Source organism: Hippoglossus stenolepis, chromosome 8, assembly GCF_022539355.2.
Source record: "Hippoglossus stenolepis isolate QCI-W04-F060 chromosome 8, HSTE1.2, whole genome shotgun sequence".
Lineage (NCBI taxonomy): Eukaryota > Metazoa > Chordata > Actinopteri > Pleuronectiformes > Pleuronectidae > Hippoglossus > Hippoglossus stenolepis.
In genome coordinates this window covers 13,625,311-13,697,399 of record NC_061490.1, presented here as the reverse complement: position 1 = coordinate 13,697,399, position 72,089 = coordinate 13,625,311, and the positions used below count along the sequence as shown (strand labels likewise).

Below are 72,089 nucleotides of genomic sequence, written 5' to 3'. Positions count from 1 at the left end.
GTCCCTGAAGAGCATAGAGATTGAGTGGTAGGATCATAAAAATACATTCAAAGACACAGAGGAGGCCACAGTTTGTGGAGCGCCAGGGTATTTTAGGAATTTGCATGCATGCTTTCATGCATTTGTGCATCCGCCTTGATCCAACCCAACACAATTTGGATCCTCAAAACAGCTGGAAAGAAAGTATGGGTCATGTTTGTTCAAGAGGAGAAAATGTCTTAAGATGTCCTCAGCTTTTTTTTTGTTGTCTGTAAGCTATGCTCTGCCCTGGTGAATCAGTTTAACTCGTCCCGCTCGAGCCAGAGGCTGCGGCTCACATTATAACCAGCGTGGCACGCACACGCAGAGATTGAGAGAAGCCGAGGAGGATGTTGAGAGGTGGGCAGATTTTAAACGTGGCACAGAAGAAGATTGATCAGTGGCACAGAGCATGAATAACTCCATGAATATGAGGGAGCCCTGTTGAATGGGGAGCGATAGAGAGAATGACATCCGGGAGGGGTGGACGGATCGTGTGGCCTTGCATCGTGATGGACAGGGAATTAAATTTTGATCTCTCGCTGAGTGATCGTTTGGTCGGGCCTTGTGACTAATCATAGATTTATGACTTCAACAGGAGAGCTCTGCGATCAGTCCATGCCACGGGTGCCCTGTAGCCACGGAAAAAGCAGTACAGTTGTTCCGAGGCTTTTGAACACCCTCATTATTTTTCTTTTATATTTAGATGTGATATGTCACACATTATATATGGTGTCAGGATGCTACCCTGCAGCTCTCCCTTTTGTTATAGACAAGTTCAGCTCTTAAAAATCTATCAGCGGCATAGATGCGTGTACAGATACATTCAGAGCAGATTTATTTTCCACAGTAAAACTCAAACACAGTAAATCTACTGTAAACAGAGCATGAAAGCGGCACTCATTGTGTAGCCGCTACGTATTTAGAGCACTGACATGTTTTTGGATGTTCGGCTGGCGTATTAGATTTGGAATAAAACAATGACTGCAAGGTTAAAGTGCTTCCTCTCAGCTTCAAATAGACGGATTATTTGAGGTGGGGTTTTATGAGGTAATTATCCAGAGTTAATTTATTATATGCAGTATTTGGGTCAGCGTGTTCCCGGTTTGGAGACGCAAACTAAAAAAAATCTATAGCAGTTATGTGCACATTATAATTATCTTGCCATCAAACAGTCCCCTGTTTAGTACCACATTATTCTCAATCCTTGAACTTCCACATATATGGTGTTATATTAGGGTCTGCTGAGGTCCACATGATGTAAATTTGTACTGTACTCGAGGCTCTATGCAGATGTATAACTGATGACACATGACTCATGCTGTTCTGGTCCTCCTGACTCTCCGAACTGGGAGCGTGGAAGTGGTGGAGGAAGTCCTCAAAGTTTTTACTGAAGTACAAATAAAGAGACAAAAAAGTACTCAAGTTAAAGTAAAATACCACATTAGCTTTTCTACTTTCAGTCAAAGTAATGCTTTTCAATAATTTGCTGTCATTGTAAGAGGCGGGGTCTAATACTACCTGCTCTGATTTGGTCAGTGGACCAATTCGTCCCATGTTATTGATTACTTGAAAAAAACTATGTAAAAATGTTGTGTAGTAGATTGTGTAATGAAAAAATAAATTTAACTTATACATCTACTTAAGCTAAGTGCATATACATGAAACTAGTACATATACTTTGTTTCATCCCACCACTGGTACGCAGACCCATTGAGAGTGAGCAGTGCAGAAAAGCAGAATACCATTAGGGGTAAATAGTCCATTTGTAAGGACGGTACAGCAGGTCAGAAATCCTCAGCATATGGGCAACCAAGATGTTTTCAGTCTAATGTTCTTGACTGCTCGAGTTAGCCATCTGGCCTCAGTCCAACTGAACATCTGCTTCATTAGTGAAGATGAGACTGAAAGTAAACAGTCCCTCAGATGGCTGCAGTCGAGGCCTCACAGAAGATTTCCAGAGGAGCTACCAAGTGTCTGCTAATGTCTGTAGATCACAGACTTCAGTGAGTTGCTGCCAGCAGAGGACGAGATGTTAAATTGATTGCCCTTAGTGACATGTGTGTTGATCTGTACAGTTACCATCGTGGGGGAGAGTCTGAAAGGCTTGCATTGTAAAATTCGAACGTTTTATTAACCATTTAGAATTGAAAAAGGTATGGCCATTTATCCAGTCTAACAGAAGATGTTTTGTTATATTGGAATAAAATGAAGATCATCATCACTGTTTTCCATTGTCTTTCACTCCTGCGATAATTAAAATCCTATAAAGTCCAATAAGAAATCAGTGTAATAATAGTAATAATTTAAATCCAGTATCTAACGCAAACAAACCATCTGCAACAAAGGTCGCACACCCCCGGTTTAAGGATCAAATCCTGGGAGAAGCTCTCCTCATCAGCAAGGCAACAAAGGGCACACGGCAAATTAGCAAATATAATCTCTTCATCATTTATTTATTCAGTTTGTTTCTTGCATGCTGCTCAACATGCAAAGGTCAGGAGGAGACACAACATTTGGTTATATTTTGAGTGGGAGAGAAAGAAAAAGGCAGAGTTAAACAAACACCGGTGATTCACGGTGAACAAAGCCCACTGAGTCATGACACACCTGACACAGAGTCACTGGAATGCGCTGCTGTAATCTTATACTATATTATCCAGTTTAGTGTCTCTTAACAGATAACTCACAGTTTGTGAGATAATGTAGCTCACTGGTACTAACACATCTGTGCTTTTGGCTGTAAAACCATATCCATGCTCAGCATCTGCGCTCTTGGCCGTGGTTGCTCTATGTTCTTGTTTTGAGCATAATTCTAATGGCTGTACTGATCCGGAGCAAACGAACACACACAAACTCTATGAGACAGTTGCACCTATAAACAAGGGCTGGTACACACACACACACACATCAGATGATTTAATGGGTGGGCACTGGCCATGGAGGCACGTTAAGGGGAGTCAAGGGAGATGGGTTAGGTCTGCAAATATCAGCTCATTAACACACAGATATCCTGTTTGGCAGACCGTCTATGTGCCGTAGACTGCGTATAAAGATGGACGACATGATGGCTCCACAAAAGTGAAGCAAAAAGCGTCCCAATTGCCCCCTGGTGGCTGACTCCAATATAGGTTATAAACCCTGCCCCTGTACATATCAACAATTTTTTTTTCAAAGATGGTTTCTGTCATTTTAGTTTAGTTGTTTTTACACGGGTGATTGTTCAAGTGTTCATGTTTCCGCAAAAACTACTGAACTGGTTTTCACGAACCTTGGTGGAAGGTTGCAGTATCTGACAGGGAAGAACCCGTATCATGTTAGTGGGGATTTGGATCAGGAGGCGGATCCAGGAGCATTTTTTCACTTTCTTTAACATTGTGACGTTGCCGTTTTTTCAACATTTTCTTTGATTTCTGAGAATAATTCAGGCATGTTAATAACAGGCATGTTTAGGGGACTGATATTTAATTAGTGAGCAATTTGATGCGGATCCAATTAATAATACGGATTTGGTCAATTTAAATGTGGTTTCATAAAGGGACCGAGTCTGTGGTATGTGCGCATGTGCACAACTGGGTTTAAAGCCAAGATCAGGTCATTACAGCAACAAGCGACTTAGCCCTCAGGTGAGCTGTCATTAGCTACGGCAGAATGGTCAGGTATCTTACTACACAGCCGCGCTTGCTCCACTCGTGCGTGTGTCAACGCACGTGTGTCTGATACGAAGGAGAGGATCACAGGGGCACGTTGGACACAGGCAGAGGAGAAATAGTGGATGGTGAATGGTAAATAAATATATAGAGTGAAAGAGAAGGACAAATCAGGAGGTACATTTTTTGCCACAAATTAAATTGTTTCTAGTCATTTCAGTGACCAAGTTAGGGTGATAATTATAGCTGGAGATAATTAAAGGCTTAATTGGGCTTGATAAACAGTTATGAATTGTTTATTGAATTGTTCTCACAAGGCAAAGTAGCAATTAGACGTTCTCTGAATTCACACGTCTCTTATCCACATGTGTCCCTGTCTCTTCTCTTCTCTTCTTTTCTGGCAAAGCAGAATTAATACTTCATTCATTAGATACCATAGTAATTATCCAAAACAATTACTGTAATATTTATATACAAATAGGGCCTTGATATTAATGTTGCTTTATGGAAGGCAGCTAAGAAACACCTTGAGATCCATTCAAAAATGTAACATATCCTTCTACATTTCTCCATTAATTATATAACATAAAAAGGGAATGCAAATGCAAGATATGCATAATGTGAATTATAAATAGATCCCTCACTCACCAGTTTTTGTCAATAATCAGGTTTCATACCAATATGAGTCAAATAAAAGACCTGGAAATAAAAAGTATTGAATATGATAGTAATTCTCCACAATGTGCAGATGAAAGGAGGAACTTACAGACAGCGATATAACAGATATATACTGTAGATACAGCTCTATAATGTATGGGGCTCCCAAAGATACCCATTGCTAATTGGCATGTAACCTGGTATGGCCCGTGTTTGTATCAGCTCTGCAATTGTAACAATATTTCTCTCACAGCCAGACATATTCATTAAGTTATTACTTATATATTCATTTTTTTGCCACCCCCTGAAAGAGGAGTTCACTTCAATTGAGTGTATTTGAACAGAGAGAATCTCTTACCACTAGTAGTGTTGCTGCCGGGCTCAGTCTCTCACTCGTCATGGATTTATTAACCCACGCTGAGTGTTTCTTTTGCTAGCCTGGATATGTTTTAGAATTTCCACACTGAATGAGATTGCAGTTATAACGCTGTTAACAATTATCACATCTGATCAAGTCGCAATCTCAGTATGTCTAACGCTCCCCTTCAAATGCTTCTCATACACTCACCACTTGCTTATGCAAAGCCAGTCACATTTATACGCTCATATTGATACAAGCAAACAGAAAGACACGGGGGAGGAAGAAAAGGAAACATACTTAAGTGCAAAAGCTAATTTATCTCTTTCTCTACACCTACTTAATAAATAAAAAGTCATGAACAGCATTTTTATACCAGAATCAGTTCACAGAGGGGTTATCTTATCCTGTAGTAGGCATAAATAAGCTTTTTTTTCTCTCTGCCTCTCCGTTCCCTCCGACAGATACTACCTTTCTCTTCCACCCTGACATCCCATTTGTTGCAGCATACAGTTTTAATGATCTCTCCCCACATTGGGTCCCATCCAGACGATCAAATTTACCAGGAAATATATCAAAATGAAGAGGCAAAAAAAAACAACTCTCAAAATGAGGGGGTTTTTTTGCGACTTCACACGCGCGCTCTCAGTGCAGCCATCCATGAAAATGCTGTTCAATATTTAATTACAAGCGACGGGAAAGTGACCAGTGAGACAAGTGAAACATTTTAGCTCATACAAGTGCAATAAGTGGTTGAACACAATTTTAATTCTTTATTTAATGTAATTGAATACATCTAAACAAACGATACACAAATATACTAAACATATATTAAACATGTACAAGTCACTTGTAGATTGCAAATTACAACAAGACGTCTCACTCTGTTTTTCACTCTGTTTTTCACTCTGTTTTTCACTTTGTTTTTCACTCTAGGCATTGAAGGCCTTCATTCACATTATTTTCTCTGATATTTGCTTTTGTATTTTATATTTCATAACCACTTCAATTTGATAATAGACCTTGAACGGCACTGGGGTTTCTATCCTTTTTTAGGAAAGTGCAAATTATTCTGTTGATTGCGTGATATTGCTTTCTTTTGTCAGGGCTGCACCTGCATTTCAACTCACTGTCAAGTGAGTAATACGAGTTTTTATAGCAGAGAAGCATATTATGTAAGAGTCACCTGATTTCTTCTTCAGATCAGCAGTTTCAAAAACTTCTACATTAGTCTGTCCTTACAACTAAAGAGTTTGCTGTAAATTCATTCGAACAAGCACATGTTTTATTGGGCAATGACAGTGCGATTGCATCAGAAAGGTGCTGCCACAGTTTCAATCTGCTCAACTCCCAGAGGTTCCTCAAGGGATCTTTTCTTTCTGAAGAGGTTTTTCATGAATATATTAAATATATCAGTATTTCGCAGTACACACATTCCCGAGCACTGATTGACCGCGTGTGTAAAACATTTTTAGTGTGACCTGTTCATTTCCGCAGTAGCTCAACACATAAAATGACATGAATTTGTGTCTGAAACTCCAGTTATGGTCCATAATGACTCTTACTTGTGGCATAATTTCAGCTATGAAGAGAGATAACGTCGCACTTCTCCCACAAAATGAGGATAAGTGAAAAGGGGGAGCATAGGAACATATTCACAGCCGTCCACAAACACACACACGCATTATAATGCAAACAATCAGTGTCCATTCGGGTCTGCGCATTTCAGTTGTGCTTATTTCCTGCAAACAGATTTATGCTCCCGAGGTAAATTGAGGTCTAGATTAATTTAGCCCTGGTATATCAGGTTGACAGGACGTGATTGTGCATGCATAAATGTGTGTGTTTGTGTGGGTGTGCTGAATGTGAAGATGCATGTCTGTGCTTATTGGTTAGTAGGAATCATTTGAGGTGTTTTCATTTAAAGCATATATGGGTATCATAGGGTTTTTTTGTATTCTGCAAGAAAAGGGGGAAAGGATGCATCTGACATTTAAAAAAAAGCCTGACACACACACACACACACACAGATTTGAGCAGCTATTCTTATTAGGACTTTGGGCATCCATTAAAAGTCGATAGCCTCACCAAAGCATTATCCCTAACCTTCACCATGGCCAATTCATGCATAGACCTCACCATGACCTAAGCACAAGTCACATCTTACCACAAACGTTAACCAGGCCCTGAAAAATTAAGTTTTAGTAGTTTTGAGGTCTACTGGTCCTGACAATGCCAGTGTGTGCTGGAAAGCAAACCTGAACAGATACACACACACACACACACACACACACACACACACACACACACACACACACACACACACACACACACACACAGCCGTCCCTCCCTGCCTTCTGAAGACATTGCATTTCAAGTTGCCTGAGACTTACTCTAACCTTAACCAGAACTACTACTTACCGAACCCAGATGCTTAACCTAACCTCAAACTAAACCTATGTTTTTACCCTAAAAAGATTGATGAAGTACATTGGGGAGACTTGCTTCCAACAAGATGTCCAAGGCCCCCTAATGTGACCATGGGTCCCCACAACATGAGTAATACCCCCGTCACACACACATACACAAACAAATGCTTGTAAGCACTCACTTCTGCTTTGAAGCATGCATGCCTGTTCTTTCCTGTACATTCCTCTTTCTATATATTTATACTCTCTCTCTATACATATATATTCCTATTTCATATATATATATTTCACTGTTCAAAATAATTACCCTGACAGAAAGCGGGGAGGTGAGAAGAAAGGGTTAGGGAGTACAAAGGCGAGTGCACACAAAAATATACACAAGCTCACATGTACACACATATTAATGAGTATATGAACACATGCACAGCTCCTTTGTAACCGTGCATGAGCGCAAAGGTTGACAAATACACAGCATTCATTATTTCAATCTCCTCAACCAAGCAGCACTCAAAGGAAGGCCGCTCTGGGTGATTGGATAATTTCCTGGTCGTGACTTAAGCCTGCGAGGCAGATCGATCAACACACATACACACACACAAATACGATCAATGTATGTTAGTTACCTTTCTGTTGATTTAAGTATGGGAGATTTCTATTGTTCCTTCACCTTCCCTTACTCTTGACCCAGTGTGTGTGTGTGAACTTGTACAGCTTACTTTGTGAGGACCAGTTTGAGCCTACAACCTATGGATTGAGGACATTTTGGCCGGTCCTCACTTTCTGACCCATCTTACATGGACTGTTTGGGGGTTAAGACTTGGTTTCAGGGTTGGGTTTAGAAATAGTTTTAGGGCAGGTTAAGGGTTAGAGTTAGGGTTAGGATTTAGTTGTAGGGTTAAGGGTTAAGGTTAGGGTAAGGGGCTAGGGAATTATGCCAATGAGTGTCCTCAGTAAGATAGAAGTACAAACATTTGTGTGTGTGTGTGTGTGTGTGTGTGTGTGTGTGTGTGTGTGTGTGTGTGTGTGTGTGTGTGCAGTTTAAAGCATCATTGGTATAGTATGTGTGAACTGATGGCATGTACAGGGATTGTTTGGTAATAGCTGTGCTAAGGTGTTTGAGGGTGTGTGTGTGGTTGGATGGTGGGTGGTTGGTGTATGTGAGTATGTCTGTGAGGGCAGACAGGGGTCATTCCTCCTTTTCCCTGCATTGCTATCCTCCCTCTCTTTTTTCCCGCTCACCTCTGTTCCTGTGTGCAGGCATATTACTGAAGCAAATTGGGGCCAATAGACTCTGTCACTGCATGACCCAGGGCTCACCAAACAGAAAACGAACAAGCCAGAAAGAGAGGAAAAGGCAAATAGAGGGGGGGTACAAGGGAAAATAAAGGAAAGGAGAAAAAGAGTGAGTTAGAGGAGAGAAAACGGAAGGGGACAAAAAAAAAGAGCGGGTAAGGAGAGGGCGAAAGAAAAGTGGATGGACGGACGGAAAGAAAGAAGCAGAGAAGGAGAGAAAGAAGTGACAACCTCAAATTAAATTCCCATCATGTCAGTGTAGAACAGAATTCAATAGTGTTTATTGGCAGCCCCTAGCCTGAGGGAAATTACATTCTGAAGCAGAGCATGGCATGAAGGCACACACACACACACACACACACACACACACACACACACACACACACACACACACACACACACACACACACCCTTGAACACACACACACACACACGTATGTACACGCGCACAAAGCTATTGTACACAACACTGTACTTGTCCTCAGAACAGAAAAGGCCCTCTGGCTGATGTGAGCATGCAGACAAGGGACTTATCCACTGAGGTCCATGTGCCATTTGTGCAGTGTATGTGCATGTGTGTCTGTATGAGGGGCCTTCGGGGACATAATTCAGAATTAACCCTAACCCTAACCCTATACACATATGAAATCTATCTCATTCACATACTATATTGAAAACATCCCACATGACTAAAACACTGTCACACACACGTTCTACTGAAAAAGCTTTCACTCTAATAATAAAATGTGCTCATGTACACAGCTGAAATGCTACTTTATGGGCAAGAGGATTTCAGTTGAAACCACTTGGTTGGTTTGGTTTTCCAAACAGCCCTTTGAGACGATATATATATTTATATATATATATGCGATATATTTGCAGCAGGATTATTTCCTCAGGACACACACAGCAACTTCAGCTAACATCATAAGGTTACTCCTCAATTTGACAAATGTGCAAATGTATGCAATTTACAACTAAGACTACTCAAGCTGTAAAGTTTACCCAAATTATGGAAGCCATATTTGTTCGCAAGACGTTTTCAGTTGTGTTTGTAAAAGCGTTTCACTTATATGCGTAGGAGTTTTTTTTTGTGTACTATGTGAACTATTTTGGTTTCACATATATGTTGTGTGCATCATTCTAAAGTCCCTGATGGCCCCTCATATATCTGTCCATATGCTATTTATGCTGATTTATATGTGTCATTTACAGCTGCTTTCAAATGTGAAAACTAAATGGCTTTATTAAAATGTCATCGCACCAACAAAGCAATAATAATAATGGCAACAATAAACCATTTTAAGCAATAAGCAGCCCTCACGTGCAGGAAAACAGTGCAATGAAATAGCCTATCTAGAAAAAAAGGTTTTCAACGTTATTTGTTACGGACAATAATCTGTTTTGTGCATTTGAGATGTTTTTCTGTCTGTCAGCCACAACTGCCTCTTCCTCTGTAGTCAGACTCGGACTATTTGCCACCATAGTACAAGCACAGGTTTCTATTATGGTGGTTGTGTTAAATGTGTCCCCAGGCTCAAATTGCTATGAGCACAGGTCGTCAGTGCTTTTGTCCAACCGGCAGCAGCCGCCGCCGCAGCAGCACAGGCAGTGTATTTTAATGGGAAGACGTTTTATGTTTTATGCAGAGCACATGTAGAGGCTAGTACTGCTGATGTCTCTTGGATGCAGATTTGCTCTAAATGGCTAACAATCTGCCATTCTTTTGACAACCCTTCCCCCCCGCAAGTCTTCCTGCATGGTCTCTATCTCTGCCCCTCTCCCCCTTTATGTCTCTGTCTGTTTATGCATCAATCTCGACTCTCTCTCTCGTTTTTCTTCCCTGATCCCTCCAACACTCTCACCGGTCTCTTTCTCTCTCTCCTCAGGAGCGTGCAGAGGGGGCTTTGGGCTGCTCATTGGAGGATTTGAAGTCTCTTTTCTATTGTGAGCTGTGTGACAAGCAGTACCTCAGACACCAGGAGTTTGACAACCACATCAACTCCTACGACCATGCACACAAACAGGTACGCGTGCTTTGTAACGCACACGAACAGACACACAAGCAGTCTTTTTTTTTTTTTTATGATCTCTTGCCTCTGAATTTGGATGTGTTAACGTTAAGTGTGTTGATGGAAATCTACATTACATTTCCATGTCAATCCACCCACTGGGTACAGTTTCCCGGCAGGTAAGAGAAGGAGTGTGACAACTGCATCATCTTGTACAAGCACACACACACACACAGAGGTGAAAAACTTCAAGCAGTAACACACACACAAAAGAATTATACTTTTTATATTTTCATTTAAACAAATTAGAAAAGATGCAGTACAAAATCAAGCATGAAATTAGAGGAACTACATATAGACATACTGTAGTAAATATTGAACTTTTTGTTTCATCGTCATGGGGCCATTGGGGTCCCACAGCCCCCACTGCTGGATGTGTAAAAATAGTAATCAGTGCAAAACATCCCTTAAGAGCCATACTAATTTACTGAGAAACATATACAACACACTAATGCCTCTAATGTGATGTCAGGCACTGTTTTCTCTTTCTCGAGGTATCTGATGTCAGATGGAAGTGATGATGATGATGCTTCTATTGGTGATGAGAGTCTGTTGTGACAGTAGCACAAACAGAGATGATTGTAGTGTATGACTTCTCAGAATGGTAAAATCCTCAGGACATACACAGTCTGTAGAGCGCCACCAGAGGCAGATTTGTTTTACCCGCTGTGACTTTGACCTCTCCGATCACTTTGCAGCTCAATTGCTTGAAGTTGTAAGTTGTCAGGAACATCAGCTGGTTCCACATCGAACGGCTTGGCAAATATATTCAGCTCATTTAGTTTACTCATCACGTTCCTGAAACCTCTTGCCAAATGCAGGAATGGGTTTCGCAAACTCACCAGCATATTCAAATGTCCTGTAGCGAAATGCAATGTAGAGAAGAGCTCAGTGTTTGCAAAGAATGCAATTGCAGAGAGTTTTAGTTCGTCGGGTTCTAGCAGCACCAAAGCAGGAACAAGACAATTCTCTTTCTGAAAGGGCAACACTTCTGAATAACACCGTCTCTGCCAGAATGCAGTCTTGTGAAAGCTTAGGGCCCTGAAACTCAGCTGAAGGGCATTAACTTTATCCAAGTGAAACTCATCCACTTCCGCTGCATGTTTCCACCTGTAATGACACTGGAGATTGGCCTTTTTCACTTTTACACTGGCTTGTCTTTTACTTCAACAAAAAGAGCAGCACATAAAGAGTAATCAAAACAACCAGAATGAATCAAAAGAAATCAAATTATAATGCAAACAGTATTTAAGTATCACATAATCTTCCAAATTAATTTATATATACAGTATATATATAATTCTTATTCTTCTTTTTCATTACTAAGAGCAGTTGATTTGTATGTATCTGGTACATGACTATATTAAAAGGAAATTCAAATTATTCTTTATTTGTTCTTCCTAAAAATAAATATTCTGTACCAAATAAAACATGGAGCTATTAGTCATAGCTCAAGTATGATTCTGTTCTTCTGGTTTGGACAGGATGAGGCCAATGGACCATTAGGAAAAGGCCCGGGAGCAGGTTTTCCCCTGTGTCTCACATCCATTTTCATACACAACCTCCACTCTGGACTAACAAGCTGAAGGTTCTGCTGATAGCACATTCTCCTACAGCTATCTGTTGGCATGCCAAGACATACACTCGCGTACAAAACCATACAGACGTACACTTTACCCATGTGCACACTCAGTCCTCAAATGCAGGCAATCTCTCAACCAAGCCAAGCCGCTTCCCACTTCTGAACGCCCACACTGTGCAACATGAAATAAACATTAAGTAAGACTGTTCCTCCTCTGTCATTGTTCTTTGAAAATGAATTGAAGCAACTGCGGGCCAATGTTAATGCTTTGTTTTAGCCAGCGGCGGGCACATGAAACGAGCTGCATGAGGCACTGAGCTGACAGTAGCCACTGGCACAGTAGACACACACACACGCACACACACTCACACACACACACACACAGGCACGCATGCACACACTGCCTACCAAGCAGACAACAGATGAAATTCTAGCTGAAGACAGCTTCCCTGCAGGAGTATTGGCTTTGGGGAACGGAAGCTGAATGCGTTTGCTCTGTCTCCTTTCCTCGTCATCGATTCGGGGATAAACATGTCTGAATAAAGGCTTTATCAGCATTTACAGCTGATTACAGAAATTGCTCATTACAAGAGAATCACACTCCCTTTTAAATAAAAGAGCAATCAACTCTGTGTCATTCATAGCTGCCTCAGCCTGAGCGCTCCTTAACACATCTAAAGGAATATTGATCGCGGCTTTGACAGACGGATTGAGCTTCACAGCACACAGCGAGACTGGCATGTTGGAGAGAAGGAGTAATATCGCTTCCCGCTGTTGGGGACATGACATCATCTTTGAAGACAAAAGCATCCGCTTTAAAGTGTGCAACTGAAATATCTCTGCCCTGTGTGCTCACTGAAAAACGGTTCTGTGTGCTATAGTTTTGTTTGGCTCTAAATATAGCCACAGGTTTGCCTGCAGTGGGACCTGTTTTTAAGAGAGAACAATAACCCGGCAGAGTGCAAATGCAAGAGGAAGGAGACGTATTCATCTTCATAAATTCCAACTATTATACACTGCTCTTGCTCTCAGTCATTGCCATGGACAGCTACATTAGTACGACTCTGATCTTTTCTTCCTCCACCCCTTTCCTGGCTCTGGCCGCAGCAGTTTATTATGTATGCCTCTCTGCTTGAACATGATTAATATTTCCCATCGAATGAGTTTGGCATCAAAGCCTCTCCAAGCTCCTCACCGCGCCCGAACAAATACACCCCGATTTCCCTACATGATCACACACATCTACAATGCAAAAGCTCTACACTTTAAGACGTGTACGTTTAAGGGATACAAACCCACAAGTGCTGCTCCATTGGCACATATTTAATGCTGTCTCCAGTGAGCTGACAGTGGGATGTTAAGCATCGAGTGATCATGTAAAAAGACACCCGCTTGTGTAAGACTCAGCTGAGATTAACCTGACGACTGTCAGCCCCTGCATAAGATCTGGGTGTGAATGAGAGTGAGCGTATAAATAAATCTGATGTCTGAGGGGCTAATCTGATGTGTGCATATGTGAGTGTGATACTGTATGGGTGGATAATAGCGTAACATAATCTAAAAGTGAGAGAGGTGTAATCCTGTTGCAACTTATACTACAGGATAAGTTCTCAAATATATAAAATAAACAACATTTCCTGAATTCATAAGCCATGGGTGGATTGCACACGGAGGTAGCTCAAATATACTGTGAAGCGAGAAGAGAATAAGACAGAAGATAGGTGGGATGGTGGTGCACAATACTGCCGCTAACTCCTGAGTCCTTCCTTAGCTTTCAGACTCATGCAGACACACAGACAAATAGCAACGCACCAACACACATACACACACACACACACACACACACACACACACACACACACACACACACACACACACACACACACAGGCAGAAAAACAAAGAAACCAGAGAGAGAGGCATGAATCATTTGTTCCTGAGACCGCATACCATAAAACATGGTCAAATAAATGTGTCAGATAGACACCAAACAGAGCTAATTGTTACTTTTTCTACACTTAAATGCAAGTGAAGACCTACCAATGTGCTGGAAGAAATCACTCACTGCACAAAGTTCTTCTTGCATTTGTACATACACACACACACACACACACACACACACACACACACACACACACACACACACACACACACACACACACACACACACACACACACACACACACACACACACAAACACACAATAGTCCAGCATTTCTCCAGCTGAAATCTGTAGCCTTTGTACGATTTTGCCAGCGATCAGCGGCCGTGCCTTGTGTTCGGTGATGTGTCCTTTCAGCATCAGCAAACCAAAGCCTTTGCTACTCTCCAGCTAAAAGGCAGATATCATTGGATCAGAGACTCTCTGGAGCTGTGATGATGGATTAAGGGTTAAGCATTTGAGAAATGTATGTGGCGCGCCACTGGAAGAAGGCCATGCAATTAGAAAAATGTCAGTCCAACAGCCTCGAAAAGAGCATCATCATCATTAAATCAATCATACGACTCGGGTTGTATTTGCTCTCAAGCTGTGTGTTGGAGGAAAAATGCTTTCTCCTAGACTGAATGGACTTAATTGGACATGAGCGTTGGAGGAGAACATCTGCAAACGCTGCTGATTGATGTATCTGGTTTGAAAGACAGCTGCCTGCAGAGATGCTTCCTAAAACTAATCTCTCTCCTCTGCCCTTTGCCCCACTCTCACATCGCCCGTCTTCCTCTATATACCCCCTGCATTCCACATACCCTTTCTGTCCCTCCCTCTATGCCCCCTTAATTTTCATTTCCTGCAGAGGCTGAAGGACCTCAAGCATCGGGAGTTTGCTCGCAACGTGGCCTCGAAATCATGGAAGGACCAGCGCAAACAGGAGAAGGCTCTCAGACGCCTGCACCAACTTGCACAGCTGCAACAGGAAACTCAGCGGTGAGTGGGAGGAGTGTGTATTTGTGTCTCTGTGTGTGTGTGTGTGTGTGTGTGTGTGTGTGTGTGTGTGGGTGTGTGTGTGTGTGTGTGTGTGTGTGTGTGTGTGTGTGTGTGTAATGAGACCAAGGGCAGGAGTCCAGAGGGGTTACAGTATGTCACATCCAGTCAACATTTCTTAGATTTGATGGATGCAGCCACAGAAGTGAAAGCACTCACTTGGCCTAGATCGGCCACAGGTGAAGTAAATATAACAAGACACGTTCTTGCTGACACCCTGCAGAGTAGAGGATGTGTAAGAGCGGTATGGAGGTTAAGAGAAAAAATGAATAGAAGAAAGAAGAAGTAAATAAAGTGAATTAAACAAGTTCGGAGATGAAACCGACCTAAAGCAGTCATTATCAACCTGAATGCTCCCATTACCTGCTCAATTTATTCCCCTGACTCTTTAACAGATGGATGACAGGATGACATGTAAATTATTAATTTGAATGAGAGCTTAGATAACAAGCCTTTGGTCTTGAAGACTTTGGTAAGAATAACCAAGCTCTTGTTTCTTTACGTTAGAAAACCATAATGCAAAGATGACTAACAATTAAAACAAAGCCCCTGTCCAACTTTTGCGTCACTTTTTATGGGAATAATTGTCTGTCAGAAATCATGTATATCAGAGTAATCTAAAGACAATACCCTATTTTTTTTTCATGGTTAATGATAAGCACTGTTGCCTCACTGCGAGAATGTTCTGGTTTTGAAATAGTCCACATTAGGTTAATATGTGACTCAAAGTTGGCCCTGGGTGTGAATGGGAGCATGAATATGTCCTTGTCTCTATGTCAGCCCTGTGTTAGGCTAGTGACTTGTCCATGATTTACCTGGAATAACCTTGAGTGTCCCCAACTCCCCCAACTCCCCTCCTACATCCCCTAACCACGGTGATAAGGGGAATAAATGAATAATTACAGAATATTCCTCAACTTAATGACTCAGAAATAGATCTGTGTGATTAGCCTTTATCGCCAACAGAAATCTGTGACTGTATAGGACTTTTGAAGGATAACAAATCCCCTGGAACAGATGGTTTATCTTCTAAGTTCTATAACTCGTTTTCTCAGCACTTGGCACCTTGTTTTAATGATGAGTTTAATGAGAGTATATTAGCCAATGCCTTACCTTTGAGTGTGACTCAAGGCTTCACAAAGAACTGGCACCCAATTTGCCTATTAAATACCGACCATAAACTCTTTCGGCCCTTATCCTTGCTAAATTAGGATTCATCAACCTGATTTTAAATTTGAAGTGCAACGTGGCATTCGGCAAGGAAAGACCTTGTCTTTTTTAACCTCTCACCCACTGGCAAGTGTGCATTGTTGCTCCTGTAACCACGCCCAAGAGTGATGTCACAAGGTCTTGGAGCATACCTGTGCACCACTGCAATTAAACCATTAGAGGTCAGCAAAAACTAGATTTTAAGGGGTTTTAAATTTCCCGTTAATCAAACAGAACCAAGACAAAGTGAAGTGAACTGTAATTAAACTATAGTATATTTGTCTTGTCGCCTGTTGCAGAGTCCCGGGGAGGACTTACGGGCTGAGAAGTACAGTCAGGGCTGTGTGCCAGTCGCAAGATAGAGACGTGGACCAAAGACACCACAGCCCTGACCACAAACCTCAACCTTTCAACCACACCCAGAGACCCCGTCCTGCGCAATCCAGGACAGCTCGTCTCCAGGGAGAAGATCCATGCCGATCTCTGTGCCAAATACCGTTGGCTACTGCTCCAGCAGAGTCCCCACTAATCGCACATCCGGAATCCAACATAGACCCTCATGCAGTGAACCCGCCGCCCTGCCCAGGCTTGTATCCACAGCTGCCTCTCCCTGGGCGGGAGAGAGTGGGAGGCAGACTTGGGGTGTCCTTCTGCTTCTCACGCAGGGGACCCAGGCTGGAGCCTTCTGCGTCCGTCTTCTCGGACCTCGAGGAGGAGGAGCGAGAGAAGAGGGAGCAGATGAAAGAAAGGATAAAGGGAATAATGGAAGATATGGACAGGGAGATTGGCGCAGCAGAGGAGAGGAAGCACAGTAAGTCTGGCTCTAGCAGTGTTAGGCCAAGCGATATGGGGCTAATCCCTGGGGAGACTGTGGGAGAAGAGGAAGAGACAGAAAATACAGGCTTTGTGAAAGAACACTCTCCTGTTTCCACGGAATCACCTGATAACCAGAGCCACAATTCATTATCGTCACCATCAGAGACCCAGGTGACCACATGGGGCGGGGAGCTAGCAGGGTCACACATGGACACCGAGAACACAGACAGCGAGACAGAGCGAAAGCCAGGAACAGAGACGGGGAGGGAGGAGAGTCAGCACGTGTGTGTGCTGGGGAGAGATGGCTCCACTCCTCTAAGATGGCCTGTCACTTTACTGAAGTTCACCAAGTCCCAACCACACATTTCCTACAGCTGCAACCCACTCTGCCTGAGCCCCCCACGACCAGAGCCACTCACAGACGATCTGCAGGAGTCACAACAGAATCGGTTGTGTGCTCTCTCAGATGAATCAAACCCCCGTGTGTCAGTTATTCTCACATCAGACGCTCACTCCTGTTTACAAAGACAGACAAGACGTGAGTTGAGAGCAGCGGGACAGAAAATAGCTGAGGAGAATTTCAAGACGGAGCAACATATCGCTGCGGAGACGAAAGCACACCTGTTCCTAAGAAAACACCTTTCATCATCCGAAACAGGACGAGGAAGGGAAAGCTGCAGTCTAAGTATGGATACCTGTGAGAGGGCAGCCTCCCATCCATTTGACCCTGCCCATAGTGACAGCTCAGACACAAACTCCCAGAATCCTCCGGGAAGCAGATTAGGGGGTGCGAGAGGGATCGGGGAGAGAACCATCACAGCCCTGAGCTGTAAATTAGAGTCTGTCACCCAGTCTGGCACACAGGGGATATGCATTAGCCCATCCAGGTGTGAGTGTGGGAGTGAGGCAACGTGCGAGTGTGCCAGCGCTGCGCAGCCGTTCGTGGGTGTCTCAGAAGTGTCACGCAAAAAGAGGAAAGCTAGCACAAAGAAATACAAGCTGGGAAAGAGGAAGAGGAGTGAAAAGGAAAAAGCTTCAAACAAGCGCCAATCACCGAGGTGCAAAGTGAGGAGTGTTGTCTCTACGGTCTCCACCGTCAGAGACAGGAGGGGAAAAGCTGGAGGGAGCTGGGGGAAGAAGAGGAGGCAAAGGGAGAGCGTGGAGACGAGGGTGAGGAGAGCAGGGAGCAGCTGTCTGCTGGGGAGATGTGAGGCTGAGCCAGTGTCTGTCTCTGTCAGGAAGAGGAGGCCTCACAGGAGCCACAGCATCGACTCCCAGCACTGCAGTACCTACTCCCATCTCAGCAGACACTCAGCAGACAGAGACACCGAGGGGGAGGGAAAGCGAGACGGAGTTGCTGTGACTTTTCCGTGGCGCTCTCACGTCTCCTTACACTCTTTCTCACCAGGATGTAACTCAAAGCTGTTTTGGGAAAGGGGTCACCATAGCAACCCCAGGAGTTTCATTGACTGCTGTTACCCTGACAACAGCTGTGGTAGCAGCCCGGCGAGAAAGAGAGAACCCCCCCACAAGGACAGGAAATTCATTCATGGCATGAGGAAGAGTTCGAGGCATCGTGAGGTCTGGGAGGAGAGGGGCCGGAACGTGGGAGGGTATTCAGGCTGCAGAGACAGAGGCCCGATGTCAGATACTGGGCAGTGGGAGTGGATGAGAGGAAACTGTCCTGGAGGTAGTGAGGAGGGAAGGTCAAGGACCGGGTTGAGATCAAGAAACAGGGCAGTAGAGAGGGATCAGGTGGTGAGGTTTAGCCCCAGTCCCAGCAGCTGGGCCAGGAGAAGCAGACATCTTAGCACCGAAGATGTAGATTGGGACAGATGCAGTGTGGACAGATGGACGTGGGGCAGCAGTGACAGCTGGGAAGACAGGGGGGCACACACATCCACATCCGGCTCCAGGGCGGCGGCAGACAGCAGAGACGGCCTGGGCTGCGTGTGGAGATGTACAGGCACCAGAAACTCAAGCTCCAGACACTTCTCCAGCCCTGAGTGGTGGACAAGCAGGCAGACGTACAGCCCCCAGAGTGTGATCAACACGCGGGCCAGCAGATGTTACAGCCCACGCTCCTGCAGCCCCTGCAGCAGCACCAGCATGTCTGAGCTGAGCTGGGAGTGGAGCAGGAGCAGCACCTGCTCAGGAAACACAGCGGACGGGCTGACAGTGAACTCCAGCAGGACGTCTTCAGGAGCTGCAGGAAACTCATCCGAAGCCCCTCAGGAGGCAAAGAAGCAGAGGAGCTCCACGTCCACTTCATTTGGCCTTACCTCCACGTCCCTCCCCCATTCCTCCCCCCTCAAATCCTCTCTTATTCCCACAGTTTCAGGCCTTAACGTGCACCTTTGTGAAACAATTGCTTCACAGCTAGAAGAGCCCAATTCACAGTCTGACCTTAGACCCTCAGCCCCTGTCACCACCAGCAGCTCAGGCACAACTCTTCCAGGACCATCCCCCAGTAAGTCTCTGCCACAGAAACAAACCAGGACGCTGCTTCTCCCTCTTATCGGTAAGCTACCTGCGATCCAGAGAAGGGCCAGGAGGAAAAAGTGGCTGCTGGAGAAGAGTCAGGACAAGGAGGGAGAGGAGGAGGAGGAAGCAAAGCGAATTGGAGCGGGTCCCGGAGCTGTCGTCGTCAGGCAGAATCATCCTGTTGACGTGGCTGAGTCAAACCCCAGCAGCACGCCAAATCTCTGTCCATCACAGATTAGGACCGATGACAAACAGACAGGTGGAGAGACAGCACAGCCAATCAGCTTTACCGCTGAGGAGATGGACAAATATCGCCTCCTGCAAGAGCAGGCGAGAGAGCACATGCAGAAAGTCCTGGAACGGACGCAGGAGAGTGCGGATACACACACGGAGACAAACTACACACACAGTGCACAGGCAGACGACCGTTTGACGTCAGAGGAACAATACACACTGGTACCCTTGCACAACCCCCCACAGCCTCAGGCCCAGTCGATTCACACGGACACGATGCAAACGCAAGCACAACACGGCCTCCAGATCAGCCTCCTGCTCCCACACGTGACCCCACAGGAGAACTTCACTCGGGCCATGGCTCTCAGACTCCCCAGCCTCCCCCCTCTCCCAGCATCACCCCCTCACCAGCCTCCATCACATCATTTTACAGCACGCAGCCCTATCCTTGCCCCCCTCCTCCTCCTCCTCGCCTGCCTCATCCCCTTCTCCTGCCATGCACCCTCACCCGCTTCCGCCGATTCACCACTCCCTCCCCCATCAGCTTCACCTCTCCCCTTCTCCATCTCCTCCCTGTTTCCCTCCATCCTCCTGTCCCATCACCCCATCCCTCTCCTCCCTCAGTCGGCCGCCTTCCACGCGACCCCGCTCTCTCAGCTCTCCCCAGTAGCTCTGCAGCCCTTGAACCCGCAGCCTTTCATGGACAGAGTGTGGCCGGTGAGGTTTCAACAGAAGGCGTTATGATTTTTCAGAGAGTGGCTGCCATGTTTATTTCTCCTCCTCGGCAACACAGACTTGGCGAGAGAAAGAGAGAGAGAGAGAGAGAGAAGGACATTTAAGTTCGGACAAAAGCCAGCTTTTTGAAACCGGGATATGTCAGTGCTTGTATCAACTCCAGCTCTTACTCACATATACGCTAAAATATTGACGGTTTTCAAATGAAAATGTGTTTCTCCATTTAGCCTCTGCTGTGTTGTAGCAGCCAGCGAGAATACAGACTTTGATCCCTTTGCTTTTTTCAAACATTTCTCATTCAGGCCCAGAATAAAGGGAAAGGTGCACCTGCTATTCTAAGACAAGCCGGGCTCGTGTCATCCTCTCTCTTTCCTTCTGAACCTCAGACGGACCAGCTGCCTTTTGAAGTATCACTCAGGCAGGGAAAGTGTGGGGGCAAGAGAAAGTGGTTATACTCTCAACCTTATCTCCATTTCATACAGGTTATCTGAGTTTGAGTGTGACTTTCAACCAACATAAACAACATTCCAGCGAGCGAGGGGGGCACAGTACAGTCGTTTTAACCTTGGTGTATATTGTATTTGTGTGTTAGATAGAGGTAATAACGGATTGAAACACACACACACACACACACACACACGCACCATTAAGAACAGCTCATTTCCATATCTCACACATGTAAAGACCTGTTTCGTCTCTATAGTGTAAATATTCTGACAGTGAGTAATGACCTTAGATTCACAGGAAACAATAATATAAAGGGTGAATTTAACCTCTAGCGGTAGTTCAATGGTTATTACACACTCTGTGGCGTCAGTGATACAAACACTTCAGCAACTTGTCATATTCATGCGTGACATGTGTCTGTTTTCACGCAGCATTTAATGAATCAGTTGTTGAGACAGTGTTGAATGGAACTGGTCTGTTGCATTAAACCTTGGTTGAAAACAAATGGGCTTTAAGGCGTTTCTGTTATTCTGTGTGATTTGTGGCGATTGTGCAACATGTTGCAACAAAATCCGCATGAAGAATTAATACTCTGCGGTTTACCACTGCTCAAAGCAGAGGCACAGAATTCCCTGGAGTCCTTTATAAGATCGTAGAGCGGTGGATCCAAGCCTTTCGCTCCTATGATCCCCAGATATGACGCAATGTCCATGTGTGACCCTTCGTCAAAAGATGCACGTCTATGAATTTAGAGCATTGCCGCCGCAGAGGGATCGGGCTGTTTGATTGGAAGATTTAGAAGCCAAAGGAGGTGTGGTTCACAATAAAAAAAAGCAATGAACAGAAAATAATAATAATTGTAATTTTGTGTAATTAAAATTTGTTTGTCCTACAGTGGTAATCATTTTTGCGTCTCCTGATCCCCAGGTTGAAAACCACTATCCTAGTGGGTTTGAAGAAGAAAACGTTTGTTGAGATTTGATATGTTTATCTACCAAACAATATATTTAATAACAATGTGTGCAAAGTAATCTTAAAATGTTATTAAACATGTCTAAAGTACAGAAGAATCATTAGTTGGATTTACATTCTGCCCTTTAAAAAGTACCACATTTTGTTTGAACAATTATGCTGCAAGTGTTTTATCCAATAAAGCAAAAATATCCTTGACCACATTTCATTATAATGTCCACTTTGAACTTGGTTCACTGTTTCTGGAGATGCCCAAAGCAACAAATCAATAGAATATCCTCTCAGTTTGAAGCTCATGTTGTGCTCGGGACAAACAAACACCATTTGCATTGTTACTGATACAAGTTTCTTTCTTGCACTTCTTGTCATGGGTTATGGTGGCTGGTAACTGCTGTCATGCACCCATGCGTGGTGATTGGTGAAAAGCGTGGATGAAGCCCGCTTGCCAAACAGTTGATGACTGCAGCGGCCGGCGCTCTGGGAGCAGGGCGCAGAAGAGAGGCTCAGCATTGCGACATCCAGATGGTCTATGGACTAGGACTACCCAGAGTGCTTTGAGAGATGGGATTGATTCGCCCTCTGCGATATCAGCCAACACACTCAGGGTGTGTGCCGGGAGATGACATAAAAAGTAGACACAAAAAACCACACACAAAAACGTGCACTCCCAGTCCTGAGGTGTTGGCTAGAAATGTAAGTCAACTCCTGCTGAAATTCAGTAATTAGAGCACAATTCTTCTTTCTCCTCCTCGTGACCCCTGCGCGTGTGTGAGTGTGTATGTTTGCGTGCATGTGTGTGTGTGCGTGCATGTGTGTGTGTTTGTGTATGAATGTGTGAGTTTATGAGATACACAGACAGAGAATCCCTATCTGTCTCCACAGGACAGGAGATCAAACAGACTGCGTGAAATATAGAGCAGCAATAATTAGCAGCTGTTACAGCATCAAACCTTTCTGTCGCTACCTCTCGCTCTTGCTCTCTCTCCAACTCAAACACACACACGTGTGTGCACACACACACACGCGCGTGCGAAATCCTTTCTTCTCTCTAGTTCATGTGCATTAATATCACTCACCTATCTAAAAGGGAAGATGAAAACATTACACATACAAAAAGCTTAAAAGTAACAGAATGTGACCAACAATGCAAAAACGTTATTTAAAAAAATGTGTTCATCAATACGGACACCAATTTATGATACAGAAAAAGGTTGTCTCTCACACCCACACAGACACACAAACTGTTACACACAGCGTTCATGTGGAAATTAGTAAACACAATATCACAACCTTTTGTCAGTGACTGATTAAATCATTACCTAAGACCCGAGATTCGCCCCCCGGTGTGTTCACGTGTTGCTGGTGTGTGCGTGCGTGCGTGCCTGCCTGTGTGCCTGTGTGTGTGTGTGTATTTGTGTGCGCACGCGGGAGTGTGAGTTTGATTTATGATGGAGAAGAAGTGGTTTCCTCAGTCAATCGCTCCTGTGAATTAATGAGGTATAAGAACTAAAGCTGGCACTCAGTCACACACGCAAACAGTCACGGGGAGCTCGCTGCTGGGGCTGGATCACTTCTATTGGCACCGCATGTGATTGTGAGATTGTGGGTATCGTTTGCATTGATCAGAACAAAGACCCTCATGGTGACTGACGGGATCCATTGACCTAAACTGTAATGCTGTGCAAATGAGACACGTCACATCTCTTGCTCTTTCCCTTCTGTTTTATGTGGCGTTGCCTCCCACCCCTGTCTCTTTGATTCAACCAGGTCAGTGTGGCTGCGTTCAGCTCCCCCAGCTGTTCTCTGACTGAACAGGAAACCATCACACTTTGTTCCCTGCCCCCCCTCATTCAGTGCATGCATGTTTGAATGCTGTTTGTACTATAAGGTGCAGACCCTTTCAACATAATGTGCTCTGCAGTATTATTATTTTTACACAAAGAAACCCCATCCTATACCTTTTCTCTGGCGGTCACATTCATTAAAAGTTTTCTGTAGTGGTGTAACATACAGTACCAGGCTGTTTCAATCCAATTTACATATTTCTCCTGAATTTCCACAGCTCACAGAAAAGGATGGTCTACTATTCTAACTATTCTACAGAGACACTAAATGAGATTCAAAAGTTAGGCGTGAAAATAAAGTTGAAAAGAGTGCTCGCGATCAGAACGTATTAAATACTGAGTAGACGTTTCCGTCAGTTGAAAAGTCAGGTGTCCGGTAAGTCACAACATTAAATCATACTGTATTCCACAATTTGGTGGATTTAAGGATGATGCATTACTTTGTTAACTTTTGAACCAGCATCAAGGAGCAGTTCAAAGAGTAATCTGTCACCACTGATGCGTCAGGAGACACCGCTGTCGCTGCCGGTGTGATATATGGAAAGCTAAGTAGCTCCAGGCTGTTTAGAGCTTTTACATCAAAAAGATATATCACTGTTTATAATTCAGAAACAGAAGAGGCACTTCTATCTAATGCAAAAACTGCCTATTTTTTACTTTTTGTTTCATTCTATTCGCTGGCTTTATGCATGGTGCTTTTGTTGAGGAAACCTGTTTGTGTAGGACGTGTATAAAAATGATTTCAAAATAAAAGTGTAGAATTAAATTCTACGATGGATTTAAAGAGGTTGTGGGCTCGGTCATACTCTTAAACTTGGCACCGTCGCCCAAGGACATGACACTGCCAGCACATTACTGACACTCATTTGCACACACGTGCACACACACAAACACTCACACTCACACACACAGGTGTAATAGGGTATAATTTAGGGGGCTGTAATAGTGAGATGTGATGCTCGGCTGTACGACAGCATGGCTAATTCCCCGGTTACGTTATCTCTGAGGGACAGATGTTCCCACCAAAGATTACTATGCACGCACACACAAAACAAAAGCAGCACACACACACACACACACACAAACACACACAAACTGCATGTGTGCAGAGACGCATGAGCACATTCGAGTCTCAGACAATAGCGACATTGAGATAGTCTAAAATAGCCTTATTGACCAAAAACAACAGATCAATGATGAGGGCTTTTCTGAGGGTCGTTTAAAAGATGTAATGAGCTTCTGCAGAACACATTAATGAGGAAAAACAGCAGCTCTCATGCAGAATGTTCCTCAGCAAATATTTCATTTAAAACAATCAAATCTGACACATGATGGATGCTGACCTGCCATATTGATTGATGACTTTCCAATAGGACCACTCTAAGACAGACCACATCACCTTTTAATGATCATATTAAGGCCCGCAAAGCTGAGAGCGTTAACCCTTCGTGCCAATCCATCTGCCGCAGAGCCATTCCCAGGTCAGCCACACTGCATCCATTACTGCAGCAGATCCATCCCAAGCAGGAAACGGTTTCACAGGATAAAGGTCACTTCAATCATGGCTTGTCACTGCGATGGTCAAGAAAAACTGTGGGTAAGATAACCATCGCTCCCATTATGTGATTAATTGACTGCACAGCGTAAGGAATGTGACACATAAGCCACATGCTTCAAGTCAGAGGAGCCGATTTTGTCCTTGTTCGTATTTGTCCTGCTTTTCCGAAATTTTCTGTCACCTTCCAGCGTCCTCGCTTAGCATCACATACCCATCAAACCTCTCCTCTATCCGCACTCAAAAACACCCCATCAGTCGCTTTGAGTGGTTGAAAGAATTCCGCCCACACCTTGAAGCAAATTTAAGTGGACTTCAAGAGGACCAGCATAATTTCGAGAGGAACAATTTACTCAACAAAAAAACAAAAAACATGTGAATGTGTGTGTAACGAGAGGAACTGCCTCTCAAACTCCTTCCCTGATCTCCCTCCCTCTGTTTCCGTTTAACTGGTTTCAGCTTTAAATCTCCAGATTCTGATAATTTCCCCCTTAATCCCTTCAGAGGAGCATCGCGCTTAACTCTCTAATTAAGTCAATGAGACACACATACACCAACACAGGATAAACAAGCACACACACACACACACACAGCTTGTAGCATTCATTTATCTGATGCACGGACAATTGATGGTTTCTGTGTTAATCTGTGTGTGTGTGTGTTTGTGTGTGACTATGTTTCAATGATTAAGTCCCAATCAGGATGTTGTTATGACAACACGTGCATTTTTTAAGCTGTTAATCCAGGATTATTCTCCCCTTTGCTCATCTCATTACCGTTGATTATTAAAAAAACACATACTGACACACTGGCACACACACACACACGCACACACATACTAATTATGGGTAATGTTTCCCTGGAGACTGAACACATGCTGCTAGGGTCTCCGAAGATAGCTTGACACACAGGTAAAAGAAGACAAGTCTGCTTAATAGATGAATGCGCTTCAGGCATTAACTGTTCATACATTGTGATGTGTTTTTTTGTGAATGTTCATTTGAAAGATTAAACCTTCAAACTAAAAGGACAAACCTGGTAGATCAGTGGCACGGCAATATATTCATACATATGATTTTGGCCTCTCGGAGTAATTTTTGCCTTTCACAGAGCGGTTTTCGGGAACCGAGCGGGAAAGAATGTGAGCAAACAGCGAGTGTCCTTTCCCTGTGATTGAATGTGTGTCCTTGTGAAGAAACTGCACTCCCCTCTCTCAGCAAGTGAAAATATTCCTGCGGTGCTGCGGCTGATGTACAGGTGAGAGAGTGGCCAAGGATTTTGCGATCACCCGAGGCTTCGCGTCCACTATGGCCCCCGCTCACACTGGGTCAGCTCAGAATAACCAGAGAGGGCTGACCGCTGATGCTCGCTCACCCCTGGAGTCATTAATCACACTGCACTGCAGATGAGCCACATGGACACAAGCTGGAACGCACACACACACACACACACATAAATGTAGAAAACACGTGCACACACCAGAGACCATTTTAATTATAAAGCCAAACGTTAGATGACAGCATTGCTCCAGGTAGCCAGTCCCCAAGGCCTGTACTCCTGGTGCATTATCATACACTAAACATCGCTGACATGAATATTTCTGAGCAAAGCCCAGTTTCACAAATAGGAACACATCATATCACATTAAACTATGATAAAGGACAGACAGACACACATACACACACACACACACACACACACACACACACACACACACACACACACACACACACACACACACACACACACACACACACACACACACACACACACACACACACACACACACAGCATCATGTCCGCAAATTTTCTCCTCAGCTATATTTTATGCTCCCTGGGCATAAATGCACAATTGGATCATGGTATCTGGACCCATGTATTCGCGAACAGGCCTATCACCATGCAGCCAGGTCACTATCAGGAGCAGCATCTCAGATAAAGTTCCCATTTACCTGTTGTGAAATTCTCCAGAGAGGCTGCACCACCGTGAATATCTGTGGTGTACTGCGTTTGTGCTGCGTCTGCAGCGGATGTGTGTTACAGCTGAAGGCATCTGGGGAGAAAATGCCTCACAACTCGCAGCTGGGTCACTATCAGGGGCAGGATCTCAGATAACGTTCCTGTTTAACTTTGATGAGATTCCACAGAGAGGCTGCACGACACTGGATGTCCGTGGTGTGTTGCGTTAGTCCCAGTTTTTGCAATGGCCTGTATGTGTGAGATTTGGGGATAAAAGGGGCTGTAATGTGGAAAGAAGTATCCAATACTCGCAAAAGTTTTCAGTCGGACATCTCTGGGCTGAAACTGTACATTTTTGTGCGGTCTTATATGTAGATTCATTTTCCTGATTACAAAAATATGTAGATATGTTATTATCTTTGTCCTCAGTGTGCAGCGGTTTGTGTATCTGTCTTCCACTCAGATGTACGAACTCTGCCTCTTCACTAAAGTGTAACAAATATGAAAGGAAGGGAAAAGCATCGGCCCATTATTCCGCCAATGCATTAAACCACATAACCCTGTCGGAGAATTTTAAAAAGCTGCGATGTGAAAACTAAATTTAAAAAAAAGAAAAAAAGCTCAGTTGCCAAATGTTTCTCCTTTTTCAAACACTTTGAACAGCGGAGAGAAAAAACCTCTGCTGCAGAAGTTGATGTCAAATTCTCTCTATTGTGTCGGGTCTTGCTGAATCCAATGAGTTCACAAAAGGGGAGAGAAAAAAACAAAAATCCAAAGCAGGAGAATAAACTGAAAGGCATCAAATTTCAAGCACTCCACATAAAGTTGAAGTAGAAAGGCTTTTACACATAAAGCATTAACTGTTTGTTGGTAGACAACAGTGCTTACAACCCAATGAGAAATCTCACTTTGCTGCAGCCTGAGAGGGAAACACTGCTGCTGCTGAAATGAGGAAGAGCTCGAGTAATTAATGTGCTGCCTTGTGCTTTTTTTTGTCCGTATATGTGTGTTTTGTACCTTTGCTTATAGAAACCATGCGTGGGTGTGTATGAAAGTAAAAGCGTTTAAAATTGTTTTGCTCTTGCCGCTGGTGAGACGTAAAGCTCAAAAACTAATTTCTTTTATCAACATGATTCTGTCAACGTGATTAAGGGAAGCATTACTCAGGCGGGCACTTACTTCACCAAAAACATTAAAACAACTGACCTCAAAGAGATTGAGTACACTGAAGCTTTTAATATCACTCGGTTTATTTTGTGCATCTCATTTCATCATCAGATTTCATCACTGATAAATGGGTGACAAAGGATAACCGGTAAAAAGGCACTTTAGGGAACACAGGGTAACACTGAAACTAGAAGGATGATGGTGAGAAGTGAATTCAAAGGGTACAAACAACAGGGGTGTGGTCAGTGTTCCATTGCTGCATCTGCGTTGTCCCCCTCTTCATCACTACAGGGTTCATAGTCTTCATCAAGCGCTGGGTCTTCCTCCTCTCCCTCAATCTCTCCTCCCAGCTCGCCGAGCAGCTTCTCCACATGCTCCAAAATCGGCTGGTCATCACATCGCAGCTTACTGTACAGCTGCGAGAGAGGGAAATCAAAATAAAAAAAGTATTCTAGTGAGCAATCGGTAGAAAGTGGGCTCAGCAGCAGAAATGTTGAGAGAGTAAAGTGGATAAATACAAGAAATTAGATAACGTGAGGGAAAGACTCTTAAGAGAAGCTCTTCTGTTGCATCACTACAGCATCAATAAGCGGGAGGATGGAGTTGAGGGAAGTGAGCAGAGGTTTTAAGTCTCTAAGTGCTGGTTAGGCCGCCTGAAATATCCAACAGCAGCTGCTTTCTGTCAGCGAGGCACTCATGGCGTGCAAAACGCTGGTAAACAGTTTTTGTCTTTCATTTGGCAAATCAGCACATTTGAAACACCATTCATGTGCATAGGAGACAAAAGAAAAGGCCATTTGTCGTCCTCGTGCTGTTGCAACATGCAATGCGGACACACGCTGAGTGTATCTTGGAGCACATATGGATATGTGCACATGTTTGTTATCTCAGTGAAAAAGGCGTGAAAATGCGAGATAAAAACATCCCGTCCTCAAAGAAGCCAGCAGACTTATCTCAGTAAAATACTCCGCTTGTGTATAATTACTGAACTCAAAGTGGAGCTGGTGATAAAACTACTGGTGCTAGCATTAAGGACAGCGAGCACAACGTGTTCTGTGTGCGCATATACTGAGTGGAACTGATATGGCGATTTAGATTTTTTGCTTTTATTTCTAGAAGCCAAACTAGACAGAAAAAAGAGGGCAAGTGGGGAATGGTTTATATGATCTAGGAAAAATATTCTGTTTAGTCGACCAAAATGTGGTTAAAAACACACACGCACTCACACAAACACACGTTTACTTGAGCTTAGGGACAATAAGAAGCAGAGTGCCATCATCATTCTTACTAAAAGTGTAACGAGGCCAGGAGAGTGAGGAAGAGTGTGTGTGACTGCTTTGCCCCGGGACCAGTCTCTAAGCAACAGCAGGTCCTGACAGGAGACACGTAGTCCCATGGGAACTCATTTGGAGTGTAAGAGTGTGTGTGTGTGTGTGTGTGTACGTGTGTGTATATGTTTTAAGTGGTTGCAGTCTCGGCAGGTTGGAGCTCTAGGGAGCTGGAGCGCGACCCATGTCCAGGGACAGGGCCTGATACTGGAGAGAGCTGACCCTCTCAGCCTCCTCAGAGCACCACACACACACACAGAAAAAACACACGCAGATTATTAATGCTGCCAGTGTCACTCTGAAATGCCTGGAGATGTTTATCCAGGACAAACACTCAGAATACAAGCTGCAATAACAATATGCCCGACTCAATACCCAGAATAATTGCGCATTAAAGCGTTGGGTACGAGGTGTCTTTTTATAAATAGAAATGATGTAGGTGAACGTGTGAAAACACTGAACGTCTACTATACAGAACGCTAATTGGAAACTGTGTGAATACAGTAGGTGGTGATATTTACTACAAATCAATACTATAGCGTTTCCGCTCGATAGGACGTGATTATTCACGGCTATGCTTTTAGCTAACTAAACAAACAGGAGCTATTCTTTACACATTCCGTGTCGAGCGCTGCTGACATCAGCACCGCCGTCGCATAAGACACAAGCATTTCTCATTTACAACAGCCAATGTTTTCTCTTCTCACTTTCACGGCCCAGAGAGCTGCCGAGACAGGGAGGGAGAGCGCGTGCTGTGAGAGTGTGCGAGTGTGTAATCGTATAACTTTTTCATGGTCCACTTTGCTCTACTTTCAAGGCCTGAGTCACGGCCCAAAGCACACTTGACCATCGCCATAAGAACTCACTCACACTCACACACAAACACACACACACAGGGGTGCATGGACACGTCTGTTCTCATTGTCCACTCACTATTTATTTTCAGCAATTTATTCCAGCCTTAACATTTATTGACAGGACTGACATGGAATATGGTGCAGACATTCATATTCCCCTGAGGTGAAATACTACTGACTTTGATTGCACAAAAGTCAAACTCATTTTGGTGGAAGAGTAAAAGTCGGGAGGGTTTGACATCTTGACAAATCTTGGATGATTTGGCATGAAATTGGGTGCAAACATTTAAAGTCCCCAGAGGATACATTCCATTGATTTGGGTGACTCTCTAATGCCACCATCAGGTCAAACTTTTCACTTATTCAGTGATATATCTCAATGTCTACAGGTTGTACAGGCAGTACAGTTTTCTGGTGAAGTTTCCTCTCACAGAATCACAACATCAAAATGTAACGTTGTCCAATAATTTAAATAAAACCTGCAAACTAATGGCATTCCTAATGGCCTCAGATGAGCTTTATATTAATCAGAAACTTTTAGGATGCTCACAGAACAAACCAAAATGGCCCACATGGTAAACTTTATAAACTTTCTCATCTTAAATTTATACCATTTCTCATGGTGGACAAGCTGTCACTGCAAGTGAGCCACAGTTGGTCTAATGGATGTATCTCTCTGTTTGCTCAGCATATCATTGAATTCAATGTCTTTGCTGAACTAATTCCTAAAAAAGGAAACATCTTGCAGTTCTTGTGAGAAGTCCAGGTTTCCAGACCTGTAAGCTGTTTTCGTACTGCGGAAAATGTCCGAAAAACATGCATCCTTTCATTTATGAAGACCTCAGCATTAGATTGTCTGGTTTATACACATCACAGCAACATTTCCAGGACATTCAGGTGAGGAGTGACAGCTGGGTAGAGCAGGAGGCAGGACATGAAGTACAAATACTTCTGCGGAAACCACAGTGTTTACAGCTCATCCTGGTATATTTGTATAATTCAGGTTGTGTGTCTGTGGCGTGTTTGAAATGTCATCAACACCAACAAGTGAGTGGAGTTTAGTGGACGTCTGAGAGCGGCTCAAATGCCATGATGTGGCGTGTATTAACATGGCAGATGAGGAAATGTGTGCAGAAAAGAGTTGGCAGGTTTGACTTCAATATTACAACACAAATGTCTCCAATTCGAGGTAAACGTATTGAGCAGGTCAATGTAATTTAATACATAAGAGAATTATGTTCCCTTCACGTGGACAATGCAGAGTAGAGAAAGAACATCTGGCTCTGAATGAGGTCTAACTCTGACGTGCTGCAGCCTGCCATGGGCTTCTAGTTTGGTTTAAAGGAGAAATGACAGCAAGAAAAGTATACATTTACTACAATACCAAAAATAAGTGCTGACCTTTGAAAGGTGTTTTTTTTCCCTCACATATGTACTTTAATTCTCTGGATGCATTTATGACTTAGCTCAGTATAGATTATCTGTGTCTTCTTTCCAGTATGGAATGGGCAAAGGTGTAATAATAAGCACTCATGTAGACTTCATCGAGAAATTTTTTCTCTCTCTTGTTAGAAACCTTTATATATAATTCACATAGCAGAAGAAAAAGAGGCTGATTATGTGGTGAGAGACTAATCATTCCATCATTGTTCACCTTCTGTTCGACATCTACGCTCAACTTCCCATTTCTTTTTACCTCTTCTTTCATTCCCTGTCCCGATGCTTTCATTCCCCCTGCTTGTCTCCTGACCGTTCTCCCCTCATGCACTCTCTCGCTCGCACACTCTCCCCAAATGACCTGCCTGTCAAGGAGATGGACACTTCCTCATACTTTCACAAGTTATACTCGCACTCTCACACCCATCTATTATGGCAGAATAAATCTTCCCTTCTTCTCATCTCTCAACTTCTCTCTTGTTTTCTGAAACCTGCTCTTTCCATCCCTTTTTTGGGACCAAACAGAATTACATAGTTTTGATTAGTAAGTGGGACTGAACCTGTTCGACTGGCCAATCAGTTTGATATTCTCTTATCCGACCAAATTGTCATTGGTCGGACAACCGCCGCTGTTGTTTTAATAAGGACAATGGCGCTTTAATCAAAAGTGGATTAATCTATTGTTTTCGGCAACAGGAGGGAGAGACATCCTGTGAAAACTAATGGAGGTTCACAGATCAACAACCAACAGTGTTATGACTCACTGTGTTTATTGCTTAAGGCTTAGAGTGTGAAAATATCAGAGCTGGCAAATATCTTTTCTTGAATTGAACCCGTTTAATGTGCTGCAAATACTAGCTTTTTAAATCCATTACAATTAATTCAAGCTCAAGGTTGGTCGATATGCTGTCATCTGTCATAGGTCGGACAATCACAGTGTTCATTTCACAAGGAGAAACTCCTTGGAGGTTTGATCCATTGTTTTTGGCTGCAGGAGGGAGATACATCCTGTGAAAACTAATGTAGGTTCACAGCTCAACAACCAACAAGACAAATCATCTAAAGACGATAAAGTGACTAGTCAGTGTGACGATTATCCATCAACTTTGTGTTTAACGCTTGAGGCTTCAAGTGTGAAAATATCACAACTGGAGTACTTAAATTTTTCCTCAACTAATTAAGTTAAAATGGTTTAATATGCTGAAAAAAAACCCCAAGCTTTTTAAGTTCATTTATAATAATAATAAAGCGAACAGGTAGAGGACACTATGCAACTGCGGCCATTATTCCTCCCTGCGATCAAACGATTGGTTACAATTTCAACAAGGATTTTACTTTGGGTGACTACAGCCCTATCAGTGAGAACAATGATTATATGACTTATTTCATGTGTGTCATACAAACACACTTCTTCACTGGTAACGTGTGATATTGGCTGACTTAAGACCTTCTTGAGGGTGAACACTGCATGTCGCTCGAAGTCAAAGGCTCACATACATGCACATAACTTACCACCTCAGTCCTCCAGGCACATCCTCGGGAAGGGGACGGCATTAAAATTACATGACGAGCACACCTCAGACCGGTCCAACCCACAATCTGTGCTCATGAGATACCTTCAGCCACATCAAATAGTAAAGCTTTTGACCTCCATTTGTCCTGGCTCCCTCTGGGCACACTCACACTTGCAGGCTCATGCACGTATATACCATTGTCCTCTGTGCATACACTGCAGATCCTTCCTCAATCGCACCCTATCTGGCAGAGTCTCAAATTCCATTTCACGTCCGGTTTACTATTGATTTTACCCTTGCTGCTATTCACCAGCTACACCCCTGCACCCCACCCCACCACACCACACCACACACACATCAAATCTGTTCCCTTCTGTGCCTCCTCTCTTTTCTCCCCACTCCTGCTCACCCGCCTCTCCTACACTTCTTTCTTGTCCTCTCGACTCATCCATTCTTGCCATCATTCTTTTCAGTGCATCTCAGCTGGATACATCTTGTGTGTGTGTGTGTGTGTGTATGTATGCCTGCACATGTACTGATCAGAGAAGTGCTGAATAATTGGGACATTTCTTAATATTAATAATTAGATATGCAAGTTGGCACACAACCAATATTAAATATGTGCATCCACACACACGCATAAACTTAGCAAAGTCATAAAGTATGCAGAGAAGTGGACTAGTGCCAAAACAAGCCGTTGGGCTTTGAGGCCTCATTTCCATGTTGGAGCCCATTTTAACTAGCAGACTGACTCGTCATTAATAATTAACAGTCATAGTGACGCTCAGAAACAAAGCTCTGATATAAACATGGGAGAATGTCTTCTACAAAGTGCACAGATGCACAGACATATGAGCAAAAAGAGCCAGAAAAAATAAGTGCACCTCAAGAGGGGTTCTTTTTTTCCTTCCACTCCCCCTCACCTTTTCAAGGACTCTGTGCATTTACCTTTCACATTATTCTTTGCTTCACTCACCATACAAAGAAACTCTGCTTACTCTGTTTACTTTTCACGCTCTGACAACTCACCCAATTCTCTTACCAGTCCCTCGCAATGCAAAAGTGGCTAAGTACTTAATTTTCACCATTTGTCAATTCCATTTCTCACCCTTTCTGTATTAACTCTCACCACAGAGCTGGCAGCTCAAATATATGCATACACTGTGCTCTTATTTCCATCCCCAGGGTTTCCATTCTCCCTTTCTGCAGCTCAAAGCCCACCTCGCTGTTGTCTCTGCTGCGGACATCCTCAGTGGATGCTGGTTAGACATGCCTGTCACTACGCTGCTGGGCAGAGAGACAGACATCAATATATTGCCACTCTGCTGCCCCTACTCATCTGTGGAGGAACACGACGTGGCAGGGGGGAGGCGGAGGCAGGGTTGGGAGTCGGGTGAGGAGGGGTGGGGGGGAGGAGAGGGTGGGGCCTGCCATCCTTCAGTCTGTGCTGTCTGATTTACAAGCCTATTGGATTTTAGACTAACATGAATCACTGCTCCATAGAAGCATTACTCCCTGACAGCATGACAGAATGAATGAGACACATCAGCCCCTCTGTGTGTGTGTGTGTGTGTGTGTGTGTGTGTGTGTGTGTGTGTGTGTGTGTGTGTGTGTGTGTGTGTGTGTGAGACAGAAGGGAATATTTAAACCTCTTTGAGACCACACAAAAAGAGATTTCTGTAGCATCAATAAAGCTTAGTAAGGATCCTCTCATGTACACAGTACTACTTAAACTCCTTCTCTGGTCTTATCTACATGACTGGATGTAATAAAATGTACCCAGTAGCCATGCACAGTGCACAGCTTTAAAAGTACTCTTTTGAAAGTAAAAGTTCTGCATAATAACTTTTACTATTACATATTAACATATTATTGGGAAAATGTAGCTATGTAACAAAAATTGAAGTATTTGATGCTGAGAGATGAGTGTTGACATTTTGTAACATTAGATAATTACCTGTGCGTTCATATTTAAGCAGCATCCTTATGTTGAGGTGGAGCTAGTTTTGGAGTATCTTATAACTAATGACTATTATCACCAAGGAGGTTATGTTTTTGTTTTGATTGGTTGGTTTCTTTGTATTTAGGTAGGATTACACAAAAAAGTACTAAACGGATTTAGAAAAAATTTTGGGGCAGACGCAGGTTTATATATATATTTTTGAACTTTGTTTGAGTTTTTACCTTCTTTGCGTTGGTCAGGTACGATCTGGCAGCCTCCTTCAGCGCCGTCCGCTCCTCCGTCTCCTCCTCCGTCACTTCCCTTCCCTCTCTTTCTTGCTGCTCCTTTGATTTTTCCAGCTGGAGGTAACACACCCAGCCGGAGAGATACCACACCTGGGAGGACCAGAGAAAGAGAGATGGGTGGGTGGGGGCAGGAGGCGTGATGAGACAGAGAAAGTGTTCTTTGTTGCAGTAAGTGAACACTGACAAGAGAATAGATCTGTAACCCGCACAGAGCATGTCTGCATGAAATCCCACTTCCTCCTCTGACAAACAGGTTTCACACATAGGACATGGAATCTCTCACACACACACACACACACACACACACACATTTGCACATGCTGCATGATAATAAAAACACAATGTGCCCTTACTGCAGCTTCACAGTGAATTCAAATCTGTGACTTGACTATCACAACATCTGTAACTACAATATTGTTTTTATCTCTCTGTGGCAAAAAAGATAACATTAACATTACTCTACTGAAATATAAACAAAAACATAATATAAGAAAATGAAAAATAAATTTCCTCAGGCAAATATCCTCCAAATCATATTTCAGACTGAAAAGCTGTGTTGTGGATATTGGCTTGCTATTAAATTACAGGAGTAAAGTTTTTAGAGTTTCTTCATCTTACTGTTAATTCCTATTTTCTACACGTGACTTTGAACAAATTAATCTTAAACGCCCACCGACTCGGAACCAGTTCTCTCGAAAAACTGCATTTTATTTCCTAGTGCCATATCTTGCAAAACAAAATTTTTAATTACAAACAGTAATTTAAAACTAATTGTTGGTTAAAAGTGTATTAACAGGTAGTCAAAGCGACTAATGTTTAATGACATTTGACATGTCCATCACACTTTGACAAAATCAAAGAACACTGGACAAAATAAATAGAAAACACTTGTTGTGGCTTAACTTTACATTGTAGTTATGTGGTTTACTCAGGTTTCCTTTTTATGAATATCACCTTTTTTCAGCTACAGTTTCCCTTTAATGAGGAAAAACATCTGCACACTCAGACCTGTGCAATATTCATTTACTGAGTCAAGCTTCTGATGAAGGATTTTCTTCGGGCATGACGTGGGTTCAAAAAATGTGTCACAGAGCTTAGCGCAATGTGTTGGCATATATTTGGTAATGATTTAGGTCCTTCTGTTGCAAACAAACAACCACAGATATGTGAGCGTCACTTAATTCATGAGAGCACCATAAAGAGTAAGGTGTTAAGGGCCTGTTCACTTGACATCTATGCTCGAAAACATGAAAACACAATTTTGAAGTAATCCTGTTGCTCCACAGAGTTCAAACTGCGGGGGAGGTATAATCTTTTTAACTGGAAGTTTATATGTTAAAACACAATCAACTTTTTCCTCTTTCTTTTCCATTATCACATAATTTCCCTTCAACATAATCACATCCACTGTGCAATGCGTGCTTTTCCACCTCTTTACACAATCACAGTCAACTCCCAATGAACTTGGAGGTGTGTGCGTGCCTCTCATCTGAGGCCAGAGTTCAGCCTCCCACTGTTCTTCAAGCACCCAGATACAAATATTCGCTTTATTCATTATTCATTGAGGGCAGAGGCAGAAGGGACCCGCACCTTTGCCAAATCAACCATTTAGCTAACAAACACATCAAGGCATGCCCCGCTGAATTCAGATTTGCTGCTCCGCATGCTGAGTGGGAGGCTACCCCCTGCAGCCACACTTATCAGAGCCAGCACTGGAGGAATGTAGAAATGTTTCACAACCCCCATATGACATTTTTTTATCACCAAAATATTTTCTGTGAATGCAGGACCTGGGGGACTATTCATATGTGTATTCCAAAGAGAAAGAATCGAATTTAGGTCGATTAAATTCCAAATTTGAACTTCCTCACAAGGGAGAGCCGCTGTGTATCTTCCAAAACAGCGAGAACAGGGCTGGAAAAATTCTTTACAGATGGTCCACTGTGGAATATTTGTGTATGTGGTAAAGATGGTTTATGTATCTGCACTGAAAATTAAAACATGAGAAAGTTTGCTAATTAAGAACTTCAGAGGATCCACTCTACCCGACCACAACCCCAGACAGGCGAACACATAATAAAATGAATGCTGCGTCTGTCAATCAAAACGCTACAACTGTAGTCATTTCAAAGCGGAGGCACATCTTAGTTCCCATATGGTGCCGCTGAAGGAAGAACAAAAGCATCATGAAGCAATGGAATAACTTTGAAACAAGATTTGCAAGGAACCTGCTATGTTGTTAGTGCAGACTTACACAAGCAAGGCTCCAATTTTGTGATATGCAAGAGTAAGAAGACGGAGGCGAGAGCTAACAACTTATCTTCTGCATTTAGGAGAGAAAATGAAAGAGAGAGAGAGAGAGAGAGGAAGAGGGGAGGAGAGATGAAGAGAGACTAGTTGAATGTGTCTGTCATACGTGTCTGACATCACAAATGTGACTCTACCTCCAAAACTGTGATGGGATCTGACAAATCACTTTCTGACCATTAGAAGCGGTGAGTGTATGCACATGTGATTGGCTCTGGGCCCGCTCAAATCGAGTGTCACAGCTGTGCGTCTCTGGAGCGAGTTTAAAAGTTCAGCCCCCCGATGACTGCTCTCAATCTGTCAGCTGGGGGGGGTGGTGTGTATATGTGTGTGTGTGTGTGTGTGTGCCGGAGCCAAGGGGGAGTGAGGGAGAGAGACACCACCGTTTTCTTTTATCTGACACTCAGTGGCACACCTTCACTTCTTCTGTTACTGACAGGGAGGATTTGGAGGCACACTGACAGCACATAGCTCAGACTAAAGCACAGAAAATACTGCCATTTACGCCACTGTCTAATAAGCATTTAAGTTCTCAGTCGTACTCTGTGTGTGAGCACACAAGCACTGCAAGAGTGTGAGTGTGTAGATACTTCTTTTTACACACACACACACACACACGATCACTGGCTCAGCAGAAGCAACTATGTGCACAAGCTGAAACTGTCTCTTTCCCATTGGGATGATGTCCTTTTCGGATCCAGCAGAGGCTCCTGCATCATCATAATAATAACAATAATAAGAATAAGAATAATAAGAATAAGACTGGCTGCAAAGAGACACATAAAAAGAGATAACGTAATCTTGTGCAATGACGACTATCACACATCCCCGGAGGGGTTAATGAAACCGGACGGACCAGCCTGAAAATCAAATGCAATTGAAGGAAGGAATCTGCCTTTAGTTCGATTTTTTCGACATCTGCTAATCCGATCGACCTCAAACTCGCCGAGCGTATTGGTGAGGAAGAGCGTATCACTGCTATTCCGCAGAATAGCAGTGTCAACTGCGAAGTTTTTTGGATGAGCACTTGTCTAAAGCTGTGTCTCTAATCTTATTGGTTATTAAGAATATTAATTAATATATTACTACACAATATGATGTAATTTCATTCTTGATGACATCATGATAAATTCATTATCCTGCCATATACTTACCTACATACTGAGGCCTTAGTATTCCTTAATACTTTCATCCACCTTCCATATGATTATTATTCTATTATTATTATAAAATATTTTTCAATCTACATAAGCTTTAGGTTGTGTCTATTGTCCTATGATACAGAGATACCCCAGAAAAAGCATGTTGTATATATACAAATATATGTATTTATTAAGCTTTGTACTCACAAATCAAGTCTTGACTTTATGATAATTTGAATTTATGCTATACTGTGTTGCACATTGGACATTTAATTGATTTCATTGTGTTACATTGTATTTAAGTGATTTGAGAGCTTGGATCTGAGGCTGCAGTATAAAAGCCTATGCGTTTATACATGGAGGTTTTCTTCTACACGCCTCCGGGGGGGGGTCCATACGTCCGTAAATGTGGGATGTTTCTGTAATGGATAATTTATGTTTGTTTGGATGATGCCCTCAAGAAAGCTGCGAGCTGGATTAGTGCAGGTTAAACAATTAGCCTGAACCATCAGACACATTTTAAACAGGCAATGCACTGGTAAGACTATATTGCCTTTTTTCAGTTGTTTTTCATTCATTAACGACTGAAATTGTTTCATGTTTATCGATTTCTTCTCGAAAAGAAAAGGGTATTTTGTTTTCTCTTGCCTTCACCATACAGTTAAGGAACTGATAAAGATGCAGTTGCACTTCACTTCACAGGAGCTGTTTTTTAAAAAGATGATTGAAGAAATATGCAGATTAAATAATTCTGTAAAATGATATGTTGTGTTGTTCATTTATCCACACAGGATTTAGCTGTTGCTATAGAAGCCGCCACACATGTGAGAAGTTCCGACTCTTAATCCCGCCTACAAGGCTGCGGCTGGTGGTTTGTTTCTGTAACCAGATGTCAATGAGTAGGACAACAGACAAATTGGAATTGCTGAACAAATTGAAGATGCGGGGGATTCAGAGGTCTGGAACCAGGCTAGAGACGGGCTGCTGGAAATACAAAACCCCATTGTAAAATACTAAAAATCTTGCATCTCTGCCATATTTTCATTTTGCACCGGATAAACTTTCCTGCATTTTGCACAGAAAAATAGGAAAACCAAGTTGACCACCATTTTTAACTGGACAAAAACAGCAGGGACACCATTTCATTGCTTACCTGGACGACCTCATCGTCCTCCTCCAGAAGACCCTCCAACACGTCTACGGCCATCTAATGCAGAGAAAGAGGGGAGTGGGATGGATTTTAGAAATAAAGAGAAAAAGGGAAAAAAATAGGGGAAAAGGTTATTATTATCGTTTAGTTTATAACATTCATCAGTGCAGACATATAGTGCCCTGTCTGTCTGTGGGCTGTGGCTGTGGCAGAGAAGAGACAAACACAACAGGACAAACACGTGGGTGTTGTGCATCTCCCAGGCACCTCGATCAATCACAGTGATCAGAAGGTCTGATAAGTGTCCATGAGGCGAGTGCCGTGGACACAACATTGTCGATATCAACAAGACAACAGACATGGCCACCGATAGACACACTCACCAGTGCTTATCGCACAGTCAATAGTCACTTTGGCTGCTAGGTTCAATGGCCCTTTTAATCCATTTACCGACATTAATATATCAATATACTCTTAGTACCCACAACGCGCCAAAAGGTGCATGATAAATCTAAAGATCAGCTTTGAGCCACCATTTCTATTCCCCCGCCTCAAACGTTTTCCTCAGATTTCCTCTCCATAGTGTCCTGGAGAGAGAGTTGGCGGTCTCAAAGGAGTTTAATGTTCGGTGACCTTTGCTATAGTGCGTCACAGTCTGGGTCAGTTTCTGTGGGAAGTTTCTATTACAGAAAACAGACCCTGATTAAAGTAGGCTGTGTGTTTGTTTTGCTCTGCCTCCCCCCCTTGCGGATTCTGTGGTTGTGCCGTGTGTGCGCGTGTGTGTATGTGTGTATATGAGGCCCCAGGTGATGATATATTGATTTTTGTCAACTTCAGGTAGGAGGCGACTGTTAGCCAATCACCCGTGGTGAAGGGCAAGAATAAAAGACATGCACACGCCTGCGCATGCACGCACGCACTCACTCACTACCACAGTTTCACACTGTAACAAAGCTACACACAACAGTGAGCACAACAAGCAGTACTTGTTTCTTGTTAAGGCGGTCTTATTAGCTGGAGAGCTTCCGAGTTTTTCCCCTCCCGCTCTTTGGAGTTCTCCTTTCATTAAGCCTGTGTGGTTCCGGTGGCGATAAAGAGGTGTTGTCTGGGAAGACTGAGGGAGAGCCAGGTTAATTGAGAGGATGCCGCTAAGGGTGTGCAAATGTGAGTGTCAGGAAGTCGGGTGATTGATTGCTAGACCAATTATAAGCTGAAAAACCCATTGTCCTTCATTAATTAATGACTGATTAAAAAATACACAAACAAAAACACCTAATCCCAGCTGATGATGAATGGATTCATGCCCAGCGTTTGAATTATCTGCTTCACTTTCAGTGCATCACAGCAACGTGACACACACACACACACACACACACACACACACACACACACACACACACACACACACACACACACACACACACACACACACACACACACACACACACACACACACACACACACACACAGTAATTCAAGCCAAACTCTAGATTTAATAGATATGAGTAAAGATCAGTCTGGGTGTTAAACAACTGATAGAGAGACGGCGGTTTTGGAGCAACAAAAGTGCAACGAGAGATATCTGGGAGACAGGATAAGTGAGCGATGATAACCATTATATCTTCTCCAACTGCACTCCTTACAGCACACTGGTCAACCCAGGGGCGGGTGATTAAAGATTCAGAGATTCTTAAGCCGCTTCACGCTCTAAACAACAACAAGATTAATATTCTTGTGAAGATAAGGGGAAGAGAGGGGGTAACTACGAAGAAAAAATTGGACGGGTTCAAAAAAGCATCTTAATAAACAATGCAAAACTAGTCCATGAACAGCAATAATGCACTGCAAGGACACACACGCCAAAGACTCCACGTACATGTTGTCCTCTTTATTTCAGACCTGTTAAAGAAAAAAAAAGCAGGACTCTGGGGAGAAAGTCATTTATAATGGCCACTGTGTATGTGTGTGTGCAGTTTGTGTGTGTGTTTGTGTGTAATCTTCAGGCAATTTTGTTTAACAGAATCATTTTACCGGAGCACACAGCAGAGACAGGAGAAAGACAAATCACTTTACAAGTGAGGGCAAGCCGTATCTCCCACACACACACACACACACACACACACACACACACACACACACACACACACACACACACACACACACACACACACACACACACACACACACACACACACACACAGGTAAATAAATCCTAGGGATGTCAGTGGTAACTGTATGTCCAAGCAGAATTAGAAAGTACAAGCTGTGTTCCATTGTGAGCTAATTTTAAAGAACTGTAATTTAAAATGGTAAAGCATGAAAGAAAACGAGTGACAACGGTACAGAAAGAAACTCCCCATCAGTCACTGTGATAAGTACAACAAACAGACACCTTAATGGTTGTCAGGGGAGTCTGTGTGTTGGTCTGTCTGCTGTATGGCAAGTCAATTAGTGGCAGTGATGATGATGGTAATATATAAGTGTGTGTGTGTGTGTGTGTGTGTGTGTGTGTGTGTGTGTGTGTGTGTGTGTGTGTGTGTGTGTGTGTGTGTGTGTGTGTGTGTGTGTGTGTGTGTGTGTGTGTGTGTCTCCAACAGTAAGAGGACTGATCTCTGCCGGCTGAGTTGTTACTATAAAGCAGAGACCATAAATTAACAAGTAAAGCAACACAGCATGAAGTCAGATTCACTACAGTCATAACTTCAAACTGCTTCTTTTAAAAGACCAACCCAAACATATTCATTTTAAATTGGTATAAAACATAAAAGCAACAGACTCTCTCATGTTTAGAGATAGAACCAGTGGATATTCAGCATTTTGATTTGCAAACAAACTAAAAAAAAAAGAAAAAAAAAAAGAAATTTAAGCTGGAGCCTAAATTTTCAATTAACATCGGTGGATATACTGCCGTCAAAGATTTTTGCCTCCTATAGGTATCTGCATCGACCGTCAAAAATCCATAACAGTCGTTCTCTGATTTAAACTGCAGTCAATCCGTGGTCAACCATTACCCAGTCAATAATAATAGCCGCTTTAAATCTACAGAAGTGGCCTCAGAAACACTTTAAAAACTGACACATACACAGGTGTTCCACGGCTGATTTCAACCTCTCATGTGCTCCGACTCAATTTACAGAAATCATGGACAGATTTGGCATGTTCAAGTGTTTTTCCACAAAAAAAAAAAAAAATACACAAGAGGGGGGAAAATAAGCAATTTCCTCTTCTTCTAAATCAAGTGGCACAGATCCACATCTTAATGAAAGAGACGACTGGAGAAACGAGCAGCAGCCGCGTAACTGATGTTTTCATGAATTCATTAACCCACGGTCTACTTACAAAGACCATGGGACAATTGCATCATGTAACTCTTACCATCAGTTGATGTGATGGTTTCAATGAGCTTGACCTTCTGCTGTAAGTAACTCAAGTACCAAATGATTCCCACTTCATCAGGAAATATTATTTCCTCGTTAAGCTTTTCTTGTGCTCTCTTGTGTGCGCTGTAAAATGAACCAGAAATCTCTCTTTTAAAAAGCTTTTCTCCTTGCACTTATTTTGGAGCTTAGATAGATTTCCTGCACTCCAGCTTCAGCTCTTCTCCTCACGTTGTTTCAGTGCATGTGTAAAACGTCTGTTCTTGGATTATTTTTCTGCTCTTCGATTTTTTGTCTGCCTGTCAAAAATCCCCAACTAATAGAATGTCAGGTATCAGAAAAATATAATTCTATTAAGATGTATACATGTCTACTTAATGCAACTGAGGCCAGAATACTCCTCATTCCTAAATTTGATTATTGCTTATTCCTAGTATGACATTATTTGGGTTATGGCGATTAGAAAATTGCTGTTTACATGGCAGTGCCTTGTTCAGATTATTTTCCCAAATCAGGTTAATATAGGAAAATTGCTGTCCAAACATAGTCACAGTTAGGTTTTTCCCATAACTATCAAGATAATATGATACATCCTGATTCTGTTGCCATGGCAATCGTGGTTCAACAATTTATTTTGGAATTTCCTGATTTACTTCTATTCAAACTCAACCCACATAATGGATGACTGTAAAGAGCCGAACTGCATTCATCCGACAAATAATTTAATCTACAACCGATAGAGAGACGTGAAGAGCTTTTGGCGAAGAACGTCATTGATGTGCTGCTATTCCTACGATTCTAAAGTGAACTAACTAGAAATATGCGTTTTAAATATATTTAATCAAACTCCTTTTGAAGCCATGGCTAAGTTTGAAAGACCAAAGACAAGCTTCAACAGGGGGAAAATATACAGACAAGTTTTCGTATTCTGACACACAGCTATGAGGGTAGCCATCAAACCAATAACTCAACAGACTGGAAGTACACAACTTTACACGGGGTTGTGAATAGATTTATAGTCCACAGGGAAAGATAGTGAGCACAAAAGTGAGTGTGTGTATGTGCGACAAAGGAGCAGAGGGAAGGAAATGAGAAGAGAGGATGTTCCTATCAAATTCTGCAAAGTCCCAGTTTGGGAGAAGGAGGCGGATTTGAAAATATCTCGCTTCTTCTCTGCTTCCCCCCCTTTAACTCGATTTCCATCACAAACTTTCGAATAGCTGATGGCTGAGAGCAAATATGACCAAAATTGTGCCATGATGTTTACACGCAGGTGTGTGTGCACAGCAAAATATTCATGTTCTGAAGTGCTCGGAAAACGGATGCGGTTTGTGTTTCGGGCTTGATGACACCGACGGGATGATGAAGACAAACGACATGTCAGAAACCGTGGACCGAAACGTTGTCATTTTACTGATACACCTGACAGCCCATCTCTCCCATACACACACAAACATATAACTGCAACTCTGGCAGGCGCGTGCGCGTGTGTGCGCGCGTGTGCGTGCGTGTGTGCGCGCGTGTGTGTGTGTGTGTTTGTGTGTGTGTGAGCAAGCACAGAAAATGGCTTAAAGTGTTAACGTTAATGACTATTAGAGTTTATTTTAAGCACTGAACTGAAGCTACTGAGCCACTTAAACCAAATTCATTAATACTGGAACTGATGAGTGATTTACTAGACAAGGGCACTGACAGACATGGCAGCAATTCATCAGAATAATAAAGATTCCTATTTTTTCCCCCTATTTATTCTCCCCATCTCTCCTCCCCCGCTTGCCCCCTCACCCCTGCCCCTCTCAGTAAATACCACTCTTCAATTATTGACACTGGACTCTGGAGGGGATAAACACCAGACAAGGCCTTCCCACCTTTGGTACTATTCACTAGAAAAGGAAAGTGCACAAACAGGCAAACGCACACACATGCACACACGTCAAGCTGCGTTCCTGCTGTTATACATACACAGACCGACAAAGGCAGAAATGTGCGAGAGCGCTTTTGGAGAACATTTTTTACCTCGTATTCCTCAGACTCGATGAGCAGTTTGGCCGTGGTGATGCGAGACTCGTACGGAGGGATTTCACTCTGGGATAATAAAAAAAATTTGAACAGTGTACAGTTAAATAAAATGAAGTGTCCCAGTGGTACAGAAAGTAATATACAGACAAGTAGACACATCACAGTCTAATATAAAAACACAAATATAAAAATACACAAGCAATAAATAGAATAAAAAATAAGGTATTAAAAGTGATTATTATATGTATTCAGTTCCTCATAGTAACAATGCACGTCATCATATTGCACAGATTTTTTGTCTGTTCATTAAGACCTGATTTTGCTGTATAAAATGTAGCTGATAATCACAGAGGAGTCAACCTGCTCTAATAAATAAACAGCCTAACCGCGATTTTTATCTTATCATCTTGCACCACTCTCATAAATTTTGCAGAGGCCTCGATTGTAAACTCTGCTAACATTTATTTGGAGTAGTTCACTTCCCATCACAACTTTGACATTACAGCCATTTCTCTCTCTTTGTTGAATTCCCTTTAGTCGTTTGCTTACTTTATCCTTGAGACCTTTTCTCTTGTGTTGCTTTGTGCTTTCATATCGGCTTTCTCTTCACACACCTTCACAAAACAGGCACGCGCGCACACACACAAAGCCACACAGATTCATGAAGCGTTTGTTCCGTCTTTTATTTTGTTATTATCCCTCATTCTATTATCTCTCACTTCTCATCTCTACTGGTGTCCTTATATTTGTGCTCAGTGGAAAGCACAGTGTGACAATCCTGTTAGTTGAAAGTGCTTTATAAATAAACCTGGGATCTTATGAGGCCTGGTTGCTGTCAGAAACAAAAAAAAATACTAAGCACAGCGCCAACTCACCTGCATGCGCTCGTCTGTGCTGGAGGAAGCTGCACTCTGTTTCTGGGCAGGAAGCCACAATCCGACGCTCTTCAACAGGTATTCTCTGCCTTCCTGCGGAATTCAATTTACAGGCATGTATGTCAACATGTTCAAACTACTGTCACAAATACACAAAACAAACAGGCAAACACAATTCGGACTTTCACCGCTACAGACTGACTCTTAAATGCTCTATATATGTCAATGACCTCGGGATTAATTTAATATAAATTTAGTTCTTTTTATTCTTAATTATTTACCTCACTATTTCTAGAGGGGCTCTGGCTGTTGGATGTGGGATGCTGGGATTTGTGAATTTGGAGTCAGCCTGACCCCTGCAGTTTCCAGCGAGTATTACAGCTAGTATTCCCAATACACTTCAGTTCTACAGTATCTGAAAGGTTTTGTTAATGTAAGAGCATCACGGGCAATTTTCAGGCCAATGTCCAAGTTTTGAGATATCCACTGCTGACACAATGCCGACACAAAGACTGAGACAGAGACGATTTGCTTTTCCCACAAACAATGCACTGGTTACTTTGGATAATATGCAGAGATAACCGTTTTCACTATATTTTGACCCCCTGTATGGAACTGTTCCAAGAAAGCTCAGGAAAAGGTTATTGTGTATTTAAATAGTGATGTCTACCCTGCAGCTATTGCATACGTTTTCTACAGAATACGAGAACTGTGAGACAGAAGGAAATTGTCTGTTTTACACATCTCAAAGACACATTGGGGACCTGAAAAGTTCAAGAGTAAACACAGAGCAAGTTCTTTCTGAGAGAAAATGGTACATATTTTTCAGCAGAAAGGTTTCTCTCAGAGATGTTCTGCCTTGAATGAATCTGTATTAATAACAGCTGGAAAAGTACAACAAATGAGTACAATCAGATTTTTATTTTTTAACGAGAAAATATTACAAAAGAGATTCTGCTAACTTCAATGTCAGATGCTGCATACTGTGCAATTTTCTATATTTAGTTGAGGATGCTGCTTCCTCATCTCTTTTTATTCATCAGATGACTATATGACCTCAGTGATCTGCCCAGTAATTAACATTTCTATTGGCGTGACCTGTCTGTGTACGTGCATGTTAATGCAAGTGTCCATCTGCTGATTAATGGCATACAATTCAATTTGCTCAGAATAATTAACTCAGCAGATTCCTGCTTTAATATGGTGATAACTCATTCTGAGCATTAGTGTGTGTGTGTGTGTGTGTGTGTGTGTGTGTGTGTGTGTACTGACCTGGTTTTTCTCTGTACTGAACAGGTAACTGGCCATGAGCTGTAGAGCCTCAGGGTTGTCTTGGTGATACTGTAATGCTTTCTCGACAAACTCTCTGCACTTGTCTGCAGCTCCCTCTTCCATGCTACATGCACACACACACACACACACGCATATTACAAAGCAGCAACAATGAAAGGGGTTAATTGTGTCAAGAGGGTAACTCTGTTTGCAGCCGTACCAGAGGTCTGTGAGGTAAATCTCAGCGATGGAGCAGTAGGCTGCGCTAACATCTTTCGCTGTTGGGAGCTCGGAGTCCTCATCTGCTTCCCGAGAAGTAGCTCCGGCCTGAGCCTGCTGAAAGAGCAGAGGGAATATGGTTTGAAACTGTTCAAAATGTTCCTTCAAGCCTGATCAATGGAAAGATATTGAACATTCACATTATTTTATCCCAAATAAAGGGTTAGGGTTAGGGTGTACGCTGACTTAAGAAAAAGACTGTAAATAATTATAAAAGCTAAAAATTGTCTTTCTTCTAAACATTTTTGCGAAATTAATGAAGAGGCTACCATGTCAACGATTCGCATTCCATTTCTCATCAATACTGTGATGACAGTTAATATGGATACCAGTGAAATTCATATTATTATGTAAGTTAAACAATGGAATGTAGTGAAGGAATGAAAGCATATTGTATGTAATGATTAAGAGAACATTTTATAAGAACACCCCTATATTGTGCCACTATCCCAACATATCATAATATTTTCTCCTTTACCTTACAATTTACATTATTCCTGCAATATGCTTTTTCTCTTTTTTGAGTATTATAACATGGCACATTATTATGTCCACTGTATGCTACAATGTTGTGGATACTTACTTGAATCATAATTGAGAAAAAGGTTGTGCTATTGGACAAGAAAAAACTTGAAGTAGCCAAAATGATCCAGTCCAGTGCTTTAAATTATCTAGAAAAGCTTGTTATTACAGCTTTTGTTACATATTTTACTGTTCATAATTTTTGGGTTGACTTCAAACTACCAAGATGTGTTTTTAATAACTCATAGTCCTAATAAGGCCCAGAGGAAGTTTATGGATACATGATTCAAGACAGATGGATACATATTCATTAATTGTCCAACAGCACCCTCTTGTGAAGGTAGATAATAATACAATAGCATCTGTAAACTTTATGTAAACCATAAAGGCTGTGTGTGTGTGTGTGTGTGTGTGTGTGTGTGTGTGTGTGTGTGTGTGTGTGTGTGTGTGTGTGTGTGTGTGTGTGTGTGTACTCACTGTTGTCTCTGCTTGTTTGTCCAATGCAGACAGTAGGACCTGTATTCCTTTGGTGTAGAAGTCCACAGCCTCCTGACCTGTGTGGATCTGTCCCAGGTACATGTACTTACTGTGGCCTTCATCGGGGCTCAGCTCCACTGCACGCAGGAAAGCTTAAAGCCTCAGTCAAGGAAGTGACAACAACCATCGCCGCATTAAAGCAGTAAAGATACATCCCAGCGGTGAACTGACTGAATCAGGGACATGCACAAAACAAGACAGGAAATACGATTTCAAGGATATTCCCTTAGCTTTAAGTGTGTCTCCTAGTTCAGAGCAGATGTGTCCCAGCATATCTAGAGCTTGGAGGTTGGTGGCCTCCACATCCAGGGCTCGTTGACAGAAGAGACCAGCCATCTCGAAGTCCAAGCTGTCCATGCATTCCTCTGTCTGTGAAGCACATCATCACATGAGATATAAGGAACATGAAAGCATGTTAAAGACATCGGCAGATCTGAGTCGTGTCTGTTTCAGGTGATGCTGTTACCTTCTCCAGTAGCTGCTGCACAGGGTACTTCTCAGCTGTCTTCTTCTTGGCTTTTTCGTGCATTCTTACTTTCATCCGCTCCTGAGGCGTCAATCCCACAATTCCTGCATCTGTTGTGATGAGAGAAGTGAGAGGGTGACGTTATGTTTTTGTTTTCCCGAGGCCAATCACAGCAAAACAAGCTAATATGGACAACCTGTGGTTTCTGAGATTGACGTTACGTATACTGTAAATACCAGAGCCACTCACCCCTGTTGGGACGGTTCTCGTTCCTCTTCGGTTTGTTTTTCTTCTTCCCTTTAGCCTGTCCTCCCATGTTGGTCGACAACGCGTCTTATATTCCTACAACTTCTGCCTGAAAACAGACTTAACAACAGTGTAAATTTGAGACACGCGTGGAGAGCAGCAGCTGATGGTATGGAGGCAGACAGAGCGCATGCGCAGAGCGGTCACTGCGTGGATGCTCCGGAAGCCGAAAGCGGACATAATTACTGCGGGTCGAAAAAGTCACACAGTCATTTTTAATTTGAAGCTGTCCGTCATATTGAACACTTCGCGCCTCTCTTGACGCTGAGAGTCCACCATGACAACTTTGTGTTTCCGGGTAAGTGATTTAAAAGGCACGTTTTAAACGGATCAAACGCTTGTGCTTGTGGGCGGGCGCTCAATGTGACTGACAAGCCTGTGGACCAATGAGATGACGCGATGAGGCTGTACCCCCTGACGCACCAGGAACCGTCTGGATTTCAACCAATGGGCAGACACGTCAAATGGACGCATGGTTTTTTTTTCCTACAATCCTGTTGTAAATAAACGAATGACAGAGACGCTGGCGATAGTTTAATTGCGACCAAAATACCGAATCGATACGGAAACCACTTACTCGACTGCTTATCAAGGTAACTGTATTTCAATCTGTTCTAACCGCTATCAAGCACAATGAGTTCATTCAACCTCTGTCGGTCCCGCTGTGTTGCGAGAAGTCGCTGAATGACAAAGCAGTGAAAGATTAGCTGCTAGTAGCACAGCTAATGCTAACTGCTGACATTACAAAGCCAATACACTTCTTGAAAATATCACCCAACACAAAAACGGTGTAAGGAGGTCACGACGCTGCCTCGTAACTATCTGAGCGATATCCTGCTGTCGTTTTATACAACTACATAACATTAACCGAACTGTTAGCTTTCTAGCTTGTTGGGTAACCGAGCGAATATGTAACATTCCATTGATTAACAAAGTGTGTACAAACGCTACTGTCGCCTGTAGAAGTGAAGTTTAGCTACATGTGCTAAAAAATATGTGTGCTATTAGCATTAGCCAATAATCTTAACATGTGTTGCTGTTGCATTATCTTGCAGGCTGCTGTGGCTAGGTTGATGTCATTCCTACCAGCCAGGTATCTGCCAGCCACTGGAGACAGACCGTGTGTAGCTACACAGGTCGCTTGTGGCCAATGCCACCGGCTCGACCTGCCCCAGAGAGAAGTGGACTGTCAACCTCGAGAAGAGCTAGAGAGTTGGCTTCAGCAGATCCCTGTTGTCCCCGCCTGGCTGTCGGACTGAAGAGGGAGAGCCTGTGGATCCACCTGCAGTGAATAGTTGTCATGTCGGAGTTAAATAAAGAGGTGGTGGATCTGGTTTGGGGGAGACCCTCCAGTGGAGCAGTGTCCGCTTCTATCTTCCGCAGATGGTCCCAAGGTACGACACCCAGTCGGATTGTATAAACGAAAGTGCTTTTGCATTGCACGAAACACCATTTCATTCAGAAACAGGGATTCCACATGTATCCAGGTTTTTTTTCAAACACAAAACCACAGGAATTTCGATCGCCGGAATCCTCCTTTCTAATTGAAGTTCAGGCATGCAGTAAAATACAGAGCTGGTATGAATACTGTACGTAGTCATTACAGCTCCTGCACATGGTTAGTTGGCCCTTCTGCAGAGTTTAGCGTGGATTCACTCCATGGCCTTCAGCAGGACTTCGGTTGCAACTAACGTTTATTGTTATTATTCATTAAGCGATCAGTTATTTTCTTGATTAATCGTAAGTCCTTTGGTCTGTAAAATGTCAGAAAACAGTAGAAAATGTCCAAAGCCCATCTTCCCATATAGTCCAATGTGATGTCTTTAAATACCTTGTTTTGTTATGTGGGTTTTCAAAACACAACGAAATTCACTTTACTATCGTAGGAAACACACAATTTTGAGAGACCGAACCCAGTGTTTTCTTAATCGTGACTTTTAAACTATTAATTGATTATCAAAATAGATGTTGATGCCTTTCTTTCTCAGTCAGTTATCAAACATCTCATGTGATTTCACTGTGAAAAATGTCACTGTTTATACATGAGATGTTTTTGTCTTCATCACAGGATTTGTTTTCAGTGAGAATGAGCACACAGCTCTGGAGCAGTTTGAAGGAGGCCCATGTGCTGTCATTGCACCTGTCCAGGTATGGTCAAGTTCAGTTTTGTATTTGGTATTAACAGGGCCCAGTGTCATAAAAACTGAGCCCTCAACAGAAGTTTTGTGACTATATTTTTCACGGTAGTAAGGCTTTCATGGTGACAAAATCTGTCCACAGACATAAACACCAATGTGTCCATGACAGGAGGAGGACCTCAATTTGTGAACTTTATGGGAGTTATAGCCCATTCAGCACCCAAAGCTTGGGGGTTCAGAAGTAATTGGATAGATACACAAGAAGTTTTTAGTCAATGAGTCCTTGAAGACTTTGACCCAGAGACATCAGTAGGCACTTTGTATCTTCCCCACTGAATCTCTTTTTCGTTTGAAGATCATTTAAGACATGATTGTGATGAATCTATTTCCGATCAATGTTTGCTTTTTGAGCTTCAATATGATATTCTCCACCTGCATGGTAACCTCTTCATTTTTGCAAGGAATAGACCCAGTCTGTGTTGTTTTTCTTTTAATTATTGGCAGACGAGGCAAGGGAAGTGTATCGCTGCCTCCCACTGGTGAAAAACTATAACGCATTTAGTCTATGTAAGTGACTGATGGACAGATTTATTTGCAAATAGTGTTGAGAAGTGCAATCTAATCACAAGTGGTCACTCTGAACACATGTAGTGGCAAGTTCTAATGCCAGATGTGAACTGATGTACTCAGAGATGTCCACTTGTGATCAGTTAAATACCAGATATGAACAGAGTCTCAGTCAACTTGGAGCCATGTAGGAGCTTTTTCTTATGCTTGAACTAATATTCAATCGACTCACAGCTGGCCAAGAAACCTTAAGTAGCCAGTGTCCACTTGCTCTTACACCCTTTGGATTTGAAAACTATTCATAAAAATGGCTATATCTCTCCCACAAATCCATAGTTTTATTTCAAATTGTATGTGCCACAGCAAGAATAAGAAAACGTGTATCTGTCCAAATACATATGGTGTAGACTCTCTGTGCCGGTCAATAATGTTAATTGACTGAAAATGGTTTGTGTTTAAAATAAAATATATTCAAAATCTGTGTGCAGTACTTAGAAAGTTTATCAGGTTGTATTTTCTTGCACATTTGGAGACTGACTGTGTTTCTTCACAGGCTTTCCTTCTCAAGAACATTATCTTTAACAGAGAATGTTCCAACTGGAGACAGATGTCAGGTAAATTGTCCACAGAAACCTCCAGACCATTGCTTTTACTATTGTGTTATACTGTGTAACTGAAGAGCTCATTAAATCATGCATTTTTTTCTTTGTGTGTCTGCTAGAGGGGGAGCAGAAAACAGCCCTGTGTTCCACACTGAGTGAAATCTTGGAGTCGGCCTGTTCCAGCCCCTCCACAGGGTTCTGCCTGGTGACCTGGGCAAAGGGACAGAGCCCACACACTAGCACACATACTAAGACACAGTCCCAGTCACAAACGCAGGACGTGCCAGAGAGCAGCCAGCCGCCACAGGAGCAGCCTCCCAGTGAGTCCGACGTCTGTCATATTCACACGCGAGATGCATATTTAAAAATAACGGTGCACAAACAAAATATGGATGCTCACTTCACATAGGTCCATCTTCACAAAAATAGTAAATTTCAATGACTAACTGTTTGGCAGTGTGGGGTTTTACTGTGTTAAACTCTGACCCTACAGTGTATGTGTGTTTTCTTTTTCCTAGCTGCTTTGGCTGCTGAGGATCTTGGCTTTGAGCGATTTCACAGTGTTCTTCAGTAAGTGACACTAAATATTCTCACCACTGCTAACCCCTTGCATCTTTATGCTCATTACTGTTTCCTCCTCAACTCAGATAATCTCAAATAATACTGCAGGTTTCCGGAGGGATCAAAACCTCATAAATCCTGGATTTACAATTGCCAATATACAAGAATGGAATATAGAAGTACACATTTCTCAGAGGATAGTATCAGGAGAGCTGAGGGGACTGTATGTGATCAATCTCATCTGTTAGAGTTGGCCTCCACAATGAATTAGCTATTTCCCTCTGTTGCCGAATCAGCGTTTTCACTGATTGCCTCATATAAAAAAAACTCTGACTACCTCTCTTACACACAAACTGTCTGTCACACACACAAACTAAATTAATGCAAGGCTGCATTTGCCAGAGGAATATTGAAATTTCATCACGTTGCACACTGGCAGCTGAGACCACAGTCAGCAAAAAGCAATGATGACTCACAGTGAAGAAGTGCATACTAACTAAGACAGGCAATCAAAAGAGGAGGGGGCTCCCAACAGACAAGGACAGATTTTTCTTTGTCCTCTGGTGCGTTTAGTAGATTTGTGCCCCATTGATAAAGTTATCTTTACCACCCTGGCATGAGAGATACACTCAATACATCAGTCTCATTGACTGTAGCTTCCTAAGATCCAATATTTCCTTTTTCTTATGAATGGTTCATAAGGCATCTTGATGTTTGTTCCTCTCGCGCAGCAAGCGGACTGTCCTGTCAGTGTCTGAGCTGAGAGATGAGGTGCTGTCCCTCCACCACACCTGGGGGGGGTGCTGTGGAGTCTTGCTTTTCCTCTACTCAGTCATCCTAACCAAGGTAACACAATAAAAACGGCTGCATGGAGAGAGGGATGGATAAATTACATATGGAATGGAAACAATAAGATTGTTTTTGTTGTTTTTTACATATTTATCAAGTAATTTGCATGAAGTAATAAATATAGCCTTTTTTTTTTCTTTTTTTTTTAAAGCTTCAAACACAAAACACCTTTTTCTTTTGACGAAGGAGCTTTTAATCATTGTATTTTAGCATTTAATTAATTTCTCCTGTTTGTCACATCAATGCTCAAATATACAGACTTGTCTCTTCTGGTCTTCTCTCTGCAGGGCATAGAGAATATACGAAATGAGATCCAGGACACATTGGAGCCTCTTATAGACCCTGTGCATGGTCATGGCAGGTATAAGAACACCTCTCTTCACCTACTGTCCACATCAGTTAGACTGTTACAGCAAGTTAAATGCGATTCCGGGTCTTTTTTGTGTGGTAAAGGTGTCTTTTGTATACTCTAGAATTCCTCATATACTTTACTGATGTTTTTTTCTCATCTGTATTGCAGTCAGAGCCTGGTTAACCTCCTTGTAACTGGCCACGCAGTCTCTAATGTCTGGGATGGAGACAGGGAGTGTTCTGGCATGAGTAAGACTTCCATAAAGTTCCTGCATATTCGCACAAACATGCCATATTCACACGCATCAGCCAAAGCTCAGTTTTGTGGCCCCGAATTTAAACTACACCCATCAGTCGGCAATAATTCTTACATTCCACAGCCTTGCACAAAAGGCACAAATTAATGCCAGTTTGATGTAATTTAACAAAATTGTATTGCTCTTTTTTCCCCCCTCCCTGTCTTGTAGAGCTACATGGTATTCATAAACAGGCTTCAGTTGGCTTCCTCACGCTTATGGAATCTCTTCGCTACTGCAAGGTACAGACATTTAAAGACTCTGAGAACATCGTGCAAAGAAACAATAAATGATTCAATGTTTGTTTATGATAAATCTGCAGAGGATTTGGGGATTTTTATTTTTTAATGAAGATTCACTAGGAGCTGAGATGGACTACCATTGTATATACTGAGAGTGCCAAGTAAACAAATTAACACAAAAATGCCCACTGTTACTTTTGACTCTGAGATGTGGGTCATTAACAATATGTGAAGCACAAACCACAGTGAGAGCTCTCATGTGAAAATATGTGTTTGTAAGGAATGGTCTGAACATACTCCCACTCTCCTTACGCTTTTATTTTTTGTCACACATGCAACACCCCAAAGTAGATGACAAAAGCAATTTAACAAAACACGTGATGTGACACAATGTAATCAGCTTGAAAAACAGGAATCTTGCCTGTTTATTTATTATTGCTAACATAAGCAAGCCCAAAAGAGCTGGAGTTCTCCAAGGACAAATAATATGTTAATAGCAATTGGATAGTTGCCAAAGTAAATGGAGATGTTCGGAGTGATTTAAAAGGCCACCTCATATCCAATGCTGAGAGGCCTGCTCACTGTGCACTGTTCATGTAATGTTGCACCATTCGGTTTATTGTTCTTGCATGAAAAGGAAGTTCAAGCTGAATATGATGCCACTATTCAGAAGAGCAAGTGACTTATAAGAGATGATCCTTTTGAAAAAAACAGTTCAATATTATAATTGTTAATATACATTTCACTACATACCGCTGTTTGTTGAGGGTCCGGACAAGTAACATGATGTTCTTGCACTCTGACATGTTTAAATGTGAATGTGCTTTGTAATCACATGTTGTGTGTCGAACAGTCTGAGTCATGATGAAAACTACTCAGAACAGACTCATTTGTTGTGCATTCTTTTTCTCTGTCTGTGTGTGTTTTAGGTCGGGGCATTCCTCAAGTCTCCAAAGTTCCCTATTTGGATCCTTGGCAGCGAGACTCACCTCTCTGTGTTTTTCACCAAGGCAAGTTGAATACAGCCATCAATAGGCAAGCAAACACATAATTAACACACACAGAGATACACAGTGCATAATAGAAGCCAGTCTCCTCAGAAGGTTAGAAAAAAACAAATATGGAACGTGCTTAACAGATTTAATATAGTCCAAGTCAGATATCAATGTGAGAGAAAAAAGAGGCCGAAAGGGAGGGGAGGTAAAATGAGCGCAGGAGATAGTCATATATGGCCAGTACTGTTTCTTGGCATTTTACCTATCCAGCATTAAGAGGGAAAAAAGCTGTTTCCTCACACACATACATACACACACACACACAGTTATCATCATGCACTTTTCCTCACACGCACGGGAGCACACAGTTTTAGTTTCTCAACCATCTGTGATCTACCAAACAATGTGTTGTACAGAACGTATGGCCTTCATGTGTAAACTGCTGAATTAGGACTTCAATGAGAGCCTCCTTTTAGAGTATACATCTGTCTGCCTTCACTGGCAGGTTTGTTCTAACAAAGAGGGATCACACATTTTTCTGTTCTGGCATTTGTTCATAAGAACATGTTTTTGTTGTACAAAAAAAGTCCCAGGAACTCAGAAGCCCCAGAAACAAGATTAACGATTAAAAAAAATGATAGAAAGGAGACGTTAAGAGATAAAAACACGAAACAGACTGTGTCTCCAATGCAATAAGGCTTGGGTGAGTTTATTTATTTAGTTTCTCAGCTTTAGAACGTGACCTAAAGACAACATTAGCAAATGCTGTTTACTTACCTGCCCAGTGTCTGTGACATTAACACTGAACAAAAGAGTGGAGGCTGGATTACCACTCTTTACAAGTTGTTGCACACTGGAGCTTTGAGATTGACAAATCTGTGCTGCAGAATCGAACCTTGTTTTTGAGTGAAATGTGCAGAAAACAAAACTGGAACCAGGTTCATGTGGTCACAACCTTTGGAAATTCTTTGAAAAATGCCTTGCCATCATCTTCTTGCAACTGCAGAAGCTCAGATGAACACTCATGCACACACATACATGCACAGGGCTATGCCACAAGATACAGAAGGCTCACCCTAATTGAGGTCAACCCTGCGGTTGTAACTTTGAGAAAAACGCAGGCTCCTGGACAGGAGTATGATTCATCAGATCACTACTCATGTGTGCGTGTGTGTCCACTTAACCTCCTTGCAGTCAAACAAGCATGTTTATCATCTCTATCAGTGAACTTGTAATGTGATACGTTGATGTAGCTTGTATATTAAGGCTGGCAGTTTTGGTTGGAGCAAATTGATTCTCTCTGCTGTTGTGAAAATGGCACCGGAGAGACAGAAAAATCCCAGGCAGTCATCTCCATCATAATGCCACACCCTCAAAATACCATTGATTAAAAGCTCACTTACATGCATAGAGCTCTACCCTGTTAGGCGAGTGGATCATATGTTGCCTCAGTGATGACCCAAAGTCGTCATGCATGCGCTGATGACTTACCGATTGCTACAACTCCCCCGGCGCTGGTGACATAGTCACATATACACACTCACACACCGCCCGGCTCAAACACACACATTCCAGAGAGCAGGGAACCTAATCCTGATTAGCATTAGTGTTGTATGTGTGTGCAGCTTTAGGTGGATGGCTTCCTGTAGGGAATGTGATTCCGGAGTTCCCATCTGGATCCATTTGTCCCGCTGGAGACTGGCAACACACACACACATGCATTTATACTGACGTAGATAGCTGACACTACTCTGTGCCGGCTTTGAGACGAGGCGGAAGAGGGCAAGAACACTCAGTGAGACCCTGTCCTTCTTGAAAGGGATTCTATGTTAAGAGCCTATTCGCAGCACACTGAGATTTCCCAGCATTTATGATACAAAAATACACACTACCTGGTTATGCAGCTTTTAGCTTCGATATGGAGCCATCAGCCTCACAAAAGAAGAAAACCTGATCCCTGCCTCTGATGTGTCAGCGGCTCCTTCTGTCTGCCATCAGGGACGGGTGTGTATTCTCCCGAGTCGCTGTCGGTGTGTGACTGTGGCTTTCAGACCATCAGCTTAATGGCATTAGTGTTTTTTATCTAATCTACCAACACAAAAGGCCATTCCACCATCTCTGATCCCTACCCACAACAACCCCCCCACACACACACACACACACACACACACACACACACACACACACACACACACACACACACTCTCTTCCCTCCGTTGTATTAATGTGTGTGTGCTTGTGAGAGAGAGCCTGAGTGTGTATAATGGCATGTAATGGGATCTGTTTTTGGACAAGAGTTTCTGAGACGCCACAGGAAGGATAGAAATGAAGAAAGAGAGAGCGCAAAGAAGAAGTGGGATAGGTGATGGATGAGACGTATCATGCATTATGTGTAAAAAAAAAAAAAAAAAAGGATTCAATCCTTCTTCCTTTCCCCTCCTCTTGTCTTTGAAGTATCTATCCTCTCAAGTGTACAGTAGATTGGTTCCCTAAGAAGAAAAGGATTTCCCCGCGCACCTCAACCAACCTCTTCAGATTAGTGGTCCCTCATGGAAAGGGAAGAGGAAGGAGGGAAGTAGAGAAGTAGAAAGGAAGGATGCACTTTAAAGAGCAGTCACTCAGGAACGGAGGTGGGGGTGATCCTCTTGTGACATTTTTGCTGAGTGATGAGGTTCACAGGCTGTGTCTCTGCTTCTCCAGGGAGATATATGTGTGTTGTTTGTGTATGCGTACAGTTGTCATTTTCTAGGCCAGTGATTTACTAGGAGTGAGAGCGGCCATGGTGGTGCTTTGTGTTTGCGAACACACGCAGCGTGCCCTTCAAGGACTGGTAAAGAGCTGAAAAGGCTGAAATCATTTTTATAATACTGTGTATAATAGTTTTCACCTGCATCCCACTGTCTTTTTCAGTCAGTGTAACTTGCTCAGGTGTGAAAGCTAGTACAAGACCCTTGACTATACAGATACATGTTCTCAGGAACATTTGTGAGCCCCTTAACTCTGTCAAGGAGATTATGTTTTCGTCTGTTTGTTTTATAGCGGGATTATGAAAAAGTCATTACCATGAAACTTTGCGAGGTTTGGGGCTTGATGCAAAGAAGAGGCCATTCAATTTTTGTGCGGATCTGGATCAGGGGGCAGATCCACAGTTTTTATTTTTCACTTTGATGAAGAAAATCAGGCATGTTTAGGGGACTGATAGTTAGTGTTTGAATATTGGTGTGGACATGAATAAATAGTCTAATCTAGTGAATTCAAATTAGTTTTATAAGGGAAGTTTTGCAGGGTTCTATAATGATATATCATGACACAGCAAATAGAAAATGATAACCTGAAACAGTCATATCAACAGAAGGGGACAATGCTGAGTTAAATATCAGTAATACTGAATTATGCCCATCACCCTCAATGTACTGTATGTAGTTTGAACTAATAGGGAATTCACATTTAGTAACAGCAACAGGAAACATCTATAATAGATGATTCAAATTGTGTGTTTTCTGTTAAACCGGATGACTTACCACTCTTGGTGTGATCAGAGGGTGTGGGCCACACAGAAACACAACATAACAAAGCAGTGTACATTAACAGTCATTAATAATCAGTGACAGGTCAGACCAAAGGCCATTATAGCAGCATGAAAGGCTCTCTCTGTTAGTGTGTATGGTGCATTATCCTTCCTTCTCCCCTGTGTGTTGGTCTCTGTTATGGGACCCATCATCGCGCTACATAACTCTCCTCTGGTGTCTCCTCACGTTTCTGGTGAGACACAGTCTTTCTCATCTAAGACAGCTCCATAAATCACCACTTTGTCCTGTCTGTCACACCTGAAACGCACACTCAGACATTAACTTAGTCGATCCTGCACGCACTCCCTATGTAGCAAGAGCGTTAGGTTTTCCATTACTTCCTGTCCTCTTATATGGGACGAAGGCTAATTAAGGTGAACATAACAAACACACACACAAGTAACAAACAATCACACACAGACTGGCCCCTCATGTTCCTTCTCATGCTGTCATGTAGTGAATCTGTTGGAACTTACGAGGAACAAGGCAGGAGACACCGTCCGAGACCTCTGCTTTGTTGCCTTGAAACCGATCCCTTCAGATGCACTGTATAGCCACTCAGAACCTCTCAGCACACACAATAGCTCTTTGGTAGACAAAAGGAGAAAGAAAGAGTAACTCTAGAAAAGTACTGTGCTTTCCTCTCTGTCCTAAAGTAGCTACCTGCCTGTGGAGATAATAGACGAAACAGGGACGGAAGAATAGAAGAAAAAGTCATGGTTGGGAGGGAAGGAAATACTCAAGAACCAGAGTACCTACTTAACGCAGGAAAAGGCAGGTAAAGAGGACTGTAATTAGGCAAGAGAAAGAACAAGAGAGGAAAAGGGCCTATAGGGGATGAATTGTCAACCTAAGAGAGCCACTCAAGCATGGAGAGAAAGTTGGTTTGAGGCAAAGTTTCAGGCTGTGATCCTTTTCCAAAATTGTGCACATGGTAAAGGGATTAGTTGGATGTTAGATTCTTTATATAGGAGAGTGTGATCCTGGAAATCTGGTCTGATAATAAGAAATATAGGCTTAACTGAGAAGATACGAAAACAGACCATTTGCTTAAGGACAGCCCTTTGCTGCATGTTGCATTTCAATAAATCAATCAATCAAATTTTATTTGTATTGGCCATATTCACATATCACCGTTTGTCTCATAGGACTTAACAAGGTGCGACATCCTCTGCCCTTAACCCTCATCAAGTTTAATGAATAATTACCCCCCCAAAAAAACTATTAACAGGGGAAAAAATCCTAGAAACCTCAGAGAGAGCGGTGGTGAGGGATGCCTCTCCCAGGACGGACAGAAGTGCAATAGATACCGAGAGAAGCAGAGCACATAACAAAAACGAAGAGGTGTATCAATGTTTTGGTTATTTGTACAAAAGAAAATGTCAAACAGAGATGAAGGGAGCAATCTAGTTGAATTAATAATCCATGATCAGCTGTCGGTGACCACGGTGACAGTTGATCATGGATTATAAGTGACGATCACGACCAGAAACCAGTGTACTGAAGCTAATACAGGAGAAATGTGATCTCTTTTCCTGGTTCTTGTCAGGACACATGCTGCTCTGTTTAAAGACTTACGGCTGGAGCCTGATAGTTAGGAATTACAACAATCAAGTCTGGATGTAACAAAAGCGTGGAGTAATTTGTCTGCACCTTTTGAGGACATGCCAGATTTTTTAAATGTTCCGAAGATGAAAAAAGGCAGTCTTTTAAATTTGTTTTGGACAGAGGACAAATCCGGATCAAAGAAAACTCCCAGATTCCTGATTGTTTAGTTGGAGGCAAGGGCAATACCATCTAGAGTAGTTTTATCTGAGTTGAATGGGTAAATGTGTGTGTGTGTCTCGTCTGTCTACACGAGTATAAATGTCCGCGCTCTTGATAGAATAGAATACAGGACCTTGGTGCAAGCAAACACATTTCCGCAGCAGACAGGCCTAATTATTGCTATTCCAGAGATATTCTCTCAAACACATGAACACACTGCAACACGGTGGGTTTGAGTGGAAAGAAACGCTGAGACACACACTAACGTACACACCTTCCCTGTGGAGCGTGTTCGCTTCATGACATGTTTTCCAACTCAGCGGCATCTTCCTCAGGCCTCTAATAAAACAGGGATCAAAGACAACCAAGCAGACCTGTCATCTCACATACACAGACACACACTCGCATGCAAACACACACGTGCATATTTGTGTATGTGCATGAACCTTCGCTCACGTGAATCATTGTCTATTCTACGCTTTTCTGTGTTCTCATTAGCCATAGTAGCATGTGCAGACTTGCCGTAATACCATGTTTTGTTTTGTTTTTGTCACTTGTCCACATACTCGTGTTTAAGTGCGGACATCCTGTAAACCATAGTATTATCAGGTTTTTTACAGTTAATGTCTCCTTTCTGCTCTGAAAGTCTGACGAACAAACTGAGCTTTTGTTCTCGAGGCTTATTGGACTTTTCAACACTTTCAGAAAAGATCTATTTTTCCTGTTCAGGTAAAAGGCAAAGTTTCAGTTTATCAAAACAGTTCGTGTTTCAAGACACATACTTCACTGTTAATCCTACATTTAATTAGTTTGTCTGCTGACATGTACTGAACCGCCGAGGGACTTTTTCAGCACTTCTTCCAGGATCAGCAGAAATACCTCTGTCCAGCCCTGTACGTGAAACACTATCTAGCTAATGACTAATCTTCCGTCAGATTTATGGAGCCTGTAATGTTAACACATCAGGACTCTGCTATACTTTGTGTGACAGAACAGTGCGCGATCGCCTGTTCGCGATCGACTGTTTTTCTTTTGCGTCTGAAGAGCGGGCAGCTGGGAGTCATCTCTTCTCGACGTGTCCCCCCTGAACCCCTCTCTCCCTGAGTAAGCCCTGAGTACAGTAATAAGTGGACCGTGAAACCCAAGCAGTCTGCGTGAATCTGAGGCTCGGGCTTTTAATAAAGGCCAGCTAAAGGAGATGAGCAGGGTTCATTTGCTCTCCAAAAACATTGTATGTTTTTCCAGCGCTTCGTTGTCATAAATACAGTCCCTCATGGAGGAACAGTGAGAACCCTCTGATTTCTCGCCTCAACACTGTGTGCGTCTGCGTGCGTGCGTGTGAAGTATCTAATTTCATTCTCTTTTGGAAAAATATCCATCATATCTCCTTTTTTCTATACTCCCATTTCTCAAAATAATTATTCATGCAATATATTTAAAATATCACAAGAAGCTGTGACCTCTCACCCTTGCACTCATTGTTGTTTGCTTGCAAAGTTGCCTATCGGGAACTGACAGTTACTCCGATGTTTCATTTACACACAGTAAGTTTGAAAATATTGAATAACACTGAAAATATTAGCAAGAACAAGTTCTCATGAAATCTGTGGAGGGTGTCTGATTTCCGACTTGTTGTTCTATGTGTCCTCTAAAAAGAGTTTATCCCTGTTTTAAATAACCACACACAGGCGGGCGAAAAGCCTGCGGTCATATCCTCCTCCTGCCAAGAGCTTGGTGTCTTCTGTGTATTTGTTGTTTCAACACAGTGGAACTTATAATGAATTCTTCAAATGGGGACGACGGCACACATTCTCACAGGGTCTTGTGTGCGTGCTGTTCATTGTTTTATGTGCCGTTAAGTGATCTGACAAACGCTTTGTTTGGAGCATGCTTAGGCCTTTTGGTTTAGAGATTATCAAGGTTTCTATGCCAGCCACAAAAGGCATCACACTCTTGATTAACTCACCCACTCCCTCTTTTTATGTTCTCCCTGCCAACGTTGTTCTCTCTGAATTTCATCAACAAACAAACACTGTAAGCCTCGTCATAAATCATGGGCTGCATTTGTAAGACTCGATTTCCTGATTGTGCGTTTGGAGTGAAAACAAACCGTCTAAGTTTATCAGCAGATCAGTTAATAAGCTGATGGGCTCTGGTGATTGCACTGGCCCCTTAGATTACACACAGGCACACACACGCACAGTGCGCATTAGCAGTGCATCACACACTGTTACAACGTGGTTCTGTATGTTGGCTGCATGTCTTGGCTGCAGTTTGTCGTACATTAGTCCCGCTAAACCCTTGACGAGTACAATCCCAATCTTTTAGTTGTGAGTAGGTCTTAATGATTGTCTGATTCCTCTCTCAGTGGTTCTAATGTTTCAACACTGATGAAGCCACGTTCCCCCATAATATGATCTAATCCCACCTCTCCTCCCTTCTCTATCCCTCTCAGTCAATTGGGTCACACATCTCTACATGGTCAATTTTAGGTCAGACCTCTTCATGCCATCAAGAATTATCTCTCACCTTTTAATCTTCTCTCTCCACCTTCTTTGGTTCTCTCTTATTTCTTCCTATCTTTGTGTTCCTCCTCCCTGTACAGGAGATTTCCCTGGTAGGCCCGGAGTCTCCATCAGAACAGGCCAGGAGGGTCTTCCAGTCATTTGATCCTGAAGGTAATGAACGTGTTTGTATCATTTATTTATTGTGCACGTGGTCATTATCTTGCTGAGTCATGTCTCCTGCTCCTCACCCCCTGCACACTTGTTTTTATGATCAGACTTTATTTGACCATTAGTACTCCACCTAAACGAAAATCCTGGCACACAGATGTACTTTATTAATCCAAACTTTCAATTTAACACAGCAAAACAAGCATGTTGAGAAAAACAACATCTGCCTCTTCGCTTCTTCCTGGATGAGCAGAGGCTTCTATAACCTCCATTGTTCCCTTCGTCCCGTCTTTCTTGTTTCCCGTCTCTGTTATTTTTTCTTCTGCAGACATAAAGAGTCTTCCCGGTCTCATCTCCACTGTTGTTGTTTAGGTTGGTGAGATCAGCTCCTCTAACAGCTGAATCAACCATCCTGCTGCTTCCCTCTCTTCCTCATTTTCCTAAAAACCTCCTTTCTTGTCACTTCCAGGTGACTGGGGTAAAAGGGGAAGGACACGGGCACGGAATTATGGCAATAGGGAGTTTAAGAGAAGAAACGAAAGTCGGACGTCTGAAGCATTTTTCACTCATGTAGCCTCAAGATTGCAGTGCGGGGTGTCCGTGCCTTAATGAGAGAGCAGTGAAATGAAACATTTAGTCTCGACATCTGTTGTGTATTGTTTCTCCTCTGCCGTGGAGAAGAAAGAGGAGGCAGAGATGTGCAGAGTCACACTCAAGACATGAGCATATTAACAACACACACTTAGAGATATTCATTTTGCAAGAGCATCCAGCCGAGGACCTGACTAAATCAGCAGTTGTAACTCGAACATTCATATTTATTTGTTGTTACTGAGAAATGAATTGTGCTGTAGTCTTGTCGCCATGAACGATATCATCCACTATCTGACTCGTAGATACAACTTGCTGATTTGTAGAGCTCCTTATTGTATGTGGTGCATTGCTATGGTGCCTGCTCTGTGCACTGCAACAGAAAATATGTAAACCTTTCACCTTTTTTCCTCTTTTTTTTTTTCTCCATCTTTCTCTTCGTGTTCCACAGAATGTCCAAAGACACGCAAACGAATGCCTGGCCTATAGTAGATGTACTGTACAGGACACACATGCGTTCACACTATGTAGTCTGCACATATGCCATAGCCAGCAGCGCAGTTGAGTGCTGTGCAAAGAGCCCATAAATCTGCCTGTGTCACATGGAGAGTCAGCACAGCTCCCTGGGTTGTGGAGAAAGGGCGCCAGACGCATTCACACACACAACAGTGACTCACTAGTCATACACTCAGAAACCCACTATCTCCGCATGGTCTGTAAAATTGTCATGTTTGTCAGTGTCCCTGTGTTGTGTGTTGTGTGTGCGTGTCTGTGTGTCTGTGTGTGTTTGTGCCCTCTCTGCTGGCTGTCACACTCTCAGTTGTCACATAGAGAGTAACATCTGGCACTGAAAAGGCATGACTGAGTTGAGAGCGGAGAAGCAGACCGCTTGTCACTTAATCTTCCTCAAAACACACTTGAGGCTCATGTATGTATCTAAACAACAGCCCACACATGCTCACATGTTGTAAATGCCCGGACACACACACACACACACACACACACACACACACACACACACACACACAATCTTTCGGGCAAGAACACATGTTAATGTTTAAAGCTTCTCCGCTCAGGTAAAGCGATCATCACGACCATGGAATGTAGGTCAGCGAGAAAGGACAAAGTGTGTGTGTGTGTGTGTGTCTGTGTGTATGTTGGATTTTCTATTGGTTTTTTTCTATTGTGTCAGATGAGCTAATTCCCCAGAGCCCATGATGTTAATGGTGCTTGTCACATATGTGTAGTTAAAGGCTTCCCCTGGTTTTCATCGGAAGCCTGTATTTTATGTTTTGTCCAAGGTCAGCCAGTGCATCAGTTTTTCTTTATGCCTCTCTCTCTCTTTCTCTCCCCCTCTCTGACTCTCTCTTTCTCTCTCCCTCTCTGCAGATAATGGCTTCATCCCTGAGTCTCTGCTGGAGGATGTGATGAAAGCCCTTGACCTTGTCTCGGAACCCGAGTAGTAAGTGTTTGCATGCTCAAGGCTTTATATTTGTGTGTATATCAGCCTGTGTGTGTGTGCGTGCGTGTGGGTGGGTGGCACCTGTAATGCTTCTAAAGTTCTACCTCCTAAGTCACGGCCAGGCCGGGTCAGCCGCCCTGTGCTCATGTTTCACTAGCAGCTAACTATAAAGAAAGACCAGAGCGAGCTCACTATAAAAGCCCGGGAAGAACGAAGGAACGAAAGTCAGAAACTGAGGCTTAGATCATTAACGGCAGGAAGAAAGACTGAGAGGGAGGAAACGCTTTAAAGTGCGGCTTCAAACAGAAGCACGTTCTCATCTGTGGAACAGTAAGACCCAATGCTGCAGCCAAGTCACCGGACCACTGATCTGCTCTGCAGACCCCCAGATGGCTGATGCATCACAATGCAACTCAGCAAACTGGGGTGGGGGGGGACTCCCAGTCTCATTCTTTTACCACAGAACCAGAGGGTTATTGCAAGGATTCCTCCGTGTGGAAAAAAAATGTTGCATCTTTAGTGTTTGGGAGGATGATTGATTTGAGTATGTAGAAGTATTAAATCCAAGTCTTTCATCACTTATGGAAGATGAGTGCAAACTGTTTTCAAGTTGTCTGTGATGGACTAAACATACACGCCTGAAACTGTTTCCACAAATCGTGTGACCTATGACAGTCAGCTGCTACGATTTGTGGTTAACCCACTATGTGGACAATGGCTCCTCTTAGCAAGTCAGTATATAGCTCCGAGGAATAATAGTCTTTTGATCATTTGATTTGTAGAGTTTGTGGCAGCATTATCTATTGTAAAGATCTGGAAAACAGCAACTTTTCTCGTGGGATTTTTATGATGTAATTCAACTTTGACCTTTTATGATAACATTTTTGAATCCACCAAAAACTAAAACATTTCCTTTAGATTTCGATCATTCAAGTCAATATTGAATAATCTCCTATTTTCGGGAATTTAAATTGCAATCTGTGATACATAATAGCATAATAGTGTCCTTAGTCTTGTAAGAAAATCACTGGGGCTCTCATTTACTGTTTCTCGAGGAAATACAGGATATCCAATCATTTTCAAAAGATATTCACAGAATTAAATGCCCCATCGTAACACTGAAATTAAAGAATACTATTCACTAACTGTTATTTCCTCAATGCAGAGCCAGCTTGTTCTGTTTGTAATTCTTAAAGAATCCATACAGCTTCAAATGATAAACACGAGTCCAGACAAACATCATATGACTGCATTGTAACCCTATCACAAGGATGTATTGGACACCAGGAATAAATGTGGCCCGCTCAATGTAGGCACTTGTGTGCACCATCCGCTCATGACTGCTCCTTTTTTTAAATGATGACGTCATTCGCATCATGCAGTGGACAGAGAACAAACCCACTACTAACTGTTAACTCTTCAGATCCCCGTGAACACAAATCATCTTGTTCACAATGTTGAGATATGTTCATAACTTCTGCCAAGGAGGTTACGTTTTCACCCCTGTTCGTTTGTGTGATGGTTTGTCAGCAGGATTATGCAAAAACCTCTGAACAGTTTTCCACAAAGCTTGGTGGAAGGATGGACCTGAGCCACTTTCTTTAACATTCTGAGAGAGGGTGTTTTTTTTTTTACATTTTCACCAATTTCCAGGACATAATTCACGGATCTTGTTGAAAGAAATCTGGTATATTACGTGGGCTGATATCAATGAGTGTGTGCAATAAAAATTTGGATCTAGTGGATTTAAATGTGGTTTCATCCGGGGACTCTTGGGCCTTGGTGGAGGTATGAGCTCTACTGATTGTCATTCTAGTTGAACGCTGTGGGGATTTTTCTCTTTTTCTCCCCTAGAAAGCAGAAGGTGGTTTTAAATTTCAGTTTGTTTGGTTCAATGAGACTTTAGCAGGGTCACTATCAACTCTGCCGCCCTGCTGCTTGTACAACTTGTACAAATCGATAGATGAGTACATAATCAGTGCTTTCCCCCTGTGTCTGGGCACAACCCCTGCTTCTCTCCTCACTGCCTTAAAAGGGCAATCGGGCCAGATTTTATTTTTTCATCACGGCGGAATAATAATAACACTGATCCAACATGTAGGAATGTCTGGAAAGAGGTATATTTAGTTGCACCATGGATTTCGTGAAAATTTGCACACACTTACCAAAACAGGCATCATAAGTTCACACTGAGCGATCACACTTTGTCTTTATCTCAGTTTTTTTATACGTAAGAATTTATCGTGCATGTTCCTCCGGTCAGTTCTCTCTCTGGGTTTCTGCATCTGTTTTCTTCTACTCTAGTTATATTTACTTCCTTTCTCATTTATCACTGCCTCTGTGTCTCAGTGTCAGTCTGGTGAAGAGTAAGCTGGATCCCGAGAGTTTGGGCATAATTCTTCTGGGCCCGTTCCTGTTGGAGTTCTTCCCCAATCAGGTATGTAAAAGTGTGTGCGTTCAGAGGTGGACTGCCACTTCAAAATGAAACACGTTGTAAAAGAGCCACGCGCACACACACACCTGCAGTAGGTGACACCAATGTCTATTTCTCAAGCATTTGTGGAGTTTTTCGTCTCAGCAAATCAAAGGTCTGTTTGCCAGAAACATTCCTGTGGTGTCTCATGTGAAATCTATGCGTGCGTTCGACATCATATGACATAACTTGCCGAGACGTTTAGAAAGAGCAGCGAAAAGCCTTTATGAGGTAGAGCGAGCGAGCAAGACAGAGAGGGAGAGAGATAGAGGGGAAACTGTGTTAAAGTGATCAGGGCTTTAGGGACTCACCAGAGGAACGGCCCCGAGCCGCAAAGAAATTATACTACCATTAGCCAACTGGACACACACACTCAGACACACGTGGGATCGGGGTGAGGGTTAGGGTTTCATATATAGGGATATAAACACGAGAAGCAGGACACGCTCGCAGACAACACACCCTATTAGCCTTCTGCACCTTCAAGCCAAAGTCATGGGAGGTGTTTTGGCTCAGTGTCACTGTTTGGACATTTTTCTATTGTTGGCTGCTTTGTTGTAATTGGAGCTTTGCTTCAATGCACCAATATACACGCACACCTCTAAATCTAACTCACAGGATATAACGTAATGTAAAGCCTTGCGGGCTGAGACATAAACATGTTCTGTCTGTGGGTTTCTACCCCCGTCGCTATGTGTTTGACCAAAGCCTCTTTGACAACACTGCATGTTTTTCACTGTGCTCTATGTCTGCGTTTCAGGATTCAGGAATCCCAGACTCATTTTCCGTCTACCACTACAATGGACTCAAACAGTCCAACCACAACGAGAGGGTAAGAAACTCAGGTTTTTTTAATTCCTCCTCGTATTCTCTTACGCACTTAGAATTTCTCTTCGTATTTTCCTGTCATCATTCACACACACACACACAGTTGGAGGCAGTCTGCCACTCCAGAACAAACAGTAGCTGTTGCGAGCTTTAATAGCCTGTCCATCCTTCCAGAAACCTTGGCTTAACCTCCTGTTTCTTCTGAGTCATTTCAATACGGAGGCCACTGTCAGCAGCCGAGTGATGATAAATGGTCAAACACAGGCCTATTAAGGAGGCTTAGTTTGATGGATGATTGTCAGTGGGTGTAGCTGGTGTGGCGGTGCACAAACCTGGGACTCAGGAATATCACTTTCTTCATCTGTCAATTCGGTCTAGTCTGTAAAATGGCTTTTTTTTCCCCATACTGCTACCTGAAAAAGTAGGAATGGCACCACATGTGTGCCTACACAAAAGAACACGCCTACACACACATGCAGCAAGGCGCCTATAAGCTTGTGATGGCAATTCCATTCCCATAGCTCTAGATGGGAATAGCAGACCTGCTGACAGCAGTCTCCTGCAGCGTGTGTGTGTTTGTGCGGTTGTGAGCATCTGTTGTATACTTGCATCCATCCCTCTCCATTTCACCTTTGACCCTTTCAGAGGAAGTGTCTGAAGAGATTGATAGAGTTAAAGGTGACAAAGGAGTTTGAATATCTGTGTTTGGTTAACTCTGTGTAAACTGTGTATTTACATGTGTGTGTTTTTTAGGTGGAGTATGTGGAAGGGACAACCTTGGTGCTAGGTTTTGAGGACCCCATGGTTCGGACAGACGACACTCCAGTCAAGCGCTGCCTACAGACCAAGTGGCCCTACATCGAGCTGCTGTGGTCCACCGACCGCTCCCCGTCACTGAACTAGCACTGACACAGTCTGTGTGTGTCTGTGTATGTGGATAGACCACTACTGCTCCATGCGCACAACGTCCCCCTGCATCCCCTCTTTACATTGACTCCGACAGGTCGCCAGGTTGCAAAGACTCCGACACATAGAGTACGCACACAGCCACACGACAACAACACAGACGAATGAGAAAACCCACAGATGTACACTAACATGAGCTGGAGACAAACACTATGATGGACTACACATCCACGCTACAGATCCATTCTTTGCATTCTAACTTGCATTCCACCCAAATTCACAAACTCACCTTTACAGAAAAAAAAGGAATTTATTTTTACAGCTCTGCGCCGACACCTCTGCTACAGTTTAGCAGTAGACAGCGAGACGTTATTTAGGCAGCAGGCTGGGGATGGTTCAGAGACAAGAGTGTGTCACTAAATCACGCGCTGAACCACACGTCCAGCCAGTCGACTGAAACACTATTACTGCAGCTATAGGACTGTTTGAGGGAAAACCTACCAAAGCCTTCCACATATGAGAACACATATATACACACACACACACACACACACACACACACACACACACACACACACACACACACACACACACACACACACACACACACACACACACAGTCACAGCTACTGATAAGCGTTTACAGTTTAAAGGGACCAACCCAGACGCAGAGACCCCAGAGATAATAAGCAGGGGGATTTTTCAGTGTTTTCACCCAGATGGTTTAGGTGCTCTCTGTGAGTGTGTGTGTGCTTCCTGCACCACACTAGGATGTTGGTCAAGTGCTCATGTATTTATTATCACACACAAGGTTCTGTAATAAAAACTTTTTTTGTTCACATGTCGTGTTGCTGGTAGCTTTGAAATCACAGACACCCTGTGTCCATTTTCTAATAGATTTCATGTCTTGACCTCGACATCGGGCAGCCTCGGGTTTCACCGTGTCCGAGGTCTGGTTCCCCCTCTTCACTAAATCACAGGCCAACGTGTTCCGTGTTCCCTCAGAGACCCCAAATCAAGTTTTAACTAAATCTCCAAGACACTGATGGTGACATAATTACCTCTCTCTAGCCTCCCAAGACAGAACACTGCATTTTACTGTTGGCTCACTGTCAAAAATTCC

General features: G+C 42.8%; 3 protein-coding genes across 4 annotated transcripts in view; 2 read left to right on the top strand and 1 right to left on the bottom strand.

Annotated features, from left to right (window-relative positions):
• LOC118113144 (G patch domain-containing protein 8) overlaps positions 1-22,137 on the top strand; it is a 35,785-nt gene extending 13,648 nt beyond the window's left edge. Inside the window, 5 exon segments of the mRNA XM_035162553.2 lie at positions 10,295-10,432; positions 14,850-14,980; positions 16,546-20,191; positions 20,193-20,331; positions 20,334-22,137. Of these exon segments, the coding sequence (XP_035018444.2) occupies positions 10,295-10,432; positions 14,850-14,980; positions 16,546-20,191; positions 20,193-20,331; positions 20,334-20,524 (4,245 nt within the window). The 3' untranslated portion in view covers positions 20,525-22,137.
• Positions 22,138-28,508: 6,371 nt separating this feature from the next.
• si:dkey-12j5.1 (probable assembly chaperone of rpl4) lies at positions 28,509-50,250 on the bottom strand. 2 transcript variants are annotated; one of them, XM_035163206.2, is made up of 11 exons: positions 50,038-50,250; positions 49,789-49,898; positions 49,545-49,691; positions 49,263-49,415; positions 48,205-48,317; positions 47,985-48,108; positions 46,713-46,805; positions 45,835-45,903; positions 40,445-40,498; positions 35,780-35,932; positions 28,509-28,875 (listed from the first exon to the last, which is right to left on the bottom strand). In XM_035163206.2, the coding sequence occupies exons 1-11, from the start codon at positions 50,102-50,104 to the stop codon at positions 28,702-28,704; spliced, it is 1,257 nt and encodes a 418-aa protein (XP_035019097.1). In that variant the 5' UTR covers positions 50,105-50,250; the 3' UTR covers positions 28,509-28,701. The 2 variants fall into 2 exon arrangements, with proteins under 2 accessions (XP_035019097.1, XP_035019096.1); XM_035163205.2 differs by having other exon boundaries at positions 48,205-48,320; positions 50,038-50,249.
• A 279-nt stretch (positions 50,251-50,529) lies between these two features.
• On the top strand, positions 50,530-71,805 carry mindy3 (MINDY lysine 48 deubiquitinase 3). Its single transcript, XM_035163204.2, has 16 exons — positions 50,530-50,687; positions 51,150-51,488; positions 52,163-52,242; positions 53,353-53,413; positions 53,521-53,721; positions 53,920-53,971; positions 54,694-54,808; positions 55,099-55,172; positions 55,332-55,411; positions 55,630-55,700; positions 56,630-56,710; positions 64,637-64,709; positions 66,687-66,759; positions 69,109-69,196; positions 69,993-70,064; positions 70,814-71,805. The coding sequence occupies exons 2-16, from the start codon at positions 51,395-51,397 to the stop codon at positions 70,961-70,963; spliced, it is 1,365 nt and encodes a 454-aa protein (XP_035019095.2). The 5' UTR covers positions 50,530-50,687; positions 51,150-51,394; the 3' UTR covers positions 70,964-71,805.
• Positions 71,806-72,089: the final 284 nt, after the last annotated feature.

Bases quoted from the DNA above. Each gene is read 5' to 3' on its own strand.
- si:dkey-12j5.1 (XM_035163205.2), bottom strand. From the start codon at position 50,104: ATGGGAGGACAGGCTAAAGGGAAGAAGAAAAACAAACCGAAGAGGAAC. The intron at 48,109-48,204 runs GTACGGCTGCAA...GTGTGCATGTAG, and splicing joins ATTTACCTCACAGACCTCTG to CATGGAAGAGGGAGCTGCAG. The intron at 45,904-46,712 runs GTGAGTTGGCGC...TTATTATCCCAG, and splicing joins GCACAGACGAGCGCATGCAG to AGTGAAATCCCTCCGTACGA.
- mindy3 (XM_035163204.2), top strand. From the start codon at position 51,395: ATGTCGGAGTTAAATAAAGAGGTGGTGGATCTGGTTTGGGGGAGACCC. The intron at 64,710-66,686 runs GTAATGAACGTG...CCCTCTCTGCAG, and splicing joins CCAGTCATTTGATCCTGAAG to ATAATGGCTTCATCCCTGAG. The intron at 70,065-70,813 runs GTAAGAAACTCA...TGTGTTTTTTAG, and splicing joins AGTCCAACCACAACGAGAGG to GTGGAGTATGTGGAAGGGAC.